Source organism: Salmo trutta, chromosome 7, assembly GCF_901001165.1.
Source record: "Salmo trutta chromosome 7, fSalTru1.1, whole genome shotgun sequence".
In the NCBI taxonomy this organism is placed as follows: Eukaryota; Metazoa; Chordata; class Actinopteri; order Salmoniformes; family Salmonidae; genus Salmo; species Salmo trutta.
The window spans coordinates 11,424,903-11,496,991 of NC_042963.1; the positions used below are offsets into that span (position 1 = coordinate 11,424,903).

The window sequence follows — 72,089 nt, forward strand, 5'->3', positions numbered from 1 at the left end:
ATGCCACAGTTGCTCATCAATAAGTTAACTGGTGAGGATAACAATGTTGTTCATTCACATTTTGAGGCCTGTTCTTATACTGTGTACAACACTTTCCCCATAGCACAGAAAGGATACTGAGATCCTTGAGAGGGCATACTTGTCAACCCTTGAGCTTAGCGAAAGATAACCTTGGTATGCCATGAATGCATGATCTGCTGGATTAAAGGATTTCAACCGCTCTCAGTGCTTTTGTTTGGGAGGGCTTTCTGAAATAAAATCTTCCTTTACTCATTTTATAATTCCAAAGTCCAATTAAGTCCAATGTGTTAGAATAACATTGCTGGTGCTGATAATGAAGTGAAAATGACAGTGTGTGCTAGGATGGGCAGTGCAGCCCATCTGATCTCAAGTCCGTTCCTGCCCACTGTCCCTTTGCACTGGAGAGAGTAAGAAAAACTCCTCTGTTTTCATTTGGGATGATTTGATTTGATGTATTCCTTTTTAGCTCCTAGTTGACAAAGGGCCTCAACAGCACTTCTCTATCAAACTGTTATGGGACGTTTTATTATTTCAAGTTACCATTAGCAGAATTGGTAGCCTCGTAATTACCAGACTGATTACAGAATGTAAGCTCGCAAGACGTCCGGATGCTTGTACGAGGTTATAGAATTGGGGCCATCTTTTTCCCCATCAGCCACCCAGAATGGTCTATGTACCTTCAGTTTCATTACCCTTGTAACCAGAGCTTGTGATGGTCGGGGTAATGGCTCTGCTCTGTTTTTTTCCATGGAAGAGAGGGGAGATTTATGGAGGGGTGGAGGGGTTCAGGCAGCCCTGTATTCTTACGTTCAGAGCTGTTCATCACCCAGGATTGTAACGTGAGCAATCGGCCCAACACAGGACTTGGCATGCTCAGGATGGCTGAAATAGCATTTTCCATAAGGCATGAAGAGAGGGCCATGAAATCCAACCACTCTCTAGGCGCTGGGCCAAATGCTCCTCTGGCGCACTGCACCCTTCCCTCCCCCCCTGCAATCTTCCCCCACACCACCCCTCTACCCCCACAACTATTTCACACACACACACACACACACACATACTCCACCTCACACAAACTTTGGAACATGTGCAGCGAGGACTGAAAACACACAGAGCCACTGAAATGACACCCTCTCTCAGGCCACTTTATCAAGAGTATCGTAGGTGCACACCTGTTCCTAGAGGAATCTGAAATACCAGAAGCATTTGGTTACACCATTTGATATAATTTGATAACATTTAAACAGGAACTGCATTCATTTTTTTTTAAGCGTGAACTCTAAAATCTTTTTTTTTTAAATAATACATGATTTGAGAGCAATGCAATGGTATACACAAGATTCTACAGTATAAGCACTCAGGATTCAAAAAGGTTAAATAGAAGGATTAAAATAGATGTCATATCAGTTGCAATATTTAGAAATGGTTTCATTCACATGAGCTGAATCGGTTAGTTAGCCATTGTTTTCAAATCAAAATCACATGTACTATATGATCTATTCAAGGGATGGGCAACTGACGGCCCTTTGTTGAAATTTGGTTGTGCATCAGTTTTTCTCTTGTCAGTGACTGTCAGTCGCTCAATTAGCCCATGTCAGCTAACATTTTTTAGATTGGTTGGTTAGTCTAGCCAACTATCTAAACTAGTAGTAATCATGGTCGAATTACCGACCAGCCCCCATTGATTTTGTTAGTCACTCTCAAGAAGATATCATATTAAAAACTGCAATAATTTCTCTCCACCCTATGGCAAAATATGTAGAAATGCATGAAGTTAGTTAAACATTTTCTAAATCTTCTCTCCACCCTATGGCAAAATTCCACTTGGGCCCCCTAAAGGCTAGGGCCGGATCTGACTGCATGTGTGGGTAGGGATGTGGGTACGCAGACCCCTGAGCCACTGCAGCCCCTCATGATGAGTTCAGCCTTCTTGTGACCCCCAACCCCATCAAAGTTGCCCATCCCTGTGTTAGACCATAAGGCATGAAATGATAGACCATATTAAAGTGATACTCATTTATTGGGATATTGGAGACACATTCTTTAAATGAACACTGACCAAGCAATTAGAATAGTTCATGAAGATTTCATTTCAGCTTTTCTGTCATCAAGTGTTTTACAGGTATTATTTACTCTGATTCTGCAGCTATAGAGCGTTGAGACATGCAGGGTGTCAAAGTTACAGATGTGCATGAGTAGCATGGCTTGGCTGGCATATCACAACTCTTGGCTCAAGTAAGCACACGCACCACGTATTGGATTTGCACTACACTAAACACAGCAGAAGGGAAACTAATGCTGTATATATTTCATGCTGAATACAAAAGAGTCGATCCCCATGTCATTTCAGTAACCCACCATCTTAGATTGTTCTGAAGTTTCTGTAGTTAGAAACAGATTCCCTGTGAATCTGGAGGTGGTTATTTTCCCCTGTTCAAAGAAATAAATAATTGAAGTCACTTGCATTATTTACTATAAAGTAGTGTGAAAGTGCCAGGTTTCCTGCTAAATTGCTACACTTTTCAACATCGCTACACAGCTGGTGCACAAAATCTCGAGGTTTTACTGGCCTGAGGTGAAGTATCTCATGATAAGTTGTAGACCACAATATTTACCAAGAGAGTTTTCATCAATATTTTTCGTTGCTGTCTTTTTAACACCACAAACCAATGCTGGCACTAATATCGCACTCAACAAGCTGTATAAGGCCATAAGCAAAGAAAATGCTCATCCAGAGGTGGCGCTCCTAATGGCTGGGGACTTTAATGCAGGGAAACTTAAATCCATTTTACCTGTCACAGTATCTAACGAAGGTGGCGCCCCTCCTCGGTCGGGCGGCGCTCGGCGGTCGTCGTCGCTGGCCTATTAGCTGCCACCGATCGTTGTTTCTGTGTCTTTTGGTTTTGTCTGTCTATCCCGCACCTGTTTTGTGTCTGTCATTAGTGGGGGGTTATTTAGTGTGTATTTTCAGTTGGGGTTCTCGTGCGGGATTGTTTATTGTCTACTCTAGACAGTTGCGAGTATAGCTGTTTTTTTCGCTGGATATTGTCTATTGTATTGCCGGGCTGCGCCCCGTGCGCTTTTCCGGAGTGTTTAATTTTTGCGAATGTGTTTTCCCTGGCGGACTTTGTCACGCACCCTGTGCCCTACGGCTATTGTGTTTGCATTTATTATTAAAACACTGTTGCTCCGGCCCTCTGTCTCCTGCTCCTGATTCCACATCTCCACTGGTCCTAGACAGCCGTGACATTACCTCATTTCTACCAGCATGTTACATGTGCAACCAGAGAGGAAAAAAACTCTAGAACACCATTACTGCACACACAGAGACGCGAACAAAGCTCTCCCTCTCCCTCGCCCTCCATTTGGCAAATCTGACCATAACTCTATCCTCCTGATTCCTGCTTACAAGCAAATACTAAAGCAGAAAGCACCAGTGACTCTCTCAATACGGAAGTGGTCAGATGACGTAGATGCTAAGCTACAGGGCTGTTTTGCTAACACTGTTCCGGGATTCTTCTGATGGCATTGAGGAGTACACCACATCAGTCACTGGCTTCATCAATAAGTGCATCGATGACGTCATCCCCACAGTGACCGTACGTACATACCCAACCAGAAGCCATGGATTACAGGCATTATCCGCACTGAGCTAAAGGGTACAGCTTCCGCTTTCAAGGAGGGGACCCTAACCCGGACGTTTATAAGAAATCTCGCTATGCTCTCTGACAAACAATGAAACAGGCAAAGCGTCAATACAGGACTAAGATTGAATCCTACTACACCGGCTCCGACGCTCGTCGGATGTGGCAGGGCTTGCAAACTATTACGGACTGCAAAGGGAAGCACAGCCGTAAGCTGCCCAGTGACACGAGCCAATCAGACGAGCTAAATTACTTCTATGCGCACTTCAAGGCAAGCAACACTGAAGGATGCATGAGAGCACCAGCTGTTCTGGATGACTGTGTAATCACACTCTCCGTAGCCGATGTGAGTAAGACCTTTAAACAGGTCAACATTCACAAGGCTACAGGACCTGACGGATTACCAGGACGTGTACTCCGAGCATGTCCTGACAAACTGGCAAGTGTCTTCACTGATATTTTCAACCTGTCCCTGACCAAGTCTTTAATACCAACATGTTTCAAGCAGACCACCATAGTCCCTGTGCCCAAGAACACCAAGGTAACCTGCCTAAATGACTACCGACCTGTACCACTCACGTCTGTAGTCATGAAGTGCTTTGAAAGGCTGGTCATGGCTCACATCAACACCATTATCCCCGAAACCCTAGACCCACTCCAGTTTTTATACTGTCCCAACAGATCCACAGATGACGCAATCTCTATTGCACACCACACTGCCCTTTCCCACCTGGACAAAAAGAACACCTACATGAGAATGCTATTAATTGACTACAGCTCAGCGTTCAACACCATAGTGCCTTCAAAGCTCATCACTGAGCTAAGGACGCTGTGACTAAACACCTTCCTCTGCAACTGGATCCTGACGGGCCTCCCCCAGGTGGTAAGGGTAGGTAGCAACACATCTGCCATGGTGATCTTCAACACGGGGGCCCCCAGGGTTGAGTGCTCAGTCCCCTCCTGTACTGTTCACCCATGACTGCATGGCCAAACAAGACTCCAACAACATCATTAAGTTTGCCAACAACACAACAATGTTAGGCCTGATCACTGACAATGATGAGACAGCCTATAGGGAGGAGGTCAGAGACGTGGCAGTGTGGTGCCAGGATAATAACCCGAGCATGCCCCCATTCTCATCGACGGGGCTCCAGTGGACTAGCCTGAGAGCTTCAAGTTCCTTGGTGTCCACATCACCAATGAACTGTCATGGTCCAAACACACCAAGACAGTTGTGAAGAGGGCACGACAATGCCTATTCCCCCGCAGGAGATTGAAAAGATTTGGCATGGGTCCTCAGATCCTCAAAAAATTCTACAGCTGCACCATCGAGAGCATCCTGACTGGTTGCATCCCTGCCTGGTATGGCAACTGCTCTGCCTCCGACTGCAAGGCACTACAGAGGGTAATGCATACAGCCCAATACATCACTGGGGCAAAGCTTTCTGCCATCCAGGACTTCTCTACCAGGCGGTGTCAGAGGAAGACCCTAAAAATTGCCAAAGACTCCAGCCACGCTAGTCATAGACTGTTCTCTCTGCTACCGCACAACAAGCGGTACCGTAGCGCTAAGTCTAGGTCCAAAAGGCTTCTTAACAGCTTCTACCCCCAAGACATAAGACTCCTGAACAGCTAACCAAATGGCTACCCGGACTATTTGCATTGACCCCCCCCCCCCCCCACACACATTTTTACACTGCTGCTACTGTTTAATATCTATGCATTGTCACTTTACCTCTACCTACATGTACATACCTCAATTACCTCAACTAACCGGTGCCCCCACCCATTGACTCTGTACTGGTACCCCCACTATATAGCCTCATTACTGTTATTTTATTGTTGCTCTTTAATTATTTTTCTATTTTCTTCATTTTTATTTATTTGTTTACATCGGTTTATTTAGTAAATACTAAAACTTCATTGTTGGTTAAGGGCTTGTAAGTAAGCATAGATTTTTTTTTTATCCATTTTTGTAACGTTGACGCAAGGAGTCAGAAAGCAGGTGCAGTTAGTGAGTTTAATAACAATGAACAATACAAAAGAAGAGAAGTGTCTGACATGAAACACAAACAATACTGCCTAACTACTACTAACAGAAGAGTGCTATAAGAAGGCTAAGTAATCAAGGAGTAATGAGGGCCAGGTGTGACTGGTGGGATGCAGGTGTGCGTAATGATGGTTGCCAGGACCGATGGTTAGTAGACCAGTGACGTTGAACGCCAGAGGGGAAGAGCGGGAGTCGACGTGACAATTTTGCTGGTCTCTTGTGTTTATTAAATACATCACAACATTTAATTTGCAACTTGCGGTAGAAAATCAATAGATTTGGCTCATGATGAAAATACATTGTGTGGTCATCCTCACAATTCAAGACAGTCCTTCATTAAAGTAATTCAGTTTGTCCTAGTCTTACACTAAATCTGTGTCCACGAAATATCCCCCTTGTGTGGGGTTTATTCCCTTAAAAAAAGGTCTAGATGAGTTACTTTCAGACCATTCTTGGTGAGCAAGCAAACCATTAAGCTACAGTAGTTCTAATGGTTGCAATGTTATGGTCTCTAATGGTCTTCAATAGTAAAAGTCCCAAACACACACTGTATAGTGTTTTGCAATGGTAATGACATTGGGTTCTATTAGGGTTGTCACAACATTTTAGTCCCAAGCCCATTTCTACATGAACGTTTTGGGCTTGTGGGAAAAGTATTCATGTGAGAATTGCACCATATGGATAGCCCTCTCAGAGAGCTGCCACTTGTTGGACTATTCAAGGAGAGTTGGGTTGAAGCATTAGATTGCTAAGAGAAGGACACATTTAATTGCTTTCATGGAGGATTGGCTTGAATTGTGAGGATGACCAGACAATTACTTTCACACTACTTTCAGTGACTAATTTCTCTGAACAGGGGAAAAAACATCTCCAGATTCACAGGGAACACATTACATAGTATGGAGAAGCAATACTACAAGCCACAGCTTCATACTACTTATAGCCACTACTTCATACTACTTCTCAAATATAAACAACTGATACTGTATACTGTTTTTTCCCCCCTTCATGTCTTACTCATTGGTAGGAAGAAGTTTGGTCCAAATCCAAAGGGGAAAAGTGACCCTTGTTATACAACCATTAAAGGAAAGAATGTACTTAGAAAAAGGTCAAAGGTGTGCAATGCGCCTGGACACATTTTCAGTGGTCATCTATGATGATTCTTCACATTTTCCGAGTAACTCTGTCTCAATGCCTCACATCTTTCACCCCAAACTTTCTCTACTTTTCTTAAGGGACAGAGCAACATAAACAACACCAGATGGCAGGATACAGAGCAACATAAACAACACCAGATGGCAGGACACAGAGCAACATAAACAACACCAGATGGCAGGACACAGAGCAACATAAACAACACCAGATGGCAGGACACAGAGCAAAATAAACAACACAAGATGGCAGAATACAGAGCAAAATAAACAACACCAGATGGTAGGATACAGAGAAACATAAACAACACCAGATGGCAGTATACAGAGCAACATAAACAACACCAGATGGCAGTATACAGAGAAACATAAACAACACCAGATGGCAGTATACAGAGCGACATCAACAACACCAGATGGCAGGATACAGAGCAACATAAACAACACCAAATGGCAGGATACAGAGCAACATAAACAACACCAGATGGCAGTATACTGAGCAACATAAACAACACCAGATGGCAGCATACTGAGCAACATAAACAACACCAGATGGCAGGACACAGAGCAAAATAAACAACACAAGATGGCAGAATACAGAGCAAAATAAACAACACCAGATGGTAGGATACAGAGAAACATAAACAACACCAGATGGCAGTATACAGAGCAACATAAACAACACCAGATGGCAGTATACAGAGAAACATAAACAACACCAGATGGCAGGATACAGAGAAACATAAACAACACCAGATGGCAGGATACAGAGCAACATAAACAACACCAGATCGATACAGAATCTACCAGTCTGAATTTAAATTTCACTGCTCCAATGATGTGTTTAAACCTCCAAAAAGCCACGCTTCTCATCTTTCTGACTTTTCAGCACTAGCAACGTTGTTAATGTACAATAATTTAACATCAGATGCACTGCCTTTCAATAGAATACTTTCACCACACTTTTTATTTCATAGGTGATAATAATGTAATTAGACTGTTATCACCAAGTCGTTTCAAGTGAATTCCAGGTAAACCACATGAGATCATAAAGCAGTTCAAACATACAGTCACATTTACATGTTACTGTTTAATACTACACAATACTGTATATATGTTATTCAAGAGAGGATGAAGATGAGCATGTTTGCTGGGATAAGTATGTTTGCAGGGATAACTACCCTCTAGTCGACTGAATAGATTGGTAAAGGGATATTGTCCCTGTGTGTATTTAACCAAATAAATCATATACTGGTAAACAAAATGTGTTGATAAGGTAGAGTCAACATATTGTACAGAATAATCACGGATAACCAGAACACCATTGTCAATCACACATATGAGAATCTGCTCACTAATCTGCTCACAAACCATGAGCCGTGTCATGAAGCCTTTACGCAATAAACATTCTGTTCTGCAAAAAATAAAATTGGTGCCAAATCGGCTGTATAATATGGCAAACAAGCAACTGAAGGTGCAAATACCACTCCCAGCTGTTCAAATCTCTGCCTACTTCCATAGATGTATTTTAATAATCCATCTGGTGCCAGATCACAGGCTGTTCTCAACACATTATTCAGTTTCACTGATAGCTATCAGACATCTAAATATGGGACTGCTGCAAAACCACAACGAGCTCAATGACCTGACATTTGCTAATTTACTATCATCTGTGAGAGACAGCCCACTCAGCAAATCTAACCTAACCTGATACAGTATGGGAGCACACCTCAGTCTGATCCTTCAGAACATGTCTTGTGTTGTTGCTCCCACCTCCCTCTAGCAGTTTCATCAGATCTGCCAACAATAAAGAGTTGGGGCCAAGTGAATGGGCTAATGTCTGATTTGGGACTGGCTAACATACTTTGTCTCTATGTCACGAAATGTATCCTCAATCTCTGTTTTTGTCATGCTATAATGGCCAAACAACCACTGAGGTTTGAAAATGGCTTGGTTGTATGTGTCAGTTTTCAGTTTTCATATTTCCCTAGCTTATAATACTGATGTTGAAGAGCTTCAGTAAAGAACTGCTGACAAACCAATATATTTTCAGATGATGAGGAATCTCAACAATATACAGTGCCTTCAGAAAGTATTCATGACTTTTTCCACATTTTGTTGTGTTACAGCCTGAATTTACAAATAATACCTGTAATGTCAAAGTGGAATTATGTTTTTAGACATTTTTACAAATTAATAAAAAATTAAAAGCTGAAATATCTTGAGTCAATAAATATTCAACCAGTTTGTTATGGCACGCTTAAAGTTCAGGAGTACAAATGTAGTTTAACATGATTGTTTAATTTAAGCTTGAAACATTTAAAAAATATATTGTACAATCCAGGTGTGCAAAGGTCTTAGAAACGTACCCAGAAAGACTCAAAGCTGTAATCGCTACCAAAGGTGATTCTAACATGTGTTGACTCAGGGGGTTGAATACTTATATAATCAAGATATATACTAGTGTTTAATTATTTTTTTTTTTACTAATGTTAGCATTTTTCTTACACTTTGAAATTACAGAGTATGTTGTGTTGATTGTTGACCAAAAAAAAGACAATTAAATGAAGGCACTGTACCTACAGCAGTACAAATCTCAAGTGTACTTAATTAGCAAGCACCAGTATTGGGTATGTTTCTCTGTTGCCCTCTTGCATTCAATAGATACTGTTTCATTTCAATTCTATACTAGTTCCTCCTAAAACTGCATTTGAGTTTATTCTCTAGGCCTATCTCTATTGGACTGCATAATGTACCTAGCTTGCTTATACCTCCTTTTGTAAGTGACTTATTAATTCCCTTGAAAATGGCTTTTCTGTGGACAAAGTGACGTCTTATTTACACTATACACAAAAAATGTATGCGGAGGGGTACAGTTGTAGGCCTAGTTCCACTAGAGGGAACTCTACACTAGATAAATGCAAAATGATAGACGAACCCACACCACAAAAAAAGGCTATATCAAGTCGCAGTGCAAAACATGAACCGAATTAAAATACCTACCAGATTAACTAACATGTTGTATTTTTCCTTGTTAGATGGTTTACTTGTTCCTTTTCATTTTTGAGTTGATGTGGCATATTTTGTAAAAAGCCTTGTTTTTCGAGTAATATCATGGCTAGGGAGAGAGTGCCCTAACATTTGTGGGAATACATGAGAAAAACAGTAATTTAAGGCAAATTATAGAGGTTGTGGCGAGCGTTCTTGCAAATTACTGTATCTCTGTACTGTAATTAATTGTCGACGGGCGTGCTATTGTTTTGCTGTTACTGTCAAGAGGAAGAGGGCGGAACCCACTTCGTCGTTCAATTCGATTGGTGTATTAGTTGTCAAAATCGCGCCCATTTCCAGAAAGGTCTACTTTTATTGGCTGTTGTGCTGATTTGCATGAAATAGGTTAACGGGATTGGGTGAGGAGACGTCAATCACTTGCAAGCGAGACCACTGGATATGAATTTTTCTGATTTCCCACCTCAGACAGAACTCAGTTGCAGACAAAGTGGCTTGAAAAGACCTCAACTACTAGAGTGAAATTTAAATAATGGTTTTAGCAATTGACCATAAACTGTACACCTCTTGGGTTCCCATTTAACAACCATATTTATGTGAGTATACCGTCAAGCGTTATTACTTTACAAATGTTCGTTTATGTGGATAATGTTTGCTAGCTTGTCTGACTAAAGTCTTGACAGAACAGGGGTAAGTAACATTTAGCTAGCTAAAGTTGGGTTGTTTGCTAGCTTGCTAACTGTTAGCCTAGCGAAGTGGCTGGTTAGGCTGTTGAATAACTTATTTGCATAGTATAAGTAACTAGCTAGCTAGGTAGACAGCTAAAACAGGGTTACACTTGTTTCCTTGGTGCCACTTTGTGGTCACTCTAGACTAGAGCCTACCCCCCCCTAAAAAACTAGCTAGCTAATGTAACAGGCTACTGTAGTTAGCTTGCAAAGCAAAGCGGTTAGGTAGATTACATTAGATAGCTAGCTAGCTAACGTTACTCATTTACAAAACCATCGTGAAAGCGCAGACCACACAGTTTTTATATTTTAAAAATAAAACTGTGTTTGGCCGTGGCTATGGCTGTGTCAGCAGCCTGGTTAACTTGCCTTACCAATGTGAGCTTTTGCAATCATTATCAGACTATTCATAGACTAGGCTTCAGTGCAATGTATTGGAATGTCCAGCTTTGATGGTCACATGTGGCTTGTGTTCGATCGTTTCAATGAAATCAATGGCTCTACAGTTCTGTCAGTTCGGTCAAATAGCATGTGGAAGCTTTCTAGCCAAGCCAACTAGCTAATAAACCACATTTGGATGTATTACATTTTTAGTACTTTTTAGATGTTTTAATATTGACTAACTCAATTGACATCCCCACTCAATAACTAAACTGAAATCCCATTAGCATCTAACGTTACTAGTAATTACTGAATCATTGAATATAACTAATTGAATAGCCGTTGAAGGATCCCCCCCACACCTTTGTTTACACTTTTTGTTTTTCATTCTACCAAAATGTTAAAACTGCTGTTGGCTAGAGGTCCCTGAGCTGTTTCAACAGCATTTGTAGCCTAGGTGATACTTTGTTACCAAATTATTTCTCAGACATTAGTTTTGTTAGCTAGCAGATTGTAACGGACTAATGTGATGCTCCATGTGATGTCTTTGGAGATAATGTCTAAATTCTCGATTCGGGTAAAAAAATTCTTAGAAATGTCTGTGTCCAGTTGCAGGTGGTTCGACAAAAACCAGATAACTCATAAAGATATTCAAGTGGAAATGACAGCATTTTAACTACTTTGCAGATATGAAACAAACACGCAATCATAATATCACATTCACAGTTTATGCTACAAAAACAACTTTTATAAGAGGTTTTAAAAATAGGTTATATTTGATTCAAAATTCCATGACAGAGGAAGGCATTGTTGGTAGAATAGATGGATGCAGTTCAATGCATGATTAATATAATTCACCAACACATTTCATGGTAGTCCAAAAAATATTGCTGTCAGGTTGTAAATCACAGCTGGCCTGGTACATTGTTTGCAGCCTCCATTCAGGATGCACTGTTTCAGTTTTAAACTAGCTAGGGCAATGATCACAAGTCAGTCAAAATGTGGCTAATAGGCTAGCGTATCTATTTATGTAGCTCTTTATTTAACAAGTTAAAAACACAGAGCTTAACGTTAGCTAGCTGCTGGGAGGATGACATGTCATTGCAGGAGTAAGTGATTGACTGACTTTTTTTTCGGTAGCTACAGCTAGATGCAGGTATCATTTGGTTAGCTAGCAAAAAATGTGAATCGCTTTGCTAGCTAGCAATGCTGAACTTGAACGACTGTTATCCACAGTTAGCATATCTCTTGCGTTTGTAAATTCACTCCGCCTATCTACTCCGATTTTAGAGCACTAACGTCTGAGTGTACCAGAGTGCAGATTAACTGATGAATTTACGAACATGCAACACCTGCTGAAAATGACCAGTGTCAGCAAAGAAAGTAATACAATTGTTGCCAGCAGCACAGTTAGTCACTAACATTCTACATAACATGAAAACAACCTAACCAGCTCGGCTAGGGTGAGTAAAATCGTAAGAGTGAGGTGCTCTCTCATTTGTGTCTGGAAGTAGGTAGCAAGCTAGCCAACTTTAGCCAGTTAGCTTGGGTGCTTGACTGCCAATAGTGAGGAACAACCCTACTCCTTGGCCAGAGCGTCCTGCTATTACAGCCTCCACTCTTCTGGGAAGGCTTTCCACTAGATGTTGGAACATTGCTGCGGGGACTTGCTTCCATTCAGCTAAAAAGAGCATTAGTGAGGTCGGGCACTGTTGTTGGGTGATTAGGCCTGACTCATAGTCCGTGTTCCAATTCATTCCAAAGGTGTTTGATGGGGTTGAGGTCAGGGCTCTGTTCAGGCCAGTCAAGTTCTTCCACACTGATCTCGACAAACCATTTCTGTATGGACATCGCTTTGTGCCAGGGGGCATTGTCATGCTGAAACAGTAAAGGACCTTCCACAAACTGTTGTACGCTCAGCATTGTCTAGAATGTCATTGTATGCTGTAGCGTTAAGATTTCCCTTCACTGGAACTAAGGGTAGGCCCGACCCATGAAAACAGCCCCAGACCATTATTCCTCCTCCACCAAACTTTACAGTTGGCACTTTGCATTTGGGCAGGTAACGTTCTCCTGGAATCCACCAAACCCAGATTTGTCTGTCGGACTGCCAGATGGTGACGCGTGCTTCGTTGCTCCAGAGAACACGTTTCCACTGCTCCAGAGTCCAATGGCGGCGAGCTTTACACCATTCCAATCGACACCATGCGCAATGCCAAGCGATCTTAGGCTTGTGTGCAGCTGCTCGACCATGGAAACCAATTTCATGAAGCTCCCGACAAAGTTCTTGTGCTAACGTTGCTTCCAGAGGCAGTTTGGAACTCGGTAGTGAGTGTTGCAACCGAGGACAGACAGTTTTTACTCACTACGAGCTTCGGCGGTCCTGTTCTTTAAGCTTATGTGGCCTACCACCTCGTGGCTGAGTTGTTGTTGCTCCTAGATGCTTCCACTTCACAATAACAGCACTTATATTTGACTGGAACAGCTCTAGCAGGGAAGACATTTAACAAACTGACTTGTTGGAAAGGTGGCATCCTATGATGGTGCCACATTGAAAGTTCCTGAGCTCTTCAGTAAGGCCATTCTACTACCAATGTTTAACTATGGAGATTGCATGACCGTGTGCTCGATTTTTATAGACCTGTCAGCAACGGATTTGGCTGAAATGGCCAAATCCACACATTTTTGAAGGTGTCCACATACTTTTGCAATTATAGTTTATCTAAGTGCTCGCTTGTCAGAAAATGTAAAAAAAGTATTCTACCTGGGAGTGTATATGAACAAGTTTTAAGATTTCATGTTGCTAAAATGCTGTCAGTTCCACTTTAAATCCATGTTTTGTACCATGTTTTTGCATGCGTGTAGATCTTTGTATTTCTAACCTGTAACGGCTAATGGAGCATCACATTAGCCCGTTACAATCTGCTAGCTAGGTTTGGATGGGAAGTTAGGCTAGCTGCCCACCACCCAGGTTTTGAAGATGATTCATCAGCCTAGCTACATCTTGCTGGCTGGCATATTGGGATGTCATTTAAGGTCTCTGTTTAATAATAATCATAACACACTACATACTGTTGATTTTATTTACGTAAATAAGTTGTTCTAAGAAGAAAAATAGATGTTATTTGGCCCCCTACTGCATAATTCCAGGCCTACAGAATAATAGACTAGGAGCGAACTGGGACCTTGGAGACTCAGAAACTAAAGCTAATATTAGTGCTGCAGTAAAACTAAATAGCCTCATTAGTTGTAGAAAATTGTTTCATTTGCAATGACCAATGGCATTGACAACACGACTTGGGACAGGGATTTTCCCTTTTCCCAGTCGCACAAGATCACAGACCCATTATTAAGTTGGGCCACTTTAGATAGGAGATTCAGTCCAGAATATAATTATTTCTGTTTTAGATTGTAAGTGCCGCTAATATCCTGCTCTAGTCTCTTCTTGCTTTTAGTGTTTGGCTTTTCTCTCTTGTCCATTGGGAACAAGGAGGGCAAAGTGGCCTCTATAACCATTGTTTCTCAGCCTTGAAGGATTAAGTCCCTCCCAACTCCTCACACCCCCACCCCCAAAGATCACCTCTATTCTACTTAGAGGAGAATCTTTTTTTTTTTTTTTTTTTTTTGTCCCTAACTCCCTGGAGCCATTATTTCAAACACATTTTCATTAGACTCACTCACTGGCTGTCAAAGTAGCATGAGGGTTTGAACCCACATGGCCTCAGTTGCACAGATACCAGCCATTTCCCAATGTGCTGTTGGTTCCTGGTCGAGTCCCTGCGGATTGATAGAAGCTCTTGGTTATTAGGACAGACTGCAAGCCAGCTGGTGATCCATTCAGCATTACTAACGCAGAGACAAGTTGCCAGCTTCTGACTCGCCCTGAAAAAGCCCCCCGTCTTCCTCCATCCTCCCTGTGTCTGACATGGAGGAGTAGCACTGGAATACCAACACTCTATGTGAAAAGATCCTGGAAAGGCATTCAGTCAGAAGGGTTGAGATGTGTACGGAGGGAAGAAACAAGATGGAAAATAGGGACCTTTGTTTCCAGGTTGCCTAGTGGCAATGTAATTTAAAGGTCCCATTCATGTGTGAATGTCCTGGAGGTTAGGTCTAGTCTCACAGTGAATGATTCAGCACCGTCCCGATCCCGCTGGGGTTGACTGACAGTTACTATTGGCGATAACATCAACCACCACAAGAACTCCTTTGGCCATTTTATGCTTCCCCGGCCTAAGTTATGTCCGAACTCACAAGCTGTATTGCTTTTTCCCCATTGACTTAAAATGCTTTGTTTACTGCCTACTGGACGATATGGGCATAAATGTATATCACAATGAAACTGCCGCTGTGTAGGAAGTAAGCTGAAATCCGCCAATATACACCTGTATTGCAGTTATCCTTAATGTGATATTGATTTATTTTTCCTTCTGTTAGAAAATAATTTTTCTGAGGTTGAATAGACAGACGAGAAGCCAGTCAGGCAACCCCACAAAGGAAAAGCACAATAGAAATCATGTGTATTTATTTTTTTATAAATCATTTTTTTTATCACCCCTCAGACGTCACAGCAGCTCTATCAGCTCGACCTCTAGAGGGACCACTTTTTGGGACCGATGCAGACCCCCCCTCAGATCCTCACTGTCAGTGCCTGCACCTGGGTCAGCAACTTTTGCCGGCGTAAGTGGTACAGGACAATTGGCCGCACGACCCCCCCCCCCCCCTCTTCCAGCCCCCCTTGATTTTGGCAAAACCCAACTGTCCACCCCACCGTTCCATGCGCCCCCTCCCTCCCCTCTGCACGGCTTGCTGTGTGCCCCATCTTTTGTGACTGACCCATGCATTGTGTTTCCTGTCAACCTGACATTGTGAATCACCCTGCTGATATATGTATGTATGTATGTATGTATGTATGTATGTACGCCTGCCTGCGCCCCCCAACCTGCCACAACTGACCCCTAACCCCTCTCCGCTACGGAATTCTAAGGCTGCACAATTTGGACAAAATATGTAAATGCATTTATTTATTTATTTTCAGATATTGCCGTTACGTTTTTATGAATTGCGATTTTTCAAACAATTGGGTGAAAACTTGGTAATTCCATCAGACATGGTTTAAACATGTCAGGGTAGAGTACATCACTTAAAATGAGATCATATGAATAGGCCTACATACTGTGCTAACTGAATACAACACCAAATTAAACGAATATTTTCCATCATTGTTATACATATGATGATAGATAAGGTTATTACACCTACATACTCTCTATATATATACACAAGTATGTGGACACCCCTTCAAATGAGTGGATTTGGCTTGTAGAAAAAAAGAGGAAGGGAAGCGCTGGTAAGTTACACAATAGTAGATCTTGGTAGAGACAAGGTGCTCTTTGATAAAAGTGGTAAATTGGTCATCAAAAAGAAAGGAGGACCGAGGCACTCTTCATATAATTAATTAATTTTATAAAGCCTTTATTTGTATGGCATGTTCAATGGAAACAATTTTTTTTTTTAATTTATCTGTTTTGCCTGCATGGTCTTCGTCAGGGAATGGATTTGTCTATTTCAGCCACAGCTGTTGCTGATGGGTGTATAACATTGAGTACACAGCCATGCAATCTCCATAGACAAACATTGGCAGTGGAATGGCCTTACTGAAGAGCTCAGTGATTTTCAAAGTGACACTGTCATAGTATGCCACCTTTCTAACAACTCAGTTCGTCAAATTTCTTCACTAATGCTCTTGTGGCTGAATGGAATCAAGTCCCCGCAGCAATGTTCCAACTAGAGGTCGACCGATTAATCGGAATGGCCGATTTAATTAGGGCCGATTTCAAGTTTTCATTACAATCGGAAATCGGTATTTTTGGATGCCGATTTAAAAAAATAATTATATATATATTTATATTATTATAATTTTTTTTTTTTTACCTTTATTTAACTAGGCAAGTCAGTTAAGAACACGTTCTTATTTTCAATGACGGCCTAGGAACGGTGGGTTAACTGCCTTGTTCAGGGGCAGAACGACAGATTTTTACCTTGTCAGCTCAGGGATTCAATCTTGCAACCTTACGATTAACTAGTCCAACGCTCTAACCACCTGCTTTACGTTGCACTCCACGAGAAGCCTGCCTGTTACGCGAATGCAGTAAGAAGCCAAGGTAAGTTGCTAGCTAGCATTAAACTTATCTTATAAAAAATAATCAATCATAATCACTAGTTAACTACACATGGTTGATGATATTACTAGTTTATCTAGCCTGTCCTTGCGTTGCATATAATCGCTTAGGTACACGTTGCTCCAACCATAAACATCAATGCCTTTCTTAAAATCAATACACAAGTATATATTTTTAAACCTGCATATTTAGTTAATATTGCCTGCTAACATGAATTTCTTTTAACTAGGGAAAATGTGTCACTTCTCTTGCAAACAGAGTCGGGGTATATGCAGCAGTTTGGGCCGCCTGGCTCGTTGCAAACTGTGAAGACTATTTCTTCCTAACAAAGACAGCCGACTTCGCCAAACGGGGGATGATTTAACAAAAGCGCATTTGCGAAAAAAGCAATCGTTGCACGACTGTACCTAACCATAAACATCAATGCCTTTCTTAAACTCAATACACAGAAGTGTATATATTTTTAAACCTGCATATTTAGCTAAAAGAAATCCAGGTTAGCAGGCAATATTAACCAGGTGAAATTGTGTGATTTTGCGTTCATTGCACGCAGTCAGGGTATATGCAACAGTTTGGGCCGCCTGGCTCGTTGCGAACTAATTTGCCAGAATTTTACGTAATTATGACGTAACATTGAAGGTTGTGCAATGTAACAGGAATAACGTTTTGTTTTCGAGATGGTAGTTTCCGGATTTGACATATTAATGACCTAAGGCTCGTATTTCTGTGTGTTATTATGTTATAATTAAGTCTATGATTTGATAGAGCAGTCTGACTGAGCGATGGTAGGCAGCAGCAGGCTCGTAAGCATTCATTCAAAATAGCACTTCGCAATGCATTGCGCTGTTTATGACTTCAAGCCTGTCAACTCCCAAGACTAGGCTGGTGTAACCGATGCGAAATAGCTAGCTAGTTAGCCGGGTGCGCGCTAATAGCATTTCAAACGTCACTCGCTCTAAGACTTGGAGTAGTTGTTTCCCCTTGCTCTACATGGGTAACGCTGCTTCCAGGGTAGCTGTTGTCGACGTGTTCCTGGTTCAAGCCCAGGTAGGAGCGAGGAGAGGGACTGAAGCTATACTGTTACACTGGCAATACTAAAGTGGCTATAAGAACATCCAATAGTCAAAGGTATATGAAATACAAATCGTATAGAGCGAAATAGTCCTATAATAACTACAACCTAAAACATCTTACCTGGGAATATTGAAGACTCATGTTAAAAGGAACCACTAGCTTTCATATGTTCTCATGTTCTGAGCAAGGAACTTAAACGTTAGCTTTTTTACATGGCACATATAGCACTTTTACTTTCTTCTCTAACACTTTGTTTTTGCATTATTTAAACCAAATTGAACATCTTTCATTATTTATTTGAGGCTAAATTGATTTTATTGATGTATTAAGTTAAAATAAGTGTTCATTCAGTATTGTTGTAATTGTCATTATTACAAATAAATAAATAATCGGCCGATTAATCGGTACCGGCTTTTTTTTTGGCCCTCCAATAATTGGTATCGGCGTTGAAAAATCATAATCGGTTGACCTCTAGTTCCAACATCTAGTGGAAAGCCTTCACAGAAGAGTGGAGGCAGTTATAGCAGCAAAGGGGGGACCAACTCCATATTAATGCCCATGATTTTGGTGAGCAGGTGTCTACATACTTTTTGTTATGTAGTGTATTAACAAACATTCATTTTTAACATGATCGTGGAAGTATTGGGTCAGTGTACCTATTAAGCCCACCAAAATCTAAGTTTAGACATTTGTAATATGTACTGCCCTCTGTTACATTTGTAAGTTTTTTTTACTTTAATTAACCTTTTTAATAAGATTACATATACACTGAACTGGGCTTAATTGGTACTGCTATTCTTGTTAATTAGTACAGCTTGTCTTCTTAAAGCCTATCTGAAGACTGTTTCAAATCTCCCTCTACTGTATTACAAATGGACAGCTGGTGGACCAAAAAACAGGATCAGCTGGATGAACGAAGGACAACAATATGACAATGCCCCCACCCAGAAGTGCATGAGCAGTCATCCTCTTGTCCCTCATTTGTTAGCATTTTTGTCCACCTCTTGTAGGTCTTCTATCCCTCAACCCTGATCTTATTCTTCTCTCTCTGCATCAAGGACTACCTGTCCACTCCAAAAGTCTTGGAGAGAGTACAGAGGTTTCTAATCTTGGTAATGGCACCATAGCTAGATGCATAATGTGTCACTGTAGTTTGTTTTTAATCAACATAAATCTTAACAAAAAAAGATGCTCTTGATCATTCAATATTAGGGATATCAACACACTATCCCAATTTTGTTTCAATACAAACCAGGCCTAATAGGAGCATACTGGGCCTGTTAGGAACAACAGTGATTATGGTGAATAGCAAAGTCTACTCATAAAATATTTGGAAACCAATGGTTTGGGGTATACATAAACACTACAGACTACAATATGATGCACAGTTAGTTGTGATCATATTGAACAATTTTTATTTGTCATTTACATTCAGTAAAGAGGGAGTGCTTTTTGTGCTACTCTACCTTTTAAGCCCACCTGAAATAAATGTAATCTATGTAACAATGCAAGGTTCATTTAACAGTAAAATAAGACAAAATATATTTGTTAGCTATGAATGCCTGAAATCTATTATCTTGTTGTAGTTCACCAAGTTATGATGCTACTGTGTGACTGTGACTAGGAGTGTTACGGGGACCGTATTACCGCCACACTGGCGGTCACGAGTCATGATGGCAGTCAAATTCCATGTGACCGTTTAGTCAAGGTAATTAGGCTTCTCCAAGCTCTGATGCTGCTGATAGTCATTAGTAGCCTACCAAACTTGCTAACTGCCTGCTACTCCGCATTCTATTGTCCCTCTAATCACTCTGACATCAATGCAAATGTGATCAAAAATCGAATCAAACACTTCATGAGAGCCCATGAGCTCATGTTGCGCAGCATTTCTATAGGATGTGCAGTGGTTCTCAATCCTGGTCCTGGGGACCCAAAGGGGTGCACATTTTTGTTTTTGCCCTACAAGCACTACACACCTGACTCAAATCACCGAAGGAGTTGTTGATTTGAATCCGGTGTGTAGTGCTAGGGCAAAAACTAAAAGGATTGAGAACCACTGGGCTATGTGTGAGAACAGAGTGATGGCCTCTTGAAAAGAGGATCCCATCCGCTTTCTATAGGCTCGGCCTACTATATTTATTTTCAACCTTCCTAATATTAAGCATGTTGCTTCTCTTTACAACAGGAATATAGCCTACCTGGCTGGCATGAAAATGAACCACAGGAAAAGCGTCCTTCATTCGCTATTTAAGTGCATAGATAACATGTATTTTTCCCCGCTGTCCCTGTTTTGAGACGGGTGCATGATAGTGATCCACTCTAAATCCAATCAAATTTCACATGTATATATTAAGTAGGGATGTACGATATATCGGTGAACATATCGGAATCAGCCGATATTAGCTAAAAATGCCACCGTCGGTATCGGCCCGATGTGTAGTTTAACGCCAATGTGCAAATCCGATGTCAAAGCTGACGTGCATACCTATATAACATGACGTAATGACGCCACGTAAAATTTAGCGCTATATGTGCATCACAGTATTCCTAAACTAGCCCACAATGTCTGCTGTGTGGATCGAGCAGTCAACAAGTTGAGCAGTCATTTGAAAGAGTAACAACATTTCAGCGAGACAATTCAAAGGTGAAATACATTAAAGCCAAGATAATGGAATTCATTGCCCTTGACAACCAACCGTTCTCTGTCGTGGGTGATGTTGGCTTTCGCCGACTGGTCGAGCACCGGTACACACTAACTTACTAAGTGCGCTATTTTTCAGATGCTGCCCTACTGGAGTTACACAGTAATAGCGTCACTGCTACTAGCTTCACGACATGCATACTATTTTGCGTGTAAAAAAAACAAAAAAAACAATAGCACTGTCAAAGCTGTACTAAAAAGTCTGCAAACAAGAAACACCGGCCACGAAAGATGTGTTTACAATACCGCATTGGTAATAAAGCATAATTTGTTCAACCGCAACTTCTGGGGTAGCTAGCTTTAGCTTGGTACCTAGCTAGCACCAATACAACCAGCCTGACCAGTAGAAACTGCAGTCATTTTCAGTATTCTTTGCAATGATTTAGGAATTATTGTAAGTATTAGCTAGGTTGCCAATTGTTTGCCTATTGAAATTGAACTTCAGTTCATGAAAATAAATAGCTAGCCAGTTATTTAACCCTGTTGCCCAAAGCTAACGTTATAAGCAGCCAGCTAACTTCATCTGGCTAGTGAGGCTCGACCAGACCAGGTTGTGTTGTGAAGCTAGCCACAATAAGGATTAGGCACAACAGTGGAATTTGTGGTTTGCCTTCAAAATAAAACTATGGCATAATTCTACTATTTGTATTCATTTGCATCACTGTCAATGACATATATTTGCGGTTTGCCTTCAAAATAAAAGTATGTCATTGACAGTGATGCAAATAAATACAAATAGTAGAATTATGCCATACTTTTATTTTGAAGGCTAACCGCAAAGTCCACTATTGTTGCTAATGCTTATTGTGGCTAGCTTCACATAGATGGGTCCGACCCAACATTAATCAAATAAGAATTGTCTTATAAACTAGGGTTATTTTAGATGATGACACCAAGCTATATAGTTAGCTAGCTAACTGTAGCTAAAAAAAAAAAAAAAAAAAAAAAAAAAAAAAAAGTATGAAATTGTATGAAATGTATGCATTCACTACTGTAAGTCGCTCTGGATAAGAGCGTCTGCTAAATGACTAAAATGTAAAATGTAAATGTAAAATGTACTAAGCTAGTCAGTTAAGAAAAAATTGTTCTTGACACTGACAGCCAAACCCGGATGATGCTGGGCCAATTGTGCGCCACCCTATGGGACTCCCAATCACGGCCGTATGTGATACAGCCTGGATTCGAACCAGGGACTGTAGTGATGCCTCTTGCATTGAAGTGCAGTGCCTTAGACCGCTGTGTGTGTGTGTTAACTATTTAACTGTACTAGAATGCTTAATAGGCGGCTAAAATGTTAAATATCGGTATCTTTGGGCACGGAAAATATCTGTATCATCCAAAAATTTGATATCGATGCATCGCTAATGTAAAGACAATTAAATCAAGAATAGTGTAATGCTTGACTATATTATTCACTTGTGAAATATATTATCACTTGTGAATGATGCCCAGTTTAATGCAAACAGTGCATGCTTTTTTCATTTTTGCTAGCTCATAGGCATATGTTTCAATTAGGGTTGTATCACAACTAAAGTGGCCAAATAACTTCTTCAAATTAAGCACATTAATCCACTTTACAACGGGGGTAGTGCCTAACTGGCATACATTCGCAGCAAGTCAGTTTCAAGTTTGGGGAAGGTCATTTTCATAATAAAAATGCACCTTTATAATAAAAGCAGTTCTAGCAAAATAACAGTTGTGGTCACTTGTGAGAAGGGTGTTTTCCTGCTAATGGAATATTCACACTTATAGCCTTCTGCTGTGTGCGCATTACTGCGCTTATAATGTGAAGAAATAGCCTAATAGTTGATCAACGTTTTAAGCTAAACGTTCTTTGTTGCATCGGGCGCATTGCTTAAAACGGGTTTTTTGATGCTAGTGGTTGTATTCATTTGGCATCTATCGCATCCCACAACTGTCCCAGACTATGTTTGGAATATTTATTTCTTGCACGGAATAGAATAGGTTGACTTTAGTACTATGGGGGAATAGTAGATTGACATAGGCTAGTGCTGTTCGTTAGGCCTACTCAGCTTGTTGGCTGATGAAAAGTAAATGTGGACAGTTCTTCCAATATCTTCAATATGCGCCTCGGAAATGGATAAGGACACGTGTAGTTGCGTCCCGGATGTGTGTCTTCTCTTGTAGCCTGTTAGAAAGACCTGATCACGTGACTGAGAGCCATGTGAGTGAGAGGTGCTTTTTCTTTAGGGGGGTTATGGCCTCAAAGGGGATGCAGTCGGGAAATTCGAGGCATTATCAAGTGCTTGACAAATTGTGAGTGACTGAAGTGTGTACAGTCTGTGCAAAAAAACAAAGCAGAGCTCATGCCTTTCATGTGACTTTTTGTAAACATCATTAGTCGCATCATGCAGCCTTAGAATGTATTAAAAATCAAAACGTATAGCTCAACATTTGTATCACAACTAATTTAGCATTAAGGAGTAGCTGTTTCTTAACCGCTCAACAAAGAATTGCTGCATGTGGACACTGCCTCAAATTGTTTGGAGAAAATATAATTTATATTTATTCAGCTATGTTAATTGTATTCTTCGTACTATAAAATAATGCCACGGAATTCTAAGCAAATCTTGTCTGCAAAATGGAACTAGTGTAGCCCACAGCCATATGGCATAGCCAGATCAGGACCTAACATAAGGACAACGCAGAGTGTGCGTTTCTGTTCCTCTTTCTGTTCCTTTGTTCCTTTTCTTCATATCATGTTTCTTTAGAACTGTCTAAAATAAATAATGGATTCATTGTGATGGTGTAGGCTATATTACATGGATTTATTAGACATTTTTAAAATGTAGATGTTCCAAAGGACTGCATCAGTGGCTGTAGGCTATGTGTGGAAGCCAGGCGATGCTAAATGTGTTTATGTTAATTAACGATCAATTACCATGAGACCGGCAGTTATTTGCTTGACAATCACCGGCTGACAATTTCATGACTGCCACAGCCCTAACTGTGACATGCAGGCACAACTGCTAGCGTGAAAAACACATTTTTAATTGGCAAGAAATAGTCATTAATGCCCATGAAATATGCTTGCACATCCATATATCAGAACCATAAAGTATTTTTACTTATCTGAGAAGGTCCAAAAAATATCAGGAAAATGTGTTTATCTGGGTTTTTGGCTGAAATTCCTTTTGCAACTTTGAAATTGGTCACTAGTGGGAACTTAAGACAGTTGTTTAACTTAATAATAAAACAGCTGATTGGCTTAGAATAAAAACTGTTATGGATATAATAACCAGATGAATTGGTTAAAACGTTAAACAGCATAAATATTTTTTATTTGAATCCAAAGATGGAAGTGGGCTTAATGAGTATGCTTATAAGCAGAGCACAGCACTTAATTAATTAATTAATAGCATGAGTTCATATTTCCTTTTTTACCTTTGAGCTCTTAAATAACCTAAGTTAATTATTTATTCAGGCAGTCTTAGGCTGCAGATGGAATAGGAAGCTTTTCCACATTTGCGCCATTATCAATATGCACACTTGCTGCTCCTCATTCAGGCTCCAGGCGGCTAAAGCTTCTCTCAATCCCAGAGCAATGTTTTCTCCCGTTTTGATCCCAGGGGAAGTAGCCTATGATGTTTGCAAGCACCGATATTTGAGTGTAAACTTCTCATCAGTAAAGTGTACTTTCAAACGAATGAAGGGCTCGGTTGTTCTACTAGACCAAAGGTCTGTTGTAGTCGCGTAATAATCAACGTGTGAGCTCGGTTTTAGCTAATCCCTTCATTTTGTTATACACTGTTGGGACAGTACAGCTTGTTTATCATCTTCTTGACGCCGTCTTAGAAATCAATCAGGCTATCTATGTGTCTATGGGATGTTTTTTCTTAGGGCGCTCTTAAACGTATTGGTAATCAATGCCTGCTTAACATAGGTGGCTGCTATGGCTGACAGTCTTTGATGCTGTTGGGTGCTTTATTTTCACCATGCAATTGTTTTAAAGTAGTGGATCGTTCTTCAAATGAATCAATAAATGTGTCTTGTTGTCGCGATGACTCTGAGGCACTTTTTGCACAACACTTGTATTTGGCCGATATTGGTCTGTAGCCAAAATACTGCCATAGCACCGAAAATGCGCCCTTTGGCACCAAATCAACGTTCTCATTAGCATTAGCAGCACTCGTGTTTCCAACAGTCTGTGAAGCCAGTGTTGCCAACAATTTTTCAAGTAAAGTAGCTGTTGGTTGCCCCATTTATCGCTAGAAGTAGCTAGAAGCCCTTTCATGACATAGTAACACCGTTCTAAAGACTGTTGACATCTAGTGGAAGCTTTAGGAAGTGCACAATGAACCCTAAGTCACTGCATAGTCAAGGCAATCACTTAAAAAAACTACAACCTCAGATTTTTCACATCCTGCTTGACTTTTTCTCAGGTTTTTGCCTGTCATATGAGTTCTGTTATACTCAGACACCATTCAAATAGTTTTAGAAACTTCAGTGTTTTCTATCCAAATCTACTAATAATATGCATATTCTAGTTTCTAGGCCAGAGTAGTAACCTGTTCAAATTGGGTACGTTTTTCATCCGGCCGTGAAAATACTGCCCCCTAGCCCCAACAGGTTTTAGTTTTATACTTATGCTAGCTTTCAGTCTCTCATGCAATGAGAAATTGTCCAAAGCAAGGAGGAGGAGCTGTGGACCGGGAGCAGAATGCAGTGAACAGCACAGCTAGGCTCAGCCGAGCGGGCACACACACACACACACACACACACACACACAACCATGGAAGTTGCTGGGGCAGCAAAAGAAAGTAGCTACGTTTTTACCAATAAGTCACTGGAGGGCTTGGCAATGCTGTGTGAAGCCCTTTCTCTCTTCACCAGCATCTAACTGCACGCTCTAAGCAGGGACGATTCTGATTGGCCAGCATGCCATGCAGATAGTGAAAGTGCCTGCTTGTGATTGGTCAGCATCCGATATGCATGTAGGAAGTGGATATACGGAGTCTAGTGCATTGGAGGAGGTACCTTAGTCTAGTTTTTGTTGTGTTAATGAAGAAAATCTCAGCCTCTTGCAATATGGATATTGCACATTTGATCTGAATTCAATTAATCGTGCAGCAGTAACACACACACACACACACTGAGCTGCTGCTATGAAATTCAGTTGCTGAAACGTGGCTTTTATATACTCTTTGTTGTATGATGTTGGTTTCCAGGGCCTTTAGTTAAAATAACACTTGATCCTTTGGGGATTTGAGCGTCGCAATGAGGTAGAAGTACTAACAGAGTGAGAAGCAGTGTGCACCCCACAAGATTTCCCCTCCGTTAGGCTACAGGAGGAAAAGCAACCCATTGTAATGAATATTGAATGCAATATCTGCTTGTCTCGTATTAGAATGACTTCAATAATTGAATGCTCTGTGGTATAATAATGGTTTGAAAGCTCCGGTTTGTATGAATGAATGTTCTACTGCATGGTGGATGTTGAGGGCAAGGGAGAGAACCACAGTTTTAAAAGGGATGCTAACTGTTGACCATTAATCAACTGTCTCAAAACTCTAGGTTTGCTGATATGCTCTGAAGCAAGTGCCAAGGAGTTAGCTAAATAGAATTTAATATGCTTGGAGGCCATAGGTGAGACATTAAGTAGGTGAGATAATGTATCTCCTACAATTGAATGAATAGGATAAGACTACTTTCACAGTAAAGCTTTGCTTTATGGAGATTCATCATGTGGATTGATAGCACAGAATAGCGGAGTATCAGTTTCTGCTAGGCTTGTCACAATACCAACATTTTACAAACGATACATTACCAGGACAAGTATCACAATACCGAATAGTATCAAGATACCACAGTGGGGGAAAAAAATCAGTGGCCTAGCATCCAGTTCACCCCGTCCCCCGGAAGCTTGTTCACGTTTTCTAAACGTTCTCCAAAAACATATCATTGAATTCACACATCTACTCAATACAACACATTGAATTCCGCTCCAGCCATTACCACGAGTCCATCCTCCCCAGTTAAGGTGCCACCAACCTCCTATGATATACATGCATAATGATCTGCATATCATTGTGTCGGTAAGGGGAAAACACTGCATGAAACCTGTTTCACTGTTTAGTTAACACTCTCCCTCCCTTCCTCACACACTCTGTCTCCCTCTCAAACACACACACTACTCTCGCTCTCCCACAAACACACTGTTCCCAACTTTTAAAACTTTAGGTACCAAACAGAATTAAAGAGCACCAGAAATAAATAGATTTTAAGTAGTGATGCACCGATATCACATTTTTTGGCCGATACCGATATCAGATATTTTCCTTGCCAAAAAAAAACACATTTTAGCGGCCTTTTAAGCATTCTAGTACAGTTAAATAGTTAAAACACACACATGGACACAGCGGTCTAAGGCACTGCATCTCGGTGCAAGAGGCGTCACTACAGTCCCTGGTTCGAATCCAGACACAATCAAAACCTAAGGATTAGGCACAATAGTGGACTTTGCGGTTAGCCTTCAAAATAAAAGTATGGGATAATTCTCCTATTTGTATTCATTTGTGTCACTGTCAATGACACACTTTTATTTTGAAGGCAAACTGCAAATTCCACTGTTGTGCCTAATCCTTATTGTGGCTAGCTTCACAACCTGGTCTGGTCGAGCGTCACTAGCCAGATGAAGCTAGCTGGCTTCTTATAACGTTAGCTTTGGGCAACAGGGTTAAAACCTCTTGGGGATAGAGGGTAACCTAATCCCACTGACGGGATTGCTAGCATGGCGGGAAATTCAAAACATAAAAAATCTAATAATTTCAATTTCTCAAACAATCAACTATTTTACACCATTTAAAAGATAAACATCTCCTTAATCGAACCACATTGTACGATTTTCAGAGGCTTTACGGCGAAAGCATAAAGTTAGATTATGTTAGGAGAGTACATAGCCAAAAAAGTACACATCAATTTTCAATTCAAGGACAGGCGTCACCAAAAGCAGAAAACCAGCTAAAATTATGCACTAACCTTTGACAATCTTCATCAGATGACACTCCTAGGACATTATGTTAGACAATACATGCATTTTTGTTCTATCAAGTTCATATTTATATCCAAAAACAGCATTTTACATCGGCGCGTGTCGTTGAGAAAATGTCTCCCCCAAAACTGCCAGTGAATTTACAAAAAATACTCATTATAAAACGTGGTTAAAGTATTAAACTGTTATTCAAAGAATAATGGTTGCATTCTGAATGCAACCGCATTGACAGATTTCAAAATAACTTTACTGGGAAAGCATACTTTGCAATAATCTGAGTACTCTGGTCAGAAAAATACACTATGCAATACAGGTAGCTGCCATGTTGGAATCATCTAAAATCATAAATAACATTAGCAATATTCCCTTACTTTTAATAATCTTCATCAGAAGGCACTTCCAGGAATCTCAGGTCCACAACAAATGTTTTTTTTTTCCCGATGAAGTTCATAATTTATGTCCAAATAACTCCATGCTGTTCCGTGTTGTTAGCGCGTTCGGTAGGCTACTCAATATGTAGGGCGCGGGAGGGAAAAGTCATTACAAAGTCCCCCAAAAAAACTATTTAAGTTCGTTCAAACATGTCAAACGTTGTTTAGCATCAATCTTTTGGGCCATTTTTAACGTGAAACATCAGTAATATTTCAACCGGACCTCTCCTGTGTCTTGAAAGACGTTTTGAAAAAGGTCTCACCTCACATGAACGCGCATGTGCGCACAATAATGAAGTGACGACATCCCAGGGACATCAACTTCCCTTCCTTCTCATCCGGTCTCTGTTCATCATATACGCATCAAACAACTTTATAAAGATCGTTGACATCTAGTGGAAGCCATAGGAAGTGCAAAATGAATCCTTTGTCACTGTGTTTTATTGGCAATGACTTGAAAATAGTACAGCCACAAAATGTTCATTTCCTGCTTGTATTTTTTCTCAGGTTTTTGCCTGCCATATGAGTTCTGTTATACTTAGAAGACACCATTCAAACAGTTTTAGAAACTTCAGAGTGTTTTCTATCCAAATCAACTAATAATATGCATAGTCTATTTTCTGGGCCGGAGTAGTAACCTGTTTAAATTGGGTACGTTTTTCATCCGGCAGTGAAAATACTGCCCCCTAGCCCCAACAGGTTTAAATATCTCACTAGCTGTTTATTTTCATGAACTGAACAACAAGTGGCAACCTAGCTAATACTTACTCAAGGATTCCGGTCATTGTTTTCAGGCTGGTTGTATTGGTGCTAGCTAGGTACCAAGCTAAAGCTAGCTACCCCAGAAGTTGCGGTTGAACAAATTATGCTTTATTATTAACTCGGTATTGTAAACACATCGCTCGTGGCCGGTGTTTGCAGACTTTTTCTTTTGTACAGCTTTGACAGTGCTATGTATTTTTTATTTTTTGACACGCAAAGACCCAATTGGGGTTCCATAGTATGTATATCGTGAAGCTAATAGCAGTGACGCTATTACTGTGTAACTCCGGTAGGGCAACATCTGAAAAATAGCGCACTTGGTAGTGTGTGTGTACCGGTGCTCGACCAGTCGGCGAAAGCCAACATCACCCACAACAGAGAACGGTTGATTATCAAGGGCAATTAATTCCATTATCTTGGCTTTAATGGATTTCGCCTTTGAGTTGTCTCGCTGAAATGTTGTTACTCTTTCAAATGACTGCTCGACTTGTTAGCTACTCGATCCACACAGCAGACATTGTGGGCAAGGTTAGGAATGCTGTGTTGCACGTGTACATTTACATTTACGTAATTTAGCAGACGCTCTTATCCAGAGCGACTTACAAATTGGAAGGTTCTCCCATCACCAAAGAGGAGCTCTGTCTTGAGCTCTGTCTTGGTATCCTCTCTGACCAAGGCCCTTCTCCCCCGATTGCTCAGTTTGGCCGGGCGGCCAGCACTAGGAAGAGCCTTGGTGGTTCCAAGAGAATGATGGAGTCTTCCATTTAATAATAATTGAGGCTACTGTGTTGGGGATTTTCAATGCTGCAGACATTTTTGGTACCCCTCCCCAGATCTGTGCCTTCGACACAATCCTGTCTCGGAGATCTATGGACAATTCCTTCTACCTCAAGGCTTGGTCTTTGCTCTGACATGTACTGTCAACTGTGGGACCTTATACAGACAGGTGTGTGTCTTTCCAAATCATGTCCAATCAATTGAATTGACCACAGGTGGACTCCAGTTAAGTTGTAGAAACATCTCAAGGTTGACAAATGGAAACAGAATGCAATTTTGAGTCTCATAGCAAAGGGTCTGAGTACTTATGTGAATAAGGTATTTCAGTTTTTTTATTTGTAATAAATTTGCTAAACTTTCAAAACCCGTTTTTGCTTTGTCATTATGGGGTATTGTGTGTAGATTGAGGATTGTTTTAAATCAATTTTAGAATAAGGCTGTAACGTAACAAAATGTGGGAAAAGTAAAGGGGTCTGAATACTTTCAGAATGCACTGCAATACCGTGATCCCCACTCTCATGCTCCAAGTGCGTTCTCTGAGGACTTTCTCTTGAGTGTGGAGAACGCATAAAACATTACATTTGAGAAGCACTCGCACTCCCCCTACTGTATGACCTTACGCTGCAACTCCAGCCAGGACAATGGCAACAATAGAGATGAAACAAGATATAAACAAAGCAAACATTTTACTTCATAATTATCAGCTAGATATATGTGAATCATTGTAATCTAGCTAGATGAACAGGCAAAAATGACCTTAAATTAATGTTATGCAAGGTAGAATATATGTAAATTATTTGTGGGTAGCTAGCTAACAATTCTTTGTGGCTATCTAGCTAGCTAACAGTAGTAGTTAGCCAGTTAGCTCTATTGACTTACTATGGGCTTGCCACCCTTTTTCTATTGTATTATTGACTGTATGTTTGTTTGTTCCATGTGTAACTCTGTGTCGCTTTCTTAGCTAGGTCGCAGTTGTACATGAGAACTTGTTCTCAACTGGCCTACCTGGTTAAATAAAGGTTATTTTTTTATTAATGCATCAAGATAAAATATTGTAGACAGACAACATATGAGATGTGAATAGGCAACATTTTATTCTGAAGTTGGAGTGTATTTTCTCTTGCTTCAGCTCAAATAATGTCCGCCATTGGTTTCTTGAAAATGTGCATCCTTTTTTACATGGTTGTGTCATATTTCTTTGCATACTTTCCGTTGAAGCTTGCATCGATGCATGCTTCAAAATATGTACAAACGGAGTCGAAGTGCCCGCCGTGCTCCGTTTTGCATGCTTTGATTTGGACTCCTTCTCCGGCCTTCCTGTGCTTCAATTTGAGTGCTCGGAGGACAGTAGTATGCATTTTGAGAAACAAGACACCTCCGGTAATATGGGTCTTTTTTTTTCTCTCTTTTTTACCATTTAGTCTAGAGATGATGTTTTCTTTGCTGTGACATTGCAAGCATGCCTGTCGGGAGGCAGTGCTCCATTTTCTCTCTGACACTGAGGCTGCATGACAGTGAACTTAGTCTACTCAGACTGGTTTGTGCTCTTGGTTATAACAGTCAATGAAATTATTGAAATTATACAATGTATCAACATTGCTCGCTTTGCACGCTGCTCCAATGTAACAAATGTACAAATCTAACAGAACTCATCGGGGTCTTGGTCTGCATCCCTGCTCGCCATCACTGTTAAATGGTGTATAATAAATAAAAAAACTGACAGGAATAGACCTGCGTGAAGAGCAGACGGAGAGAAGCAGGTGAGTGAGGGCTGGTAGAGGATGCAGTTGGCTGCTACACGTGATGTGCGCATGATAGTGAAGTGATATGATTGGACATGAGTATACCAGAGACTAGTGGCTGTTGCTTCAATTGAACAGAATTTCTAAACAAAACTGACTATTAAGATAGCCAGCAGGTTCTTTTAGATCGGTAGGGCGGAAGTCAGTAGTATGATATGAAACGGTACTACCCGTACTCTAAAATGTTGGCATCATGACGTTTTGGTACCGTGATATTACCGTGGTACCAGTATACCGTGCAACACTAGTTTCTGCCAGCATCACTATGTGGGCCCCGGGCCGGCCTTCTCTGCAGTATATCTGCTCTGTTTAGCAAAAATGCTGAGACTGCTAACCTGAGACATCATTTTGCAGACATCAAGCAATACATCTCATCTTGAAGTTGTTCAATTGAAATTAGATAAATAGTGTTCACTTTGATTTTATAAGAATTGAAAACACAGTAATTGGATGGATTTAGAACTGATTTTGCAAGTGCCTACTTGCATATTATTAGTTGACGTGTTTGATTAATGAGCCCTGTATGCTCTTTAGGATATGTTTTCTACAAATAGGCTAAGAGCAGTGTTGTAATAAAATTCTGAAGAAGAACTGCCTTCAAAAAGCAGCATGACCTCTAGATTAGAGCACGTTGCTAAATAAGTGATTGGGGAATCGATTAGTTAAATATCGCAATATTATGTTTGGGATGATATATATCGACTTGTTTGTAAAAAAAAAAAAATGTATATATTTTTGGTGCTAGGTTGCGTTAGCTTGTTCTCAATGTTTTTTAAATGGTGAGCCAACAGTACCTATTTCCATGACTGATCAAAACACATTTTCTCATGCTCTCTCTTGTCTCTGCAGCAGACATATAGTGAGCAATATATTTGAGTCATCAAATCGCAATAAAATTGCCGTATCGAATCCCAATAAATATAGAATCGTGAGCATCGCAATACTTATCGTATAGGCACCTAAGTATCGTGAAGTCCCTGGCCATTCCCAGCCCTACTAAATAATTGGAGTTGTAGAATGGGTTTTCCCATTTGGTTCACTTATATAAATTATTCTGTATGAAGTTATAATTTAGGCTTTTTATCAGCATGTTATTTTAAGTCCCCATTTTTAATTGTGAAGGAATGAACGGATGTAAAAAGGCTGCTGAAAGTTGTTTATTTTGATTAATGATAATTCCCTATTTGATTAATGATAATTCCCTAATAAATAAGTTTGGGGTCACTTTTTGAAAGAAAATAATTTTTTGCTCCTTTTTAAAATAACATCAAATTGATCAGAAATACAGTGTAGACATCGTTAATGTTGTAAATGACTATTGTAGTTGGACACGGTATACAACTACGCAAGAGGACAAGTACATTAGTGTCTAGTTTGAGAAACAGACTCCGCACAAGTCCTCAACTGGCAGCTTCATTAAATAATACCCTCAAAACTACAGTCTCAACATCAACAGTGAAGAGGCGACTCCGGGATGCTGGCCTTCTAGGCAGAGTTGCAAAGAAAAAAAAAGAAAAGATTAAGATGGGCAAAAGAACACAGACACTGGACAGAGGAACTCTGCCTAGAAGGCCAGCATCCCAGAGTCGCCTCTTCACTGTTGACGTGATGTTATTTTAATAGACAAAAATGTGCTTTTCTTTCAAAAACAATGACATTTCTAAAGTGACCCCAAACTTTTGAATGGTAGTGTATGTCTGGGGAAAAACATCAAGCAGTTACTTCCATATCTCTTTTATTTTTCTGTTTTTTTTGTTTTTTCTTTAGTTGGAGAAATTGAGACGAGCGACTCCCTGGGTCTGGAGATCTCTGAAACCATGTCAGTCAGCGTCCACGAGAACCGCAAGTCCCGGACCAGCACGGGCTCCATGAACATCTCACTGTTCCATAAGCCTTCGCATCCAGACAGTGTGCTCACCCACCTCAACACCCTCCGAAAGCAGTGCATGTTCACTGATGTGACACTGTGGGCGGGGGACCGCTCCTTCCCCTGCCATCGGGCCGTACTTGCTGCATGCAGCCGCTACTTTGAGGCCATGTTCAGTGGAGGCTTGAGGGAGAGCCTGGACGACGAGGTGAACTTCAGAGACAGTGTGCATCCAGAGGTGCTGGAGCTGCTGCTTGACTTTGCCTACTCATCACGCGTCATCATCAATGAGGAGAACGCAGAGTCGTTACTCGAGGCGGGAGACATGCTGCAGTTCCACGACATCCGAGACGCTGCCGCAGAGTTCCTGGAGAAGAACCTGCACTCGTCCAACTGCCTGGGCATGATGCTGCTGTCCGACGCCCACCAGTGCAAACGGCTATATGAGCTCTCCTGGAGGATGTGCCTGGTGCACTTTGAGGCGGTGCGGGACACGGAGGACTTCTATGGCCTCAACAAAGACAAGCTGCTGGACCTGATCCTCAGTGACGAGCTGGAGATCGAGGATGAGCAGATCGTGTTCAATGCTGTGATGCGCTGGGTGCGATACGACCTGGATGGCCGCAGAGACTACCTCCCTGAGCTGCTGCGGGGCATCCGCCTGGCCCTGCTGCCCTCTGAGTGTCTGATCGAGGCAGTGGCCTGCGAGGAGCTGGTGATGTCAGACAAGAGGAGCCGGCAGATCGTGGAGGAGGCCATGCAGTGCAAGAAGAAAATTCTGCAGAACGATGGGGTGGTCACCAGCCCCTGTGCCCGACCCCGCAAGGCAGGCCACACGCTGCTCATCCTGGGAGGACAGACCTTCATGTGTGATAAGATCTACCAGGTGGACCACAAAGCCAAGGAGATCATCCCCAAGTCAGACCTGCCCAGCCCCAGGAAGGAGTTCAGTGCCTGTGCCATCGGCTGTAAGGTCTACGTGACTGGGGGGAGGGGTTCTGAGAACGGGGTGTCTAAGGATGTTTGGATCTATGACACGGTCCACGAGGAGTGGTCTAAAGGAGCACCCATGTTGATAGCACGTTTCGGCCATGGCTCTGCTGAACTGGAGAACTGCCTGTATGTGGTGGGCGGCCACACTGCCATAGCAGGCGTCTTCCCTGCCTCCCCCTCAGTCTCCCTCAAACAGGTGGAGCGGTATGACCCGCTTACCAACAAATGGACCATGATGGCACCACTTAGAGACGGTGTTAGCAATGCAGCTGTGGTCAGCGCCAAGCTGAAGCTGTTTGTCTTTGGTGGCACAACCATCCACAGAGACAAGGCCTCCAAGGTGCAGTGCTACGACCCTCTAGGTAACCGCTGGGCCATCGCAGCAGAGTGTCCGCAGCCGTGGAGATACACGGCCGCTGCTGTTCTAGGCAGTCAGATCTTCATCATGGGTGGAGACACTGAGTTCACCGCCGCCTCTGCCTACCGCTTTGACTGTGAGACCAACCAGTGGTCTCGTGTTGGGGACATGACTTCTAAAAGAATGAGCTGCCATGCTGTGGCCTCTGGAAACAAACTGTACGTTGTGGGGGGCTACTTTGGGACGCAGCGCTGCAAGACGCTAGACTGTTATGACCCCACGTCCGATAGCTGGAACAGTATAACCACAGTGCCTTACTCACTAATTCCTACTGCGTTCGTAAGCACCTGGAAACATCTACCAGCCTAGCTGCCTCTCTACAAGAATAAGGAGAGGTCTCCAGAACTGGGTGAGCAATAAGCATATTGTTTTGTCCTAGTAGTAATGTTTGTAAGAAATGTTATATTTGTAAGAATTCCTATGCAAGCACATGCACTGCGTACATCCTTTGACAATATTAATAGAGCACTGTACATAACATGTCCTATATTTCCCCAAACACTGACTGTCTTTTCTCACTCAAAGGCTTTCAAGTGAAAGAGCCTCAGAAGTCTGCTAGCTTTTGACGTACACACTCAACAGACTAGTGTTGCCCAGTACCGAAACTTCTGTACTTTTTCGGTACTAGAACCAGAAAAAACGGTTCAGTAATTAAATTTTTGTTACTTTCGGTACTTCTGTCAAATGTCTCGAATCGTCTACTTATTTTAGAGAGCATCAAGTTTTCCTATCAACGCAGCCGATGTCCCCTTATAGCGCGAACGCACCGTGCCTGCTCACTTACTCAATGCTAGCTTTAGCCTGTACTGAGGAACCACTGCACTCACTCAGTCTGGGCTGCATCATGTTAGTGCCCCACTCATGCTGCACAGAAGTTAACACACTTGAATAATGGAACACGTTATGGGGAAAGGTTGCAACTGTTAATTACTGTCGCAAAACAATGTCCATTAGAGGCTAGAACACTTTACAATGGAAGAAGATACCGGTAGCTTTCAGCTTTGTAGGCTAACTTTCCTTGCTAGCTTACAGCTGAAGCTAACATCAATTCACTACCCTATAGGGCTGTGGTGGTCATGACAATTTGTCCGGCGGTTATTGTCATGCTAATGACTGCCGGTCTCATGGTAATTGACCGTTAATTAACAAACCCATTTAGCATCTCCAGGCCTCGACGCATACAAGCCGCTGATGCGCACCTTTTGGAATATCTACATTTAAATGTCTAATAAATCATTTTAATATACACCATCACAATAAGTCCTTTATTTTAGGCAGGTCAAAAGAAACATTATGATATGAAGAAAATGTATTCCAGTATAACAGAATATGAGTTGGTCTACTGTGTGCTATTTGGCTAGTTAATTTAGCAGACAAGATAAGTCCCATGCCATTATTTTACATAATATGACTTTATAGTAAGAAGAATATAATTAAACTTTTCCCATTCCGGAGCGAGTGCGCATGTGAAGTGGCTCGCTAGATTTAGAGTTATTTGGCAACTTTAGATGTGAAAGATACACACCTTAGAAATCAGGCTACAGATGCTGGATCCCCAGGGTGGCTGCCCTACCTCCCTCCACGGCTGGGAGATGCAGCGGCTGGGCTGCCTGGAAAGACAGCAGCAGAGTGGCTCTGGGACTACCCAGAGTAAGCAGGTTCTTACAGAAGCAAAGTCAAAACGGCATTGTTGTCATCAACATTGTCATCAACATTGTTACATGTGCTGCATTGACCATGCAACAACAACATGCACTCCTTGAGTGACAGGGGGCGGAGCTAGGTCTGTGTGGAAAGCGGCATGGAGGGTGAGAAAGCGGAGAAAGATGACTCAAGTAGCGAGGTAAACTATAAAAATGGACGTTACACACAGCATATCACATTTAACAAACCAAACATCTAAATACTGTTATAGAAGTTAAAGTAAAAACCCAAACCGGTCTGTCAATCAATACCGGACAATGGAGAACTGAGTACCAGGCCATTAGCGACCTGACAGTCACTTCCAACGCATGTCCAGAGGGCATAAGAGGAGGTCACGGTGAGTCACGTGGAATTTGACTGCGGTCATGACTCATAACTGCCGTTGTTGTGGTAATACGATCACCGCAACAGCCCAAGTGAACACCTTACTCTGCTTATCTTAATCGGCCTTAGGTCAAAATCGAAGTAAGCATATGCCGATTAAAACACTAGGTTTTCTGCGCAATGTTTCTTATTATTATTATGACAAGTAAACCCCTTTAATCGGTGTTCAAACAGTGTATTTGATCTGCGCATGTGCTAGCACCAGCCGAGCGAGCTTCCCTCTTTAGCGCAAGTGAAGTGAGTCTGGAACAACTGAACGTATGCATTTTAGAAGTAGTTTTCACATACAAACTTTATGTCCGAACTCACAATCAAATATGATTACAAAAAATAACATGGTCGCTGTGGTAGAATGTTTGTGATTGTCAATTTTCTGCGTTTATCAAAGTGCCATGAAGTAGCCTGATTTCAGATGTGTCCATTTAAACAGGATTATTAGGGAAATCGCCCTTTTTGCACAGCATGTGAACGTTTAAATCAAACTATTATATTAACCTGACGATCCACAATAATTGCATTATTGTGTGCATGTAACCGTGCTCACTGTGTGTGTTTGATGTCATTAGGTCTTAAAGAGACAATGCACACTTATGTACCTACAACACCCCCCCCCAAAACAAAATGAAGCAAAAATAAATTATTACCATTGTTTTATGTAGTTAGATTGGTAAAACAAAGTCATTGTATGATTAGATTCATTCATTTATACATGGCTATCTGAAAAATGGACATATATTGAACTCAAAAGATCTGTCTGGGTCAAGTGCCGTTCTCTGACTTTGGCTAATACGCCTTCTTTTTTTTGCCTTGGTATCGTTTTGGAATTGAGTATCGGGATGGTATCGAGTATCGTAATACTAAACCTCGTATCAGTATCAAAGTAAATACTGACAGCTAAGCTTGTCTATGTCCTGCTGTTTGAAGTGTGTGTGGTGGGGCTAATAATTTTTTTTTAATAATAATACCCGGAGAAACCATCTAGAAGTGGCAACAATGAAAAGCAAAAACATTGCAGGACCTCTCATGGTGGCTTCTGGGAGTGGTAGCTACAGTAAAGTTTATCTGGGGGAAATCCCTGTGTTTCTCAGTCGGGATCAAAGTGACACATCCCACCCAGTGGTGCAGTACAGTGGTAAGCCACTCAGACATTGATTTGTGTTCTGCATTACAGAGGTTTTCCAGTCAATTGGCTATTAGCACACAAGCTGGAGAACACACTGGGGCTCAATCAGTGTAATTACACAGAGACTGAAGAGAGACCACAGAGACTGAAGAGAGACCACAGAGAGCTACTCTAATGGGGGGTGGGGTGCCGTTGAGTTGTGAAAGCCAGGAGGTCCCAAATGTACCGTTACCCATTACATTTATATAGAGTCTAAAGTACACTGTAATGGTTTCCTAAACTGTTGACATGTCCTGTTTTTATCATGAATAAATAATGACCAGATAAGCCCAACGCAGGCATTTTAAGGTTATGCTTGTGCCTCAATTATTCAATGTTATTGAACATAGCATTTGGTTTCCTATAATCTATGGTTAATCTTATCTGAGCGGTAGGTGTGTGTTTGCTGGTGCTGAGCTACTATAAAGGGGGTTGGGGTATTGCTTGGAAGATGTTGCCACGGGGAACAGGGAGGCTCAAGTCCGTGTCCAGGCATCAGCCACTAGGCTGGTGAGAGTAGCAGACATGTATAAGTTCAGAGACGCATCACCTCAGCTCACAGCACAGAGGTAAAGTCTCCCTTCCTCTCTGAAGGGTTAACCCAATTAGTCCCACCATAACATCGGTGCGTTTTGGACTTATAACTGCCTTTTTTTAAACATTGTGTGTTTGAGCTACAGACCAACCAATAGTCTGTGATTTAACGGGGGCTTAGCTAGAGCAGTGTTTGTGAGACCAGGGTGGATTTCCTAAGGGGCCTGGTCTTTTTACAAAAAACGTCTGTCGAGTCCGAATGGTTTCAGCTCCAAATTATGAAGAGCGGAGACTTACAAACAAGCACGTAACATGTTTTGTTCTATGACGCTCACATGCTAGACACGAGTTGTTAGAAGATAACGGAGTTCTAATACATAGATCATAGGGAATCCCAGGACATGGTGTCTATAATACTGTTTTACTCTCACATTGTTGCTGTCACAAATTCCAAACTCCACACCGTTGTCACCGACTAGTGAGCAAACAATTTCTGTACTTCCAGTGTTCATATAAATTCATTTTAGTTTTTTTTGCTTTGGCTGACATTTTTTGTTATTGACTATTGTCAATAAAACTCAGGAACTGTTTATGTCAAGTAGTTTTGTGTTCTACTTGTAGCCCTGGTTGTCCTGAAAAGTAAATGGTAAAACACTTCATTGTGAGGCTAAATACAAGGCTAAACAAATGAAAAGACGGTTTTTGCTGGGGTCTCGGGACTGATGGGGTTAATGACTGTTCCTGTGTGCAATCATTAGCACCCACCTCAAAGCCAACATCACAGGGCTCCATTTCACAGAGGAGCAGGTGGCCCAGCTTCATAATTAGCTCCTGCGGGCCTGGCTACAGAGGCTAGATCCCCAGGGTGGCTGCCCTTCCTCCCTCCCCGGCAGGAGGATGCAGCGGCTGGGAACCCTGTTTTAGCCCATACATTTTTAAACAACTGCAGCAGGCGAAAGGGAAGGGGGAGAGAGAGAGGGACTACCTGACTGCAGCCTGCCACACTCCACCAGTTTTTCAAGGATCTCTCTCTGGTACTGCACCTGAACTTTACCACAGCTCCCAGGCAATATTTATATAACCTTTCTTTTAACAGGGAGTCCTGCTGAGACCAGATGAGCCCTGTATACACATCAATGTATACATTGCTATTCACATCAATACATTAATAGCTAAACACTATCATAGACAATGATTTAATATGATAATAATAGGATTATTATAATTAGTTAATATGATGATAATAATAGGATTATTATTATTATTATGTCAACAGTGGACAGAAGATCACATGTCAGTCGGTACATTTTATGTCAGGCATGTGTATCCTTATCATTTTAGACTCCACTGGAGCGAAGAGATACTGCAGTAAAAAAAAAATCTGGTTCCTCATATCAGAGACATATCTGAGTACTTTAAAAGGGCATCCCAAGCTCCTCTGGCCGTTAGCCTAAAGCTGGGCATTAGCCTCGTACACCTATCAGATATCAGGGCTTGTGAAACACAAGCGAACACATGTAATGGGGGCTTAGCAATAACCTTATCTAACCTCGTTGTTCCCCTGACTCCTGGCCAGCCCACGAGGAGGATTAGGGTTACAATGTGGATGGATATGGGTGGTCGAATAGTCAGGCTTCTTAGGCTAATCCAATCCAGTACGACGACTGTTTTCTGAAGTATAATTCATTGCATTTAGAGTCATCTGGTGCATTATATACATTTATGCCGTTTTTCACGCCGTCACACTCTAGCAGGACAAATTAATCGTATCAGTACGGCAGATAGTTTCTATACAATGTTGGTCTCACAGGCTTTGCCCTCCCAAAGCTGTCATTTTGGCTTTAATGAATGTCCAAAGGGAGGTGTCGGCCTGTTGGAAAGCTCTCTTGGCACAGCGTTATGCCTCTAATCAGCTGTGTCTCAGGGGTGAATCTGCTCACTCCTGACATTTGTTTGTGGACAACACAGTCACACACAGGGACTTTTCTCCCGCTCAGGCTCTGTTATGGAATAATCTGTTGGCCGTGGGGCTGTGTTATGTCAACAGGATAGGTGGCGTGTCAGAGGACACAGTAAAAACTCCACATTGAGCCGGTTCATTGTGTCCGAGCTGCTGCTGTGGTCTGGAGGAATGCAGTCAGAGGAGGAATGACCCTTCACTGCTCCTTGAGAGAGACCTTCCTTCCCCATCCGCTGGCCATCTTCTCCCCCTGCCCACACTCCTCACTGTTTTGCAAGGCCTTAATGAGACCCTACTTACAGCAGCACACAGCTCCGCTCAACACTGTTTGCAGTGGCTGACGTGAGCTGCGATGATTTTATAATAGGCTTGAGTGTGGCTTACAGCTAGCTGACTCCTGTACAATATGAAGTAGGACAGCGGTTGGTTGTGGGAGGAAGAGGAGAAGAAGAGTCCAGGCAATGAAGAGAAAAGATGTGTGTCTTGGCTTGCTTGGAGACGGGGAGTTTCCCTGCTCTGTTATACAGTGACTTCAGGTTTGATTGAATTATGCCCAAGCAGAAAATAAGAACATACTACTGTAACATCATGATCTTTCACTCTGTCAGCAAACCGAATGTTAGCCTAGATTCAGTATGAATCAAGTCACTGCACTGAAGGTCTTCTGCTCCCATCCTATGCTATTATCTTTTATAGCATGTTTTTATGAACCCATCAGACCCAGAGGCGTCAATGTAATGATGGTTGACCATAACATTCTGAACAGAAATACAGTAATGGTGTCTTTCTATAATGAACCAGCCTGTGAGCTACCCAGCAATACCCTGGGCAATTTGGCAAAGTGGCAGCAGAGATGTGTGACTGTCTGGGTGCCAGGGGTCTCCTATCAAAGACAACATCTGAGCTACACCACAGTCAATGGGCCAGAGAGAGGGAGGGAGCCTGCCAGGCTGCTACACACCTCAGGCTACACTCTGCCTGCTCGCTCACCAGAACTTTCCATCTCAAACTGCAACACTGTAGACAAGCCTTAATGGGTGTAGTAAATGGGGAACGTTAGACATGACCATTTCCTCTGCTTTAGAAGGGAATGTAGACCTAATGCTAATGGCCTGGATGTTTTACTGTAACCATTTATAAGATACAATGGGTGGTCTCTGAGAAACAATGTTGTGCTGTTTTATACCACTAGCGAATGTTGAATATGTAGCCTAATCTACACGGAGCGCGGTCTAGGCAACTGAATCCATGAGACCTCATTGCTTTAGCCTCCAAGCCCTGGTGACATGTAATTTGAATCATTTTACACAACGGGCAACGCCTCAGAGGGGAAAGAAAACATTTCCTTAGGTCGACATTTGGATTTACTAGATACTAACTCTGCTGTGCATACAAGGATGGCATTATTCCCTGCCGTTGTCCCTGGTTTGACCTCTCGTTGGTCTGACCTCTCATTTTAGTTGTGGAGATGTTAGAACTGGGGCGACTTCTACCTTTACAAGCTTTACAATGACAAGTATCAATTGGTCAATAAACTCTGACAATACTGTGAACGTTTTCATAGCCACCCATTAAAAATTCATCATGGCCTTTTGAAAGGTATTACGTTCAGCTTTGCCTATGTTATGGCTGAAGATGGTGTGGCATTTTGGTAATAAATAGCCATCATGATATATTTGTATGATATTTTACTCATGGCACTGGCAGAGCTTTGCCAGTTAAAGTATGTGTGTCCCAACACGTGACATTGTTTTTGAGTTGGGTACACTGGATGTTACTCCTTCTCTTGCCTCCTGTCCAGAGGGATTGTGTTGAGCAGCTGCATTCGACTGTGCCTCAGTAATCCAGGTAATTTGCCAACAGTTGGAACAGTCCTGACCCCATGCCAACCACCACCCCCTGCTTCCAGAAAGACTAAACCAGCTAATTGTATCAATGTTGCAAAGGCACTAAATCGGATTGTGTGGATATTAATCTGATCTCTCTTTTTGGCACAGTACATGGTTACTATCACAGGAAACATGGCGTTTTGGCCCAATGTACTGGAGAGACGACTGTAAAGCAGTGCTTTTTACCTGATAGCTAGACAGTGAATCACAGATCGAGCAGACTCTCTCTCTCCCTCACAACGCAGAGAAACATATTCACACAGACTACATATAAACACACAGCTTCCTCTCCCCAGAATAGTGGGGCTAAGCTTTGCTTGTTCGGCCTGCCCTGTGTAAATTGGCAGTGGATTTAAGCAACATTCTGACATGGCATTGCACTGGACTTCCCTTTCCTGGAATCCACTGGCTCATTGCTATCTCTATCCGCCCTGAAATTTCCAACTTTATCATCATCGCATTAGCCCGCAAAGCTGTTCATTCTGCTCTAGTCTAGACTGGTGTCTCGTGTAGATAAGATTATCATGAGCTGTTGTACAGCACACTGTAATTAAAAAATCTGGCTCCTATCATACAATTCCCAGGAACGGGGTGATATGGTATTGTGCTTTCTCCTCTTGTTTTTTCTGCAAATAAAATTTCCTTTCACACTTAGCTATTACTTTTCCACTCGGACATGTAGTTTTACCCCTTTACATTCATGCCCTTATACGGGTTGAATATGGCAGATCAGATTGGGGCACTAATAAGCACCTAAATTGGGACGTAGTGGCTGAACAGTAAAATGCTATACATGACATCAGCTCTGGCTCTGACTTCACAGCGCTGTATGGGTTTTGACTGACAGCTTAGGGGTGTAACGGTGCACTTATTCATACCGAACCATTCGGTATGGGAACCTCGTTTCGGTCCGCACTGTGAATCCGAATGAATACATAAATATTTACAAAAATGTACAACTAGGGATTCAAATTGTCAAATTTTGCTGATGACTAACTGACCCTCATTAACCGGTTAACATGGTATAAAAATAAATCCAAACAGTAAAATTACGTGGCCAACAGAAAATACTATCAGAGATCTGTATATAATGATGAGATGTTTATTTCTCATCCCTAACAATGGTAGTTGTCCCAAGGCTGGAAGGCAGGCGACATAGAAACATATTGGGCTTGGTTTGGACAGATTTTGGAGAGAGTGAAAGCTCTCGCTGCATACATACACGGACCGGACATTTTTCATTAAGAGCTTAATAGCAACATATGACAAGCCTATTGTGTTAGTCAAAATGCTATAGCCTATTATTGAACTTTTTTTAAACCTTAATTTAACGAGGCAAGTCAGTTAAGAACAAATTCTTATTTACAATGAGGGCCTAGGAACAGTGGGTTAACTGCCTTGTTCAGGGGCAGAACGACAGATTTTTACCTTGTCAGCTCGGGGATTTGAACTGGTTAAAGCCCAACGCTTTAACCACTACGCTACCTGCATGCAACTCCTGTAATGAATCAGGGAATAAAGTCATTTTCAAAAATTTTTCCAAAATACAATTAGCTGGAAAACCCTGTTCTAAACCAAATGCGAGCAGTTGTGCCAGAGATGAAAATCTCCATTAGAAACTTGTGATAAATAAGATACACGACGACTGACAAATACAAACATGCCAATTTAATCCCGCAAATTCATTTATAGACCGATAAGCGTGACCTGTCAAATGTTATTTTCGGCGGCTAACCAATTAACGGTTAACCATTTAACATCCCTAATAAAAACACTAGGCCTATAGGATATGCCTACGCTGCATTGTATGCCATTGCCTCCGGAGTAAATTTGAGCTGAAAAAAATAACATTGTAGGCTATTCCGTTAACAACTAGCTAGAGTTTATGAGCACGTTTATAATTAAAATCTTAACTGTCTCATTTCAAACAATCTATATTTTTTGTGATACGCAGTCGGTAGCTAGTTCTGTACGATGGCAAGTGGTGGGCTTGATAAACCAGAATTGGATGATTATCGCTTAAATCTCCAGTTTGGGAACATTTTGGCTTCACAGTAGATTACAACCGCGAAAAACAAGACCGTTGTGGATAAAATGTTAACAGTATGTCGCCACTGCTCAACAATAGCCTATGCAGAGTGGAACTTGTGGCTTGTTGTCATAGAGCCTCCTTGTGTGCGGCAAAAATGTTATGAGATTTAGAATTAAAATCATGGATTTAAAAGTTAAATGAGAAGGATAGGCTACAACGGCTAACAGCCAACAGGTGGCTGCTATTTAATAATCTGAATGGAGTTGTTATTTAACTGTAGGACACGGAGAAAGCTCATACAGCCTCAACTAGCCTACCCAGCTATCTTAGCTAACTAGCTTCTCTCGATTTGATGCAGTCAAGACCAGTAATCAGATATCATATTGATGACAAATAATCTAGCTATGACAAGCTAGCTAGTAACACGGAACCCAAACAGGCTGCGCGCCATCGTGCATACATTTATTTTGTCCCCCTACACCAAACGCGATCACGACACGCAGGTTAAAATATCAAAACAAACTCTGAACCAATTACATTAATTTGGGAACAGGTCGAAAAGCATTAAACATTTATGACAATTTAGCTAGTTAGCTTGCACTTGCTAGCTAATTTGTCCTATTTAGCTAGCTTGCTGTTTCTAGCTAATTTGTCCTGGGATATAAACATTGAGATGTTATTTTACCTGAAATGCACAAGGTCCTCTACTACGACAATTCGGTCAACCGAATCGTTTCTAGTCATCTCTCCTCCTTCCAGGCTTTTTAATCTTTGAACTGATATGGTGATTGGCATCTAAACTTTTATAGTATTACTACACCGACTGGCAACACAGTTCATCTTTCAATCACCCACGTGGGTATTACCAATGAGGAGATGGCACGTGGGTACCTGCTTCTATAAACCAATGAGGAGATGGGAGAGGCAGGACTTGCAGTGTGATCTGCGTCAGAAATAGAAAGGAGTTCTATTTTAGCCCTTGGCAACGCAGATGCGCGCGAGCAGTGTGGGTGCAATAATTGAATAACATACATTTCGGAATTTATTTTGCAACGCTCGCGCACGTGACGTGGTCAGCCTGTTAGTCTACAAGCGCGAGTCGGTTTGCTATGGTTGGTTGCTGTCTGTCTCTCCCTTGCTCCCTTTGTCACTCGCACACAGTACACACACTGCAAGGCCCCTCCACCCGCTAGAGTGGCACCACTTCTTCGTTGGGGTTTTACGGCGGACTACATCCAAAAGTTGTATTGCCGCCACCTACTGTGCAGGATAAAAATAAAAGATCCCAAAAGACACAAAATGTATGTCGATTTTTTAAAATAATCCTACTAGCGTTGAGCGGTAACCAGATGTTCATACCGTTCTGTACCATACCGAGGTATACAGTATTACCGGAAGTGCACACGCGGCACATTTTTTTTATTTTGACGCTCAAAACAATTTAGGCAACATGGATCTTGATATCTGCTGTAACCAAGAAGCTTGATCTTGACATCTAGCCACATAGCTAGTTAGCAAACCAAATGCTCAGCTGGATATCATTTATTTGACACATCTTAGATTTCTAGTTATAAGCAGTGGCGTAGCACCGCGGTATTGAAAATCATAACGGTATTTCGAAATAACCAAGTATACGGTATGTCACCCATGCCTAACTCATACTGACTACCAGAAAGTCACTCAACATGCTCCTCAACTGTTAAATGCAATAATCCATGTCTGACCCCTGCACAGGCTCAGGAGCCTGGGACGGCGGCACATCTTCCGTCACTAATAACCCTTGCAGCTCTTCCACTGTGAATTCCTGAAGCCTCAGATACTTTCCTACCGCAGCCACAATGATGTCCAATTTCTTTGACTTCGTTGCTACTTGAGCCGTGCAGTTTATCACAGTTGCAATGAACGCCACAAAATCCACTTTCTTTACATACTGCATGTCTGGTTCTCTTAGTTGACAAACCTTCACCATGGACTGTGGTGCATCCAAAACCAAAATCAATTATTTTGATCGCCTCCGTATAGGAGATCAGATGGACCGCCCTAACTTTAGCCACCTCAACCTCGGACAGGGTACTCCACAAGCTCTGGGACATGATTCCCCCCCACAATTCTAACATGGCCGTTCTTCGCGCCGATCTTCCATATGCTCCTTCCGTCTGCACACATTTGAAACGTGACCAAATCCTTTACAGTTTTGTGTGTGTGTGTGTACACTTTAGATGTGTAGGGAGGTATTCATTATCAAAAAAACAATGGCACTGAGAAACTTTCTTCCTTTCCTCCTTTCACCATGCGGGTCAGGTGACGAGCCTTAACCATATCTGGGATTCTTGTCGCAAGGATTTCCTGCTTTATTTCCACTGACACCCCAGAGGTTACTCCCTTAACAGGTGCTCTTCTCCAGAGTTCAAAGAACAACACTTCAGATGGCCCAACTCTCGGGATGCCCACTGCCGCCGCCTTCTGTTCTTCAGACAAGTCCTCTCCTGGTCACTCTGATTGATCCCACTTTTTCCTGCACAAGATTCACCACCTTCGAGACCCCAAACGGATCTCCCAGATACACATCCTTATCAAAAAATCCCATCCCAACAAGGAACATCCGCTTATCATCCCTTTCAGTTTTCAACACTTTATAATTTTAATTCCATTCTTTGATACTACTGTTCTCCATTCCTCTTCTCCAACTCCTCGACACGGTTCTTGTTTCACTCTCTACATCCACTTCCGCCATGATCTCCCAAAGCAGCACTTCTTTCTCCCTTGTACTTTATCAACTCTGGTTCATAAAGTAGGTAGCTTACAGATTGACTTTTCTGCTGCTTCCCTCACTTGAATCAGACCTGGGCTGGATCTGACGAGGTCTATACAAAACTGGTCATACTTTTTGGACCTGTGAAGACCTACTTGAGGCCCAACATAACAATCCTTGTCACAACAGACAGTGCCAGGAACATTGTGAATGTTGTCACAGAAGCTGGACTTAGGCCAATAAAAAATATTAACTACAGCAACTGTTGGCATTTCATTTTCCAGCTGTACCGTAACCCCAAAATCGCAATATGTACCGCTCTGAACATAAACACAGCACGCGACAAGAAGTTGCCCACATTCCTCCCAGTAATTGGGCAACTTTTGCCCATTTTTTGTTTTCATCAGGGGATTGCTGTAAATTTAAGAGGACTCAAGAGGTTACATTTTGAAAGATGAGACATTCAGGATTAGAATAAATAACGCTTTGCTGTAAAACAAGCAAGCCAAACACCCATGAGTCCAAATGTGCACTTCACAATCCACGATTGTGCTCACCTTTGTCAGACATGCTTTTTAGTTATGTACCCAGTAGGTCCCTCAGGTCCTCTGTCACTGGCCTTTTAACTATCCCAAAGCCTAGGACCAAGAGGCATGGAGAGGCAGCCTTTAAATACTATACCCCCTGCCTTTGGAATAGCCTGCCAGAGAACTTGTGGGGGGCTGAAACTGTGGACCTATTTAACAGATCTTTTTAGATCTGCTTTTCCTTAAGGTACCTTAGGGGTCTTTCCGTTTTTGTTATTCTTTCGTTTTTTTATCCTCTTTGTTGTGTAGTAACTAATTCAGTTTTCATTGTTTTTGTTTGTTTTCTCCTGTTAAGAGTATTGCGTTGCATCCATATATGAAATGTGCTATATATATATATATATATATATATACTACATGACCAAAAGTATGTGGACACCTGTTCGTCAAACATCTTATTCCAAAATCATGGGCATTGATATTGAGTTCGTCCCCCCTTCGCTGCTATAACACTCTTCTGGGAAGGCTTTCCACTAGATGTTGGAACGTTGCTGCGAGGACTTGCTTACATTCAGCCACGAGAGCATTAGTGATGTCGGGCACTGATGTTGGGCGATTAGGCCTGGCTCGCAGTCGGCATTCCAATTCATCCCAAAAGGTATTTGATGGGGTTGCGGTCAAGGCTTTGTTCAGGCCAGTCAAGTTCTTCCACACCAGTCTCGATAAACCATTTCTGTACGGACCTCACTTTGTGCACGGGGGCAATGTCATGCGGAAACAGGAAAGGGCCTTCCCAAACTGTTGCCACAAAGTTGGAAGCACAGAATTGTTTAGAATGTCATTGTATTTCCCTTCGCTGGAACTAAGGGGCCTAGCCAGAACCATGAAAAACAGCCCCAGACCATTATTCCTCCTCCATCAAACTTTACAGTTGGCAATATGCATTCGGGCAGGTAGCGTTCTCCTGGCATCTGCCAAACCCAGATTCGTACATCGGACCTCCAGATGGTAAAGCGGGATTCATCACTCCAGAGAATGCATTTCCACTGTTCTAGAGTCCAACTGCGGCAAGCTTTACACCACTCCAGCTGACGCTTGGCATGGTACATGGTGATCTTAGGCTTGTGTTTCATGAAGCTCCAAACATGCTGATGTTGCTTCCAGAGAAAGTAGCGGTAGTGAGTGTTACAACCGAGAACAGATGATTTTTACGCGCTTCAGCACTTATTTTGAAGTGGTGTCCACATACTTTTGTGTATATATAGTGTATATATACAGTTTTGATTTGAGTCACAGTTCGCCAGGGCACACACACACCTGAATGCAATCATGACTCCTTCAATGCCCACCACAATAACAATCTGTTTCTCTGAATAGTCTTGTGAAAACCAACACTGTAAAATCATATTTTATAACTTAGCTAGTCATGTTTGCAATAGAACAAGCTTTCAAATCAGGCCCACCTGACCCAGATTGCGATTTTATAATGGACCGTTTTTGGATTGCAAAAACAACGGCAGTCATTGTGTGCTGGCAGGGATGCAGGGTTGGTTTCCAAATGAAACTATTAGTGTGCTTGCTCTAGTTCCTGACCAGCTAGTAGAGCTCAAAGTACCTTTTAGTGGAAGATTCTTCTTTGAGTCATAAAAGTGCATTGAAATTGCTTAGGAACTGTGCACACTGGCTAGGTTTGTGCCACTTTAAGACACCAGTTAGTCGTCTCACTCAAACCCTTGCAAAGTTTTTTTTCTTATGTTGCACCGACCCTACATTTTCCAGGAATAATCTTATGCTACTGAATGTGTCCAGCGTGTTTTCCGATTTTGTTATCAACAAAATGTGGCAAAGTAAAGTAAATGTAAAATCAACAGTGTAATGTTTGGATTCACTCTTGAGTCAGGTGAACTGTTGTCCTCAACTTTGGTCTAATAATTTCCCCAAACTTTCAATTGCTATCATGGTTATGTTTTTCATATTTCTTCTGTAAGAAACAATTAAATGTAGCCCTATCCATAGGCCAATTCCCACGAGTGTAAAGGGTTAAGACACTCTGTATGGGGTGTAAGAGCAGGATGTGCAGAGATGTTGCCAACACAAAGGTTGGGTAGACTTAATGGAGCCTTGTTGGTCTCCATTTCCAGGGCATGTTGCATCTTGTCTAAGAGCGACACAATCGTAGGCTGATGCAGAAGGAATTAAAAGATAATTGGGCTTAATTGTCTGTCTTATCCCTTTACTCATTTGTTAGTAGAGTCCTTTACAGGCTTTGAAGGTTGATACTGCAGGATTACTCATAAATATTATTCCCTGTTTAAAGGGAAGTGTTTTAACCCCTTTCATTACCAGCGAAGCAAAACTGTCATCGTAGACTGTCATTTTAGCTGCCTTTTAAGCTTCTTAATGCAGCAGCAATTTTGTACGTAATTAAAACGACTTCAAGATTCCTGGAATTTCATTTCATTCCACATAGATCATAACATTTTCTACAAAAGTGTTTTTTCTCTGAATTTGGTTTATTTCTAGAGTTTGTTTGTTGGATGACAGCCGCACAGAACCTAAAACCTTTTTTTTTCCCAGCTGCCCCTGATAGGAGGGGAACTCTTATGATTTAAAAACTCACTTTTAAAGCAACATGCTGTACGATATGCTGCTGTTTTCCAATAAATATGCTAACCTGAGAGAAACCTTATTGCTTTATTCATGAGTTCCATTGAACAGATGTGAATTATATTAAAATGTTATCTATACTATGTGATTTAGTGACTTCTGTAGTGATGATCAAAGAGGTGTGTAAGCACAGCAGTGCACCGTGTGAATTTATCCTTTCCCTTGCTACCTGGATGCGCCCATAATATCCAGTACACCGGTATGTTCTGAAATTGTTTGATTGCTGCTATTTAATGCCTCTGCACTCTCAAAGGGAAAGGATTAGCATTAAATTGGAGTGCAGTGAAAACATGTCAAGGTGACGAGGAGAGGATTAACGGTGCTTAGCTTGGAGGGCCGCAGAGGTGGAACGAGGGGTTTCTCTTCTCCAAATCCTCTGGGTAAACACTCTGCTCGCGGCGGGCTGCTACTGCTGAGAGAGGATCACAGAGGAGCAGAGGAAGGGAAACGTAAAGAAAGCTTAACTTCAAATCCCTGCCTCACTCTATAGGACCAGGAGAAAGAGAGAGGCTCAAAGGAAAGGCTCTCACCATCTCATTTAATTCAGATGCATTCTAATTCTAAATGCAAAAAAAGAAATATTGCTGGGGGATTTTGAAACCAGTTCTACCTCTAGTGGGATTTCTCAGCCTTGCCGGAAGTGTGTAGGCCAAACTTGAATTAGAAACTGTACGCATGGCCTAGTTCTAATACCTGTTTAATGTAAGCACTGAGCAGCCATGCTGCCTGTCCTCAGGAGTCGCCATACTGTAAATCCTGTAAAACCATGTCACGCATTAGTTAACACAATAAGCATGTTTCCACACCCGTTTGGTTTATCCTACCGCTGGGAGTTGACATTGCCCATGAAAAGGGATGTGATACCTGACCTATAGTAGCTGCAGTAACTCCTTTTGTAAAAAATGTTTTATATATATATATATATATATATATAACATTTTTTTATATATTTGGGGTCACTTAGAAATGTCCTTGTTTTTGAAAGAAAAACACATTTTTGGTCCATTACAATAACATCAAATTGGTCAGAAATGCAGTGTAGACATTGTTAATGTTGTAAATGACTGTTGTAGCTGGAAACAGCAGATTGTTTTATGGAATATCTACATAGGCCCATTGTCAGCAACCATCACTCCTGTGTTCCAATGGCATGTTGTGTTAGCCTTTTAAAATTATAAACTTGGGTTAGCTAATTGATCATTAGAAAACCCTTTTGCAATTGTTAGCACAGCTGAAAACTGTTGTCTGATTAAAGAAGCAATAAAACTGGCCTCTTTAGACTAGTTGAGTATCTGGAGCATCGGCATTTGTGGGTTTGATTACAGGCTCAAAATGGCCAGAAACAAAGAACTTTCTAATGAAACTCGTCAGTCTATTCTTGTTCTGAGAAATGAAGGCTATTCCATGTGAGAAATTGCCAAGAAACTGAAGATCTCGTACAATGCTGTGTACTACTCCCTTCACAGAACAGCACAAACTGGCTCTAACCAGAATAGAAAGAGGAGTGGGAGGCCCCGGTGCACAACTGAGCAAGAGGACAAGTACAGTTGAAGTCAAAGTTTACATGCACCTTAGCCAAATACATTAAAACTCAGTTTTTCACAATTCCTGGCATTTAATCCTAGTAAAAATCCCCTGTTTTAGGTCAGTTAGGATCACCACTTTATTTTAAGAATGTGAAATGTCAGAATAATAGTAGAGAAATATTTATTTCAGCTTTTATTTCTTTCATCACATTCCCAGTGGGTCAGAAGTTTACATACACTCAATTAGTATTTGGTAGCATTGCCTTTAAATTGTTTAACCTGGGTCAAACATTTCGGTTAGCTTTCCACAGGCTACGTTGGGTAAATTTTGTCCCATTCCTCCTGACAGAGCTGGTGTAACTGAGTCAGGTTTGTAGGCCTCCTTGCTCGCACACGCTTTTTCAGTTCTGCCCACAAATTTTCTATAGGATTGAGGTCAGGGCTTTGCGATGGCCACTCCAATACCTTGACGTTGTTGTCCTTAAGCCATTTTGCCACAACTTTGGAAGTATGCTTGTGGTCATTGTCCATTTGGAAGACCCATTTGCGACCAAGCTTTAACTTCCTGACTGATGTCTTGAGATGTTGCTTCAATATATCCACATACTTTTCCTGCCTCATGATGCCATCTATTTTGTGAAGTGCAACAGTCCCTCCTGCAGCAAAGCACCCCCACAACATGATGCTGCCACCCTTGTGCTTCACGGTTGGGATGGTGTTCTTTTTTTATGGCGGTTTTAGAGCAGTGGCTTCTTCCTTGCTGAGCGGCCTTTCAGGTTATGTCGACATAGGACTCGTTTATCTGCGGATATAGATACTTTTGTACCCGTTTCCTCCAGCATCTTCACAAGGTCCTTTGCAGTTGTTCTGGTATTGATTTGCACTTTTCTCACAAGTACGTTCACATCTCTAGGAGACAGAACGCGTCTCCTTCCTGAGCGGTATGACGGCTACGTGGACCCATGGTGTTTATACTTGCGTACTATTGTTTGTACATATGAACGTGGTACCTTCAGGCGTCTGGAAATTGCTCCCAAGGATGAACCAGACTTGTGGAGGTCTACAAAAAACATTCTGGTCTTGGCTGATTGCTTGACATCATAGGATAATCAAAAGCAAAGAGGCACTGAGTTTGAAGATGGGCCTTGAAATACATCCACAGGTACACCTTCAATTGACTCAAATGATGTCAATTAGCCTATCGGAAGCTTCTAAAGCCATGACATTTTCTGGAATTTTCCAAGCTATTTAAAGGCAGAGTCAACCGTGTATGTAAACTTCTCACCCACTGTAATTGTGATACAGTGAGTTATAAGTGAAATCTGTCTGTAAACAATTGTTGGAAAAAATGTCCTAACCGACTTGCCAAAATGATAGTTTCTTAACAAAAAATTTGTGGAGTGGTTGAAAAACGAGTTTTAATGACTCCAACCTAAGTGTATGTCAACTTCCGACTTCAACTGTACATTAGTGTCAAGTTTGAGAAACAGAAGCCTCACAAGTTCTCAACTGGCAGCTTCATTAATTAATACCCGCAAAACACCAGTCTCAACATCAACAGTGAAGAGGCGACTCTGGGATGCTTGCCTTCTTTAATCAGAACAAATGTTTTCAGCTGTGCTAACATAATTGCAAAATGGTTTTCTAATGATCAATTAGCCTTTTTAAATTATTAACACAACGTGCCAGTGGAACACAGGATGGATGGTTGCTGATAATTGGCCTATGTAGATATTCCATTAAAAAAATCTGCCGTTTCCAGCAACAAAAGTAGTTTACAACATTAACAATGTCTACACTGTATTTCTGATCAAATTTATGTTGTTTTAATGAACAAAAAATGTGCTTTTCTTTCAAAAACAAGGACATTTCTAGGTGACCCCCAAACTTTTGAACGGTAGTGTATATAATTTAAGAAAAAAAGGTATGACTGCTTTGGAGCTTTCTATGCGCTAGCCTTCCTAAATCTGTTAGCAGTCCTCCTCCCTTGTTATTTTGATCTGAGCCATGTTTGGCTCGGTGGCTGTGGAGCTCACTGGCCCATTGTTGCTGTGCTCCAGGGCTGCAGGTACTTCCAACTCCAACGCTGATCATGCTACGTGCGGGATCATTTGCACAATATATGGAATGCTGACAACAGGGGGGTTGGTTGCTGGGAGGGGGGGAGAGAGGAAAAGAGGTTGCCTCAAAGCCAAAACCAGAGGAATACAACAGCAGATGTACAAACTGTGTGCGCCCCTTTCCCAAGTGAAGTAATGCCTCTGTCAATTCCGTACACATTGTTGATGGGGGGGAAAAAATGCATTTACATGAGGAGGATCTGCTTGAAAAACAACTGTTGAACTGCATGATTATTGTACAGTAGTCTTACTGTGAATCAATATTTTGCACGACATGAATGTACAGTAATCATCTTGCACTTATACAATCCAGAACTGAGATGGCTTAAGTCTGTATTTCTCATTGGAGCTGTTTTGTCGGTTGCCGTTTTCTCCCTCCTGAGACTTGGGTTTCACCGTTTTTTTTCCCCCCACCCTTTCTGTTCACAGGTGTCACATGTTTCTGACCGTAGTGACTGGCAGAGGCTTGCTAGGGCTTGCCTGCCCGCAGCACAGCGTGACGCGTGTCCATCGGGTAACGAGTGTGGCTCCGCCAGCGTCGCCCATTCCTGCTCCTCCAACCCCCCCCATTCCAGATGATCTGAACACAAGGTCCTCAAAGAGGGATGTCATCAGCTGGCTCTACTCCTTCATAGCACAAAGAGACATCCACACCATGCTTCCAAACAGTCTTATCCATGACCATGGAAAGAAATAGACACTTTATAGACAGACCACTGATTTGGGTTAGGTATATTGCGCAGTATTTTTGACTGAGGCTATTTTTGAAACGTGTTCTTCTTTTGAGGGATCCACTACTAGATCATTCCACCTCTCAACCCGGGCGAAAATAGCCTCAACGGCTGATGTGTTTTTTTGTAAATGACAATTGATAAACTACAGTAAGCAGAAACACTATCCGTTCCATCATAGGTGGTGCTGTAGGCTCTCAGCACACAGGATTTATGAACTCGGCAAACGCTCATATCCAACAAATAGCCTACAGTGCAAGTCAACTTTATAAAACAATGAGATATATCAAAGAAACACAATGTATCATTGACCTTTCAGAGGAAATCGTTTTTTTTTTTACATGAAACAACATTGATTCAACCAGTTTTTGCTCGGTGGGTTGATAATGGGTCAATGAGGGTACTAACCTTTTCATACTAAGACTTTTTTTTTCCTCTGAATTGTGTTTTTCTGGAGTTAGTTTGTGGGATGACAGCCGCACGGAAGCAACAACCTTTTTTTTTTTCAGCAGTCCCTGATAAGGAAGGAGAACTTATCAGGAACTTTTTAATGATAAGGATTCACTTTTAAACTGCAGTTTTCCATGTGAGCGGTGCTTTCAAAGACTGTAATAAGGCCTCCTTGTGAACTCAATTCCTTGTGCCTAATACTGGTAGGAAGATTTGTCATTTCACTCTGAAGTGTTTGAATAAATGACTTTTTGATGCATGTTGACTGGTTCCATAAGTACAGGGAAACGGCTTAAATAAGTGCCTCAGCTTGTCATCTTGATTTGTGTGACAACTCTAATGCAGACATTCCAGAGGGCTTTGAAGTAGAGAAAATCAGCTTATGATAATAATTTGAGTTGGCTTAAAACCAGTGGGGATTTATTCCAGAATTTCATCCCTTTTCTGACTTGGTTACTCTGATGAGAATGTTAGGTCACTCAGAAGTGTTGTGCTAAGTCAGCCAAATGGTAGTAAGCTCACTTCAACAATGCAAATAATGTTCTCATGATGAATTTTTTTAATGCAAGGTTTTTTGGAAGCACACTTCAGTCCATATTTTATTTTGCTATAGGAAAAGACTAACTATTGCAGTATCCAACCTCAAATGACTCCTGTATTTTCACGTGTATATACAGTCCTTCCTTCCTTTATGAGCACCAATATAAAGACCTTGAGACAAACCTAGCGAAGGCAACGGTAAGTTAGCCTGGCTCTGCCTGCTGAATACATTGTCTGCCTAAATGAATGATTTAAGATTTTATTCATAACTCAGTTTGCCTAACAATCCTCTCCTCCCCAGAATACAAGGGTCTTATCCTATAATGTTTGCACTGCTACAGTGAGAAGCTATTAGCACGACACATTAGGATGGGAGTGACTGGTGTGGACGCAGACCACATCAGTGATATTTCCTGCTTCTTCCTGGCCCCTCAGGGTAAAGAAACACACACTTTTGATTCTCTCAGCTTTTTTTTTTTTTAGCTGAAAGGAACAAGTCTAATTCCCAGGCTCCAGCCATAAAAAAATAAGTTAAAATGGGTATATTCCTTTAGACGTTCACTCATCCTTATGTTCGTCCAAATAACAACCACCCAAAGTCATTTAGTCAACCACCCATTCACCAATCAGTGGCAGTATGGCCACAAGGTTGTTGCGTTGCTGTTTATAGCCCATTACAGACATATTTCCCCCTCCCCTCTAATCAGCCTGTGTGGCTGTCAGCCCAGAAGCTTTAGCAGCAGTTCCAAAGGCAGCCAAGGGCACAGGCAGGCGTCGCCAGGCATCATAGCAAGCCCCCTGGGCAGGTGGAAGGTGAGTCCTCTGCCAGGAGACTATCCGACCTGCCTCTCAGCCGTCTGGACAGACCACCTGCTGCCCTTTGTCATCACTGATATCACATATCATCCAAGATCACCCTCCTTCCAACACTCATACTATAATGCCCTTAGGGTTCTACGAGGGACTGCTACCATCACACTCCTTTTTCATTATGACCAGTTAAGATTGTATGTTTTCAATGACCTAGTAGATCTCTGGGCTTGTTCTGCATGGGAACTACAGCCAGGTGTTGAATTGGGATGGAACTGATCCCCCCCCCCCCCCCAAAAAAAAAATATGAGTTGCTTTTCCATACTTATTTCACTGAGAAAACAAAGAATTTGCCAGTATAGGCCTATGCTGTTTTCCATTCTAAGATGATGGCAGCGGTGTATCACTGTACTACATAATGAGCTACTCAACTTAACTGCTTTCAGGCTGCAGCACCTCCAAACTCCTAATGGGATAGTCTGTGTATGACCCTAATAGCATGCTAGCATTCACAGGGAGCAGACTCTCCTTGAAATGCAGCAGCAGTTCTGGTTTTTTTCCCCCTTAGCTGCTTCATAATTGAGCAATCTTGGAGCATCCTCGCTCATGTATATTTGAGCATATCCACTCCTCTCTTCCCAGTTCACAAAATCCCTCAAGCAATACTTAAATCTCGCTAAACTTCACAGGAGTTCAAAGTGCAATGAAGTGCAACAATTTTATTTTCATGAAAGGCTATTACACAGTACATTGAAGTCTTGTCTACTGTTTTTAATAACTAAATATCCTTTAGCTAACAGCTTTTTTACTGTTCCCGAAAAGAGATTAAACAATGCCTTGTTTTTTCAAACTCATTTCTTGCATTTTCTGCATTTACACAATCACTACATGTGACAGTACATCCCCAACAATAAAAGAACCAGCTAGCAATAAATACATATCTCTTGATGTCCAATTATGTACGAACATTCATCCATATCAGCTTTCTCTTGTCTCTCCTTTAGTGTTGCCATGTGCGTCACTTTGAGATAATTGCCAGCTAGTAAATCTCTTCTGAAATGATACTGTTCATAAGGCTTGAACATGAACAATCCCTTACCCCTGCAAGCTCCATGAAGCTGTTCACAACTCTGGAACTTTGTCAACTAGAGCTATTGAAAATCTGAAATGCTTTGGTGTTTTAAAAGGCTTTTGCTTTCTGTAAACTTTGGAGTATCTCTCAATGAACAAGGAAAAGGATCGGATATACTGTGAGCCACACTGGGTGACCACCATACTGTGAGCTATACTGTACATATAGAAGGCTAATATCCTGGCAGCTTCCCAGAGAGGTCATGGACACAGTACAGTTGAGTGGAGGAGTAATGCATGATGGTCAGAAAATCATCACATTAAGAGCACAGAGAGAGTCAGTCACACTCACTTCACGCTGTAATGCCAATCATAGATCAGGGCCTGTCTGATGCTCCACCAGCTCATCTTTTATTTACCGCTGATTAACAGACGGGGAAAAAAGACGTTCCATTAGCCCCGTAAGTCTATGTCAAAATAGGTCAACAACCTGAGCAGCTCATCTCCCTCCCCATCGATGGGCTTGACAGTGGTCTGCTGCTCTTAACCTCAATTGCTTAGCATGCAGTTCTGTTCTGCAGGAATGCTTATCGACCTTCTCTCTGAATGCCTAGGATACACAGACTCTCCTGGGGGTTGAGAGGTCAAGCTGAGGGTTGGCTGGTGTGTCTGTCGTTGTGGAGAAGAGAGCAGCAGGATTGGACTGGCCTGACTGCACCACTGGGACAGACAGCTGCTAAACAGGAACTACAACACACCTCCACTACGAACAGTACTACAATTATAGTGTATTATATAGCTATTATAAGAGTTTATCTTAAATGTACTCAACCTACAGGTACCAAGTTCCCAATGGGTCAAATTTAAAAATTGAGAAAAAAAGGTGGGCTGCATAAGGTTGAAAAGCATTTAAAATACAATTGTGCAATCTTTTTCAACAATCCATGGACTGTAAGCTGAAATGGAATTCAAAACTAAATATTATAAACCCAGTCAAAGTTTCCATAAGGACAACTGTTGCCCCCCCTGTATTGTAAATCATGTATAGCAGCCATGGTTTTAGATTCTAGATTCTGAAACATTTGCGAGATGAGCTGAGCCAGGTCCATAGTTTTCCAAAAAGATGAATTTATTCATTAGTTCCTATTTGCAGGTTTTCACATATCCAGTTTTCATGAATGTCTTATTCAATTTAGGATCAGGAATGTGATATTGGAATTTTGATCCTATTAGCTATTCATGCATAGGAATGGAGAGGGGAATGTCTAGTGGATGGATGACTGAGAAATAACATTGCCTTCAAAACAACCCAATCAAGCTTGAGAATGGAATTATGATGTGTCAAGTGAAGAGCGATGGGCATCTGTGAAGCCCCACACTGCACGAGCGATAGAACAGCAGAGTATGTTTGGTGAATGTATTTTCTCACAGTGCTGGATGCACCTCCTACATTTCATAAACAAAACAAAAACAATAACAAATGTGCTGGGGCAAACTGGTGTTTTTTCACTTAATGCAGATTCCAGCTTTAATGGACATTTGTGTAGGGGTTGATACATTCTTAGTTCGGGCAAATCAACTCAGACATTTTAAAGTAGATATTACAAACTTTAGAATCCTTTTTAAAGGACATTTCCTGCAACAACAGGGTGGACAAATTAAGATCCTGCACCTGTTCAGCGAAGCATTTTATCATTATTTACAGATATGTGAATCATTTTATGTAAACCTGCTGAGAACATCCTCAACTGACTAATGCTGTACTGTTTAATTCCAAAAAGAAGGGAATGTAGGAGAGAATATTACAATTCTACAGAAATGTGTGTGCTTTCCGGTCAAGCTGAGACACGCTCCAACTAGGTTCTATGGAAAGCCCGACTCATTACGATTTTAAGTTTACATAACAGGAGTCTGGAGCTGCAGTACAGGTAAGCCCAGGGCTCGCCACCCAGGTGCTCTGTCTGCATTACTCTGGGGTGATGTCATCTTTCTGTCTGTCTGGTAGTACATGTGCCAAGTGTAGGAAGAACTATGTGAAAAAGGCTACTGTAAAATCAGAGGTGACCTCCCAGAGCAGTGCTGAAACATGTTAGCTGCAGCAGCAGTGAAAAACTTGGCAATGACAACAAAGCTTGTGCTGGATGCCACAGACACACACACACTCATAAGCCACGCATATGCACGCAATCCCGCACATACACACACACGTGCACGAACAGACACACACAAACTACAATATACAGTACCTTGCAAAAGTATTCATCCCCCTTGGCGTTTTTCCTATTTTGTTGCATTACAACCTGTAATTTAAATGGATTTTTATTTTTAGTTCATGTAATGGACATGCATAAAATAGTCCTAATTGGTGAAGTGAAATGAAAACAATTACTTGTTTCAACAACAACAAAAAATAAAATGGAAAAGTGGTGCGTGCATATGTATTCACCCCCTTTGCAATGAAGCCCCTAAATAAGATCTGGTGCAACCAATTACCTTCAGAAGTCACATAATTAGTTAGATTGCACACAAGTGGACTTTATTTAAGTGTCACATGATCTCAGTATATATACACACCTGTTCTGAAAGTCCCCAGAGTCTGTAGCACCACTAAGCAAGGGGCACCACCAAGTAAGCGGCACCATGAAGACCAAGGAGCTCTCCAAACAGGTCAGGGACAAAGTTGTGGAGAAGTACAGATCAGGGTTGGGTTATAAAAAAATATCTGAAACTTTGAACATCCCACGGAGCACCATTAAATCCATTATTTAAAAAATGAAAAAATATGGCACCACAACAAACCTGCCAAGAGAGGGCTGCCCACCAAAACTCACGGACCAGGCAAGGAGGGCATTAATCAGAGGCAACAAAGAGACCAAAGATAAGCTGCAAAGCTCCACAGCGGAAATTGGAGTATCTGTCCATAGGACCACTTTAAGCCGTACTTAGTTTATTTTAGTTTAGTTTATTAATTCGACCATTTTAAAAAACAAGCACACATAAAACTTAAAAGCCATACATGCACATGAATAAAATCATGGAGGATAACACACAATAAAGTCTGGGACTTATTTCCATTGTGGTCCTCTTAAGACAAGATGGCTAGACAAGATCGAACACAGTATGACAGTGAAATCATAAAAGAAGAACATCTATCTCATCATTCCAGTTACATCATAGGGGTTATTCATATGGGCACAGAGGACATCAAAAATATTTTTACTTTATTTTTAAAGCTGTCCAGAGAGGACATTGTTTTTATAGGCAGAGGTAACTCATTCCATTCTGAGGCTCCAGTATACAAGAAAGTACCTTTCCCAGCATTACTCCTGAAACTGAATAAGCACACATCAGCAACACCTGATCTGGTGCTGTGATTGTGTGCATCCCTAACACGAGGAAAGTAATCACTTAGATATCTGGGCGCAGGACCATAAATACTCCTGTAAACTAAACCTAGTCTAATCTGGGACACCCTAGCCTCAACAGGCAGCCAGTTTAGTTCCTGAAAGCAGCTCCTGCCTATGTGAGTACGTGGACTCACCTTCAATACTACCCTGATCAACTTATTCTGGGCTATCTGGAGTTTCCCCTTCATAAGTTTAGATAAGCCCCCAAACCAGGAAGTACTAGCATAGTCAAAATGGCATTGAATGAGTGCAGTAGCTAGCACTTTCACGGAGTCCTTATCAAGCAGCTTGGACTTTCTAGTCAAAAACCTAGTCCTGGCATTAACCTTCGCTAGCACCTTATTGGCCATGCTCACACCTCCCAAGCTTCCATCAAGGATACATCCCAAGTAGCTAACAGAGGTTTTAGTAGTCAGCACCTCACCCCCTAACTCCACTCTGATTTCAGACGACCGACCCACAATTTAGGTCTGGATCCAAAAATAATTGCTTCAGTTTTCCCTAAGTGCAGAGATAGCTTATTATCTCCAAGCCATTTGCTAATGTTAGTAAGCTCTGTGCTAAGTATGCTCTCCAACATAGTTTTACTTTTGTGAGACACCAGAAGTGTAGAGTCCTCCGCATAAAGAAAAAGGCGGCAAGAACAAGCATCTTTCATATCATTAATATACAATAAAAACAGCAGAGGCCCAAGCACGCTCCCCTGCGGAATGCCACAACTCATTGGTTTTGCCTGGGACAGTGAACCATTAACCTCTACTACTTGCTCCCTTCCTGATAAATAGAACTTTACCCAGCCTAGAGGGATACTGCTTAACCCCAGTGCCTCCAGTTTGGAGATTAGGAGACAGTGGTTAACTGTATCAAAGGCCTTCTGTAGGTAAAGCAGTACCATTCCACACAGATTTCCCTCATCAATCTCTTTCCTGATGAAGTCAGTCAAGTAAAGTAGACATGAATCAGTGGAGTATGGTTTTCTAAAACCCGACTGAAAATCATACATTAGACCCTGTTTGTTAACATATTCATAAATTTGCTCATGTACAATTCTCTCCAGGATCTTTGATGTTACACAGAGGATAGATACAGGCCTGTACACCCTACAGAGCTGGGCTTTGCGGAAGAGTGGCCAAAAAAAAGCCATTGCTTAAAGAAAAAAATAAGCAAATACGTTTGGTGTTCGCCAAAAGGCATGTGGGAGACTCCCCAAACATATGGAAGAAGGTACTCTGGTCAGATGAGACTAAAATGTAGCTTTTTGGCCATCAAGGAAAACGCTATATCTGGCGCAAACCCAACACCTCTCTTCACTCCAAGAACACCATCCCCACAGTGAAGCATGGTGGTGGCAGCATCATGCTGTGGCGATGTTTTTCATTGGCAGGAACTGGGAAACTGGTCAGAATTGAACGAATGATGGACGGCGCTAAATACGGCGAAATTCTTGAATAAAACCTGTTTCACCTTCCAGCATGACAATGACCCTAAGCATACTGCTAAAGCAACACTCGAGTGGTTTAAGGGGAAACATTTAAATGTCTTGGAAAGCCCAGAACTAAATCCAATTGAGAATCTGTGGTATGACTTAAAGTGGAACCCATCCAACTTGAAGGAGCTAGAGCAGTTTTGCCTTGAAGAATGGGCAAAAATCCCAGTGGCTAGATATGCCAAACTTATAGAGACATACCTCAAGAGACTTGCAGTTGTAACTGCTGCAAAAGGTGGCTCTACAAAGTATTGACTTTGGCGGGGTGAATAGTTATGCATGCTCAAGTTTTCAGTATTTTGTCTTATTTCTTGTTTGTTTCACAATAAAAAATATTTTGCATCTTCCAAGGTAGGCATGCTGTGTAAATCAAATGATACAAACCCCCCAAGAATCAATTTTAATTCCAGGTTGTAAGGCAACAAAATAGGAAAAATGCCAAGGGGGTGAATACTTTCACAAGCCACTGTACAACTCTTTAATCTTTGCCAATCCTTGAGAGATAATCTTTTAATGCACATTTCCTTCAGCTGAGTGGAGGAAGCAGCACGCCAGGGGAGAGCAGTGTTCACATGTCTACAGCACACAGAGGAATGAATCTGAGCACAGGGATTTAGCCACTTTGCTGCACTGCCTTTCAAAGTAGGACTCTGTTTGTTTGTTGTCATTGTTTGCGTTGCTGCTTCCATTGTCTCGGATGCGAGAGGCACATTACGCAATTATGTTCACTGGTGAAAGACGGGGAGAGGGGGGATGTAAAGATTGCAGGAGGGAGGAGGGTTGGAGGGGGAAGTAGTTTCTATCCTCACGCCACGTGGAAGAAAGCTATTTTGGAGGCAGTCACGTCAGGCGTGTGAATGGGGCACAGTGGGGGGTTTGATGGGTCCTCCTAATACTCAGAGAGAGCATAACCTGTAGAGGCACAGCCTGCTGTCTTTCTACCCCCCAGAGGAATACTATACAGATAACATGGTATCAGTCATAATTTATTTGTATTGTTCCTTTTTATACTGTAATCTTGTTCTATAGATTCCCCCAACACATTTTATACTGATGCAATTGTAATACTTTGCAGTTCCATAGTAAATATATCACTGTGAAATATTTTCTCTAGATACAGAAAGGTGGATGGAAGGTCAAAGGCCTCCCACCGCTTCCCTTCCTGGCGACATTAGTGTGACAGGGCCCGTTGTTAGTCACAAGAGGTACAAGTGTACAGTGCGGTGCAGGGAGCAGGTACCAGGTAGAGCACCGGGGCTCCCAGGGGCCCTATGTACAGATGTGGTCAAGACAGTAGAGGGGAGGAGAGGAGAGAGGTGTGGTCCCCTGGACAGATGATTCCTCCCACCCAGGGCTCATCCCTTTTTAACAGTACAATTAACAGCCTGTGTAATGCTGGAGTCCTGGCCTGTTGGAGGGAGATCTCTGGTGTACGGAGCAGTGAAGAGAGGAGAGGAGAAGAGCATCTACCTGTCTCCTCTCTGAGAGGAGTCGCTCTACCTCTCTTGCAATCAATAGCATGGGGTCAAAGCACATGCAGTGTGAGTCAGAGACAGGATGTGCAGTATAATGGACCTTACCTGGCACTCCGGTCCTTTATCGAATCACTCTGCACTTTAGAACCCAACCCTGCTACCCTGCTATATGCTGAATCACTCTACTGCACAGAGGATTAAAGGCACCATGCCTCTCAAGAATACAGTAGGATACCGGGTCATAATACAATATAACAATAAATGCTCTTTAACTATGTTATATTACAAGTCACTGCAAAGGAGACCTTAGTTTCAAGCTTTGATACGATATATTATACTGTTATTTCCTAGATATAGTACATGGTAAGGTGTTGTGACAATAATATTAGATTTCTGTTCCAAAACACTAATTTACTTGTGTTTTTTCATCAGACATTATTGCTTATGGGTACCTTCATGTGTGTGTAAATATTGCTGTTGTGTTTTAAAATGGGTTATGTTCCAAAACACTATATATCCATTGTTTAGCTGGAATGGAATGCCTGTATCCTGTATATTTCACTGTGATATGTGGTTGTCTCACATCTTAAGATGAATGCACTTACTGTAAATCACTCTGGATAAGAGTATCTGCAAAATTATAAATATTTTACATATAGATCTCATATTACTGTATTGATTTATAAAATTGGAAACAGTTCTTTGCAACAAACTTTTTGAAAAGAAACCATCAAGTGACTGATTTCAAACAAATACATGTCTGTCATCGAACAACCCCATACCATGATTAGATGGTGAAAAAACACACCAATCTCTTTCAGAAGTTCTTTAGACAATAAAAGCTCATTTACCAACATGGATATATAGCGTTTCAGAATGAAACTCTTCAATTGTAAAACGTCACGGTTGGTGCATAGTAATCTATTTGCCACGATATTATACCCAGATAACAGCAGCCAAACTGCTGTTATTCTCTAGTTTAGTCTTCTCTCCCCTGATCTCTCCTCTTCTCTGAGTGGCCTCTCCTCTCTCCCTGGTTTACCCTGACAGTACTGCAAGAAACACATAACCCTGGTTTACCCTGACAGTACTGCAGTGGAACATATGACTATGGTTTACCCTGACAGTACTGCAGTGGAACATATGACTCTGGTTTACCCTGACAGTACTGCAGTGGAACATATGACTCTGGTTTACCCTGACAGTACTGCAGTGGAACATATGACTCTGGTTTACCCTGACAGTACTGCAGTGGAACACATTACTCTGGTTTCCCCTGACAGTACTGCAGTGGAACCTCCAACCCTGGTTTCCCCTGACAGTACAGCAGTGGAACACATTACTCTGGTTTACCCTGACAGTACTGCAGTGGAACACATTACTCTGGTTTCCCCTGACAGTACTGCAGTGGAACATATGACTCTGGTTTCCCCTGACAGTACAGCAGTGGAACACATTACTCCGGTTTCCCCTGACAGTACTGCAGTGGAACACATTACTCTGGTTTACCCTGACAGTACTGCAGTGGAACACATTACTCCGGTTTCCCCTGACAGTACTGCAGTGGAACACATTACTCTGGTTTACCCTGACAGTACTGCAGTGGAACACATTACTCCGGTTTCCCCTGACAGTACTGCAGTGGAACACATTACTCTGGTTTACCCTGACAGTACTGCACTGGAACACCTAAACCTGGTTTCCCCTGACAGTACTGCAGTGGAACACTTTACTCTGGTTTACCCTGACAGTACTGCACTGGAACACCTAAACCTGGTTTCCCCTGACAGTACTGCAGTGGAACACATTACTCTGGTTTCCCCTGACAGTACTGCAGTAGAACACATTACTCTGGTTTACCCTGACAGTACTGCAGTGGAACACCTAACCCTGGTTTACCCTGACAGTACTGCAGTGGAACATATGACTATGGTTTACCCTGACAGTACTGCAGTGGAACATATGACTCTGGTTTACCCTGACAGTACTGCAGTGGAACATATGACTATGGTTTACCCTGACAGTACTGCAGTGGAACATATGACTCTGGTTTACCCTGACAGTACTGCAGTGGAACACATGACTCTGGTTTCCCCTGACAGTACTGCAGTGGAACCTCCAACCCTGGTTTCCCCTGACAGTACTGCAGTGGAACCTCTAACCCTGGTTTCCCCTGACAGTACTGCAGTGGAACCTCTAACCCTGGTTTCCCCTGACAGTACTGCAGTGGAACACATTACTCTGGTTTCCCCTGACAGTACTGCAGTGGAACACCTAACCCTGATTTTCCCTGACAGTACTGCAGTGGAACACCTAACCCTGGTTTCCCCTGACAGTACTGCAGTGGAACACCTAACCCTGATTTTCCCTGACAGTACTGCAGTGGAACACCTAACCCTGGTTTCCCCTGACAGTACTGCAGTGGAACACCTAACCCTGATTTTCCCTGACAGTACTGCAGTGGAACACCTAACCCTGGTTTCCCCTGACAGTACTGCAGTGGAACACCTAACCCTGGTTTCCCCTGACAGTACTGCAGTGGAACACATTACTCTGGCTCAAGTTGCCACCCTGTCGCATTGTCTCCTGCAGTGTGCAGGGTAAATACAGATGCTCCTTACCTCCCTCCTGCAGTAGGTTATATAGGCTGGCAGGGCCAGCTGCTGGGGCCAAGGGGAGTGACAGGGTGGGGGTGGGATGGGCTCAGGCGGTCAGTGAGGGGGCTCCGCCACATGCTCCTGTTGCCTGGGAGTCACCTTGTTGCTGTGTGTTTGTGTGACACTCTTAGGACACTGTGACTAGGTGGGGGTGGAAATGGTTATAAACCCAATGTTTAGAGGGGTAACCATCACTTATGTCTGGGAGAGTAATCCCCCTGAGGCGGTGCAAGCTGTAATTTTGGTCCCGTAGAAGCTAGTGAATGACAATGACAGTGATCACAGCCAAGGCTGAGATATTAGGTTTCCGTGAAGGGCAAAGGAAGGTGTTTGGGCAGGTGTTGGGTTAAATATATGACAAATTCTCAGGAGAAAAGGAGAGTACATAGGATAGGCACACGCAAACATTGAGTGACAAAATAAGATCGCTAAGAGGACACTTTCAAGTAGAGACTTTCTGTCGTTTCACAAGTTAGGCGTTGAGGATTTTAGCACAGGGTGTTACAAATCCCATTTCACAGCTTCCCGATTAAATCAGAGAGAGAGAGAGAGAGAACACACTGTACTGTCAGAGGGAGGGGGAAACAGGGAAACAAGGTGAAGGATTCACCATAAACCTGTATACACATCAAAGATACTGTATTACTGGTCTGGCATGGATGTTAGATTCCCTCAAAGGTTACTCAAAGGTCATGTAACGCAATGAAATTGATGTCTGTCCTCCCTCTAAGCTTACCATCTCTTATCCATGGGGATCGGAAGAGCATATATGATGGATATAAAAGATTCCTGTCATTCTATCATAGTACCATTAATTCTTCATTAATTCAGTGTTACCATTCCAGCAGAAATCTAAAGTACCATGGCAGTATCATTAAGAAGCAGTCAGATCTGAAAGATGGATGGAACGTTCATGTGCGGCAATTATAATCGGCAGAGAAAAGAGCACGCTTTTCTGTGTCACTCTGACTGACTGTATAAGAGTGGTTGTGTAGCCTACTGTATATTTGAAATGGTCGTTAACGTATGGCCAAAAACATATTTGCATCAGTAATACATTCAAATTGACAATGTGACATGTGACATGTAAACTGTTTGAGCAGGGGTCTGAAAAGGAAGACAATGCTTTTATAGTGTATTTATTTAACCTTAATTTAACTAGGCAAGTCAGTTAAGAACAAATTCTTATTTACAATTATGGCCTACCAGAAGGCAAAAGGCCTCCTGCAAGGGCTGGGATTAAAAATAAAATGTAGGACAAAACACACATCTCGACAAGAGAGACACCACAACACTACATAAAGAGAGACTTAAGACAACAACACAGCATGGTAGCAACACAACATGGCAGCAGCACAACATGGTAGCTAAGCATAATGCTAAACATACAGACATATACAGCACCAGCACAGTACCAGTACAGTAGCTGGGTTTGGCTGTTTCTATGTGGTGAGTGTTCCATCACTGTTATTAACCAAATCAATAATATCATATGCAACAGACTGAGAATGACTTCTAGGTTAGCCTTGAGCCCAACCATTGAACCTATCAGTGATCCTTATTGATCTCCAATAGGTCATAAATGACCATCAGAAAGATGGATGGATAAAGAATGAAGAAGGGGTGGCACCGTATGCGTCCTCTCTCTCTCTCTTTCTCTTTCTCTCTCTCTCGCTCTCTTTCTCTCTCTCTCTCTCGCTCTCTCTCTCTCTCTCTCTCTCTCTCTCTCTCAGGGGCTTTATTGGAATGGGAAACATATGTTACATTGCCAAAGCAAGTGATGTAGATAATAAACAATAGAAATGAACAGTAAACATGAACAGTAAACATTACACTCCAAAATAATAAAGACATTTCAAATGTCATTATGTATATATCGTGTTGTAACGATGTGCAAATGGTTAAAGTACAAAAGGTGTTTGGTGTTTGTTCTTCACTGGTTGTCCTTTTCTTGTGGCAACAGGTCACAAATCTTGCTGCTGTGATGGCACACCTTGGTATTTCACCCAGTAGATATGGGAGTTTATCAAAATTGGGTTTGTTTTTTAATTCTTTGGGCATCTGTGTGATCTGAGGGAAATATGTGTCTCTAATATGGTCATACATTTGGCAGGAGATTAGGAAGTCCAGCTCAGTTTCCCCCTCATTTTGTGGGCAGTGTGCACATAGCCTGTCTTCTCTTGAGAGCCAGAACTGCCTACGGTGGCCTTTCTCAATAGCAAGGCTATGCTCACTGAGTTTGTACATAGTAAAAGCTTTCCTTAAGTTTGGGTCAGTCAAAGTGGTCAGGTATTCTGCCACTGTGTACTCTCTGTTTAGGGCCAAATAACATTCTAGTTTGCTCAGTTTTTCTGTGAATTCCTTCCAATATGTCAAGTAATTATCTTTTTGTTTTCTCATGATTTGTTTGGGTCTAAATTGTGTTGCTGTCCTGGGGCTCTGTGAGGTCTGTTTGTGTTTGTGAACAGAGCCCCAGGACCAGCTTGCTTAGGGGACTCATCTCCAGGCTCATCTCTCTGTATGTGATGGCTTTGTTATGAAAGTTTTGGGAATCGCTTCCTTTTAGGTGGTTGTAGAATTTAACGGCTCTTTTCTGGATTTTGATCATTACCGGGTATCAACCTAATTCTGCTCTGTATGCATTATTTGGTGTTTTACATTGTACATGGAGGATATTTTTGCAGAATTCTGCATGCAGAGTCTCAATTTGGTGTTTGTCCCATTTTGTGAATTCTTGGTTGGTGAGAGGACCCCAGACCTCACAACCATAAAGGGCAATGGGTTCTATAACTGATTCAAGTATTTTTAGCCAGATCCAGATGATTGGTATGTCGAATTTTATGTTCCTTTTGATGGCATAGAAGGCCCTTCTTGCCTTGTCTCTCAGATCGTTCACAGCTTTGTGGAAGTTACCTGTGGCGCTGATGTTTAGGCCAAGGTATGTGTCATTTTTTGTGTGCTCTAGGGCAACAGTGTCTAGGTGGAATTTGTATTTGTGGGCCTGGCGACTGGACCTTTATTGGAACACCATTATTTTGGTCTTACTGAGATTTACTGTCAGGGCCCAGGTCTGACAGAATCTGTGCAGAAGATCTAGGTGCTGCTGTAGGCCCTCCTTGGTTGGTGACAAAAGCACCAGATCATCAGCAAACTGTAGACATTTGACTTCAGACTCTAGCAGGGTGAGGCCGGGTGCTGCAGACTGTTCTAGTGCCATCGCCAATTCGTTGATATATATGTTGAAGAGGGTGGGGCTTAAGCTTCATCCCAGTCTCACCCCACAGCCCTGTGGAAAGAAATATGTGTTTTTTGCCAATTTTAACCGCAGACTTGTTGTTTGTGTACATGGATTTTATAATGTCGTATGTTTTTCCCCCAACACCACTTTATATCAATTTGTATAGCAGAACCTCATACAAAATTGAGTCAAAGGCTTTTTTGAAATCAACAAAGCATGAGAAGACTGCCTTTGTTTTGGTTTGTTTGTTTGTCAATTAGGGTGTGCAGGGTGAATATGTGGTCTGTCGTACGATAATTTGGTAAAAAGCCAATTTGACAATTGCTCAGTACATTGTTTTCAATGAGGAAATGTACAAGTCTGCTGTTAATGATAATGCAGATGATTTTCCCAAGCTTGCTGTTGACGCATATCCCATGGTAGTTATTGGGGTCAAATTTGTCTCCACGTTTGTGGATTGGGGTGATAAGTCCTTGGTTCCAAATATTAGGGAAGATGCCAGAGCTAAGGATGATGTTAAAGAGTTAAGCCAATTGGAATTTGTCTGTTTATTTTATCATTTCATTGAGGATACTATCAACACCACAGGCCTTTTTGGGTTGGAGGGTTTTTATTTTGTCCTGTAGTTCATTCAAGGTAATTGGAGAATCCAATGGGTTCTGGTAGTCTTTAATAGTTGATTCTAAGATTTGTATTTGATCATGTATATGTTTTTTCTGTTTGTTCTTTGTTATAGAGCCAAAAATATTGGAGAAGTGGTTTACCCATACATCTCAATTTTGGATAGATAATTATTCGTGTTGTTGTTTGTTTAGTGTTTTCCAATTTTCCCAGAAGTGGTTAGATTCTATGGATTCTTCAATTACATTGAGAAGATTTCTGACGTGCTGTTCCTTCTTTTTTCGTGGTGTATTTCTGTATTGTTTTAGTGATATACCATAGTGAATGCGTAGACTCAGGTTTTCTGGGTCTCTAAGTTTTCGGTTAGACAGGTTTCTCAATTTCTTTCTTAGGTTTTTGCATTCGTCATCAAACCGTTTGTCATTGTTGTTAATTTTCTTTGGTTTTCTGCTTGAAATGTTTAGATTTGATAGGGAAGCTGAGAGGTCAAATACACTGTTAAAATGTTGTACTGCCAAGTTTACACCTTCACTATTACAGTGGAACGTTTTGTCCAGGAAGTTGTCTAAAAGGGATTGAATTTGTCATGCCCTGACTTTAGAGATGTTTATTTTCCTCTAGTTTGGTTAGGTCAGGGTGTGATGTGATGTGATGTGGGTTGGGCAATCTAGTTTTTCTATTTCTTTGTTTTGGCTGAGTGTGGTTTCCAATCAGAGGCAGCTGTCCATCGTTGTCTCTGACGCTGCGCCTTGGTCTCCTCATTCTTACGACGAGCGTGACAGAAGATCCCACCACAAGAAGACCAAGCAGCGTGCGCCTACGGGGAAGACGAGGTGGACATGGGAGGACATCCTGGATGGCAAAGGATCCTGGACGTGGGAGGAGATCCAGGCCGGAAGGGATCGCCTCCCATGGGAACAGGTGGAAGCAGCGAGGGAGGAACAGCAACGAGATCGGGAGGCACGGCAACGAATGAAGCCCGGCAGAGTCAGCGTGGAGACCTGAGTCAACTCCCCGTGCTTACCGTGGGGAGCGAGTGACGAGGCATGCACAGGCCGGTGCGATCTGTGCCCGCGATCTGCAGTTGTTGAGCTGGGTTGAGCATCCAGCAAAGACGGGTTGTGCCAGACATACGCTCCAGACCTCCAGTGCGCCTCCACGGCCCAGTATATCCTGCGCCAGTTCCGCGCACCACGTCGCCAGTGCGCCTGCACAGCCCAGTTCGTCCTGTGCCAGCGCTCCAGTGATGATCCATGGCCCGGAGCCTCCAGTGATGATCCATGGCAAGAAGCCTCCAGTGATGATCCATGGTGCGGAACCTGTAGCGATGATCCATGGCTCGG

General features: G+C 42.0%; 1 protein-coding gene across 2 annotated transcripts; it reads left to right on the forward strand.

Moving 5' to 3' along the window:
* Positions 1-10,210: 10,210 nt before the first annotated feature.
* On the forward strand, positions 10,211-55,700 carry enc2 (ectodermal-neural cortex 2). Of its 2 annotated transcripts, XM_029757968.1 has the most exons (4): positions 10,211-10,471; positions 15,547-15,664; positions 33,493-35,352; positions 54,690-55,700. In XM_029757968.1, exons 2-3 carry the CDS (start codon positions 15,601-15,603, stop codon positions 35,310-35,312), a joined length of 1,884 nt encoding a protein of 627 aa, XP_029613828.1. In that variant the 5' UTR covers positions 10,211-10,471; positions 15,547-15,600; the 3' UTR covers positions 35,313-35,352; positions 54,690-55,700. The 2 variants fall into 2 exon arrangements, with proteins under 2 accessions (XP_029613828.1, XP_029613829.1); XM_029757969.1 differs by lacking the exon at positions 15,547-15,664 and having other exon boundaries at positions 10,279-10,471.
* Positions 55,701-72,089: the final 16,389 nt, after the last annotated feature.

Excerpts from the sequence above, each read along its gene's own strand:
- enc2 (XM_029757968.1), top strand. The coding sequence starts at position 15,601 with ATGCAGACCCCCCCTCAGATCCTCACTGTCAGTGCCTGCACCTGGGTC. Across the intron at positions 15,665-33,492 it reads GGTCAGCAACTTTTGCCGGC|TTGGAGAAATTGAGACGAGC; the intron begins GTAAGTGGTACA and ends TTTTTTCTTTAG.